The 72,089-nt window shown below is 38.8% G+C and overlaps 1 protein-coding gene and 1 long non-coding RNA gene across 9 annotated transcripts; one reads left to right on the top strand and one right to left on the bottom strand.

Annotated features, from left to right (window-relative positions):
- Positions 1–26,544: 26,544 nt before the first annotated feature.
- SLITRK6 (SLIT and NTRK like family member 6) lies at positions 26,545–40,941 on the bottom strand. 7 transcript variants are annotated; one of them, XM_087967389.1, is made up of 4 exons: positions 40,697–40,743; positions 39,185–40,193; positions 36,136–36,262; positions 26,545–30,589 (listed from the first exon to the last, which is right to left on the bottom strand). In XM_087967389.1, the coding sequence occupies exon 4, from the start codon at positions 30,571–30,573 to the stop codon at positions 28,048–28,050; it is 2,526 nt and encodes an 841-aa protein (XP_087823515.1). In that variant the 5' UTR covers positions 30,574–30,589; positions 36,136–36,262; positions 39,185–40,193; positions 40,697–40,743; the 3' UTR covers positions 26,545–28,047. The 7 variants fall into 7 exon arrangements, with proteins under 7 accessions (XP_087823515.1, XP_087823512.1, XP_087823514.1 ...); XM_087967386.1 differs by lacking the exons at positions 39,185–40,193; positions 40,697–40,743 and adding an exon at positions 40,802–40,907; XM_087967388.1 differs by lacking the exon at positions 39,185–40,193 and having other exon boundaries at positions 40,697–40,791.
- Positions 40,942–41,028: 87 nt separating this feature from the next.
- Positions 41,029–50,979, top strand: LOC148130591 (uncharacterized). Of its 2 annotated transcripts, XR_015749927.1 has the most exons (4): positions 41,029–41,169; positions 42,973–43,071; positions 49,486–49,579; positions 50,342–50,928. It is a non-coding gene; the product is annotated as an uncharacterized LOC148130591 (long non-coding RNA). The 2 variants fall into 2 exon arrangements; XR_015749928.1 differs by lacking the exon at positions 42,973–43,071 and having other exon boundaries at positions 41,095–41,169; positions 50,342–50,979.
- The last annotated feature ends 21,110 nt before the right edge of the window (positions 50,980–72,089 follow it).

Here is a 72,089-nt window from a genome sequence, read left to right as displayed (position 1 = left end):
GGTTGGACAAGCCTGATTTAGACTGTAGTGGATTTATTTTCCAAACGAGCTCATTTTATTCCATGTAAAGGTCTACCATCAGCCAGAAAATTATCCAGAATATTCGTGAATCATATATATAAACTACGTGGAGTGCCTCGCAGAATCATTTCAGATAGAGGGGTTCAATTCACTGCAAAATTCTGGAGAGAATTCATACAAACAATTGGATCATCTCAAGGTCTGAATTTGGCTTTCCACACCCAGACCAATGGATTGGTTGAGAAGACTAACCAAATTATTGGACAATATTTGAGATGTTATATAAATTATCAATAAACCAACTGGGCTGATTTGCTGCCATTTGCAGAAGTTGCTTATAATAATGCTGTACATAGTAGTACTGGGTTAACACCTTTCCAAATCAATAATGGGATGGAGTTCGTTCCCATGCCTGAATTGCCGAAGGACCCCCCCCCCCATCCATGTCAGTAACTGAATGGATGGACGAAATTAAAGATTCTTGGGAAAAGACAAAAAAGGCTTTGAATAAGGCAGCTCAGATCCAAAAAATACAAGCTGACAAACACCATTCCCAGCAGCCACAATTTAAAGTGGGGATAAAGTTTATTTGTCAACTAAATATTTAAAGTTACATATACCTTCTAGAAAATTAACTCCAAAATTTATAGGGCCTTTTCAGGTAATTAAAGTAATAAACCCAGTAACTGTGAAACTTAATCTCCCCAGGTTGTTGGGGAAGGTACATCCGGTGTTTCACAGTAGTTTATTAAAGCCAGTTGTTCGTTCTTCCTTGAGGCCAGCAGGACAAGCACCCCTGAAGCCTTTGTTCATTGCAGGCCATGAACATTATGAAGTTAAGAAAATTCTGGATTCTAGGATTTTCAGAGGGAAGTTACAATATTTACAAGCAACTTGGGTTAATAGCTGGAAAGTAAATGCTGATAGATTGGTGGGGAGATTCCATGAAAAATATCCACACAAACCGAAACCGAATTCTGTGGGTGGCACAGGAGGTTAAAAATGTGCATTGTACGATTGTGTTTAACCTAATTTCAATCTTTGTGTATTTTATGTTACTGCAGGGGTTTCTTTTCCAATGAGGGAGGGCAGCCTGTCAAGCCCAAAATTGATATAAATGTAGCCATTTTAGTTTGTCTTAGTATATATTCTTTTTTCTTATTTTCTCTGTGGCAGTAATGGGGGGGAGGGTTACAGGCTTGACATATTCGTAAGCAGGGAGAAGTGGAGATAAAGAGAGTGTTATGACTAGGTGATCTTCTTTCCCATGGGCTTGGGCCTTTGGAGGTGGAGACATCAAGCAATGTTGAATTATTTCTATTGGAGAATGTGACTTTTGGGGGTTGTTTCTAATTTCTAATATTGTGGGGTAATTCCGGGTTGGATCAGATCCGGAATTACCATGGACTTTGCCAATTTGATGCTTTCCTAAAAAAAAGAATTTTTTGAAGATGGACTTTGTTATTTTTCTTTTAACATGGAAACCTGACAGTTGTCTTATTTTGTGTTAGTGTCTGGGAAAGTAGGTCTGTTTGCCTTTTTAACGTGAACAATTTTGCATGTGCTCCCTAACATCACTGGAATTATTTCCTTCTTGTGATGACTAATGGCACAGTGTTAATTATGTCAACATGTAATATCAGTCAGCTAGTCATGAAGTATTTTGTAATAGCAATAGCGCTTAGACTTATATACCGCTTTACAGTGTTTTCCAGCCCTCTCTAAGCAGTTTATAGAGTCAGCATATTGCCCCCAGCAATCTGGGTCCTCATTTTACCCACCTCGGAAGGATGGAAGGCTGAGTCAACCTTGAGCCTGGTGAGATTCGGACTGCCAAATTGCAGGCAGCAAAAAAAGTAGCCTGCAGTACTGCATTCGAACCACTATGCTTCAATAATAATAATACCTGATCATCACCTGATCAGAAAGAAAGGTGTCTTCTTGGAATGAGCAGGTAACTGCATGGTGCTGATTACATTACACTGTGCTGATTACACATAACGCTGATATTGGTCAGGCAATCCTACAATATTGTCTTCCCCCCATGCAATGATTATTCTTACAAGAAAGCTGTAATAAATAAGGCTATTGCTTGGATCCTATAAGATTGAGGTTTCCCCTATCCAGTGTTGTCTAACACTAGGGGGCAGTGTTCATCTCTGTTTCTTAGCCCAGGGAGCCAGCCCCAGAGGCTCCTCTGAGGCCCAGAAGGCCCCCAAAATGGGTGGGGGCTGCAAAAAAGCACAAAAAGCCACGCCCACCCAGTCACATAGCCACGCCCACCAAGCCACGCCCACAGAAATGGTAGTAAAAAAAATTGAATCCTACCACTGAGGAGACCCTATAGATAGTTGGTCATCCAGTTTTTTTTCTTAAAAACCTCCAGTGATGAAGCCCCTACAACTTCTGAAGGGAAGCTATTCCAATGGTTAATTATTCTCACTGTTAGGAGTTATTTTACTTGCTATGAAAGAAACAGCCAGGAACATTATTTTCCCAAGGAATAAAGAATGTTCTGACTAAACTTAAGCGAGCAAACCACAAGGCATCTGCTAATTGCTTCAGATCAATACACGAAAAGCAAAACTTTCCCCACAAAGCTATTCCATACAGTTGCTCCAGGAGAGCAAAGTGAGGTCAACAAATCTGATGAGGGAAGCAAGCATTTTGTTATACATTAAATACTTGTAAAGCTAAACTAATTAACTTTTTATCACATTGTTATTAGTGAAACTAGGATCTATGGGCTGGCATCACATTACCCAGCCGAGGAGGGCTAGGATAATTTGTGGCTCAACAAGCTATGGAAACTTGACCACTGGTTTAGCATGTGTAAAACAGCCCCCTAAGTTAAGCTATAAGCTTTTTTATTAGTTTGAGTTTAATACGAACATTTTTTTAAAAAAAAATATGTGCTTTGTTAGCTCAAGTTTAGACTTTCACACATTATAGGAAAAAACACAGGACACATACATCACAACCATGTTGTGATAACAGGGACATCTGTCTACAATTGCCTTTAATTCGGAGGCAAGTATTTGCATTCAAAAGCTCATATTTATATTTAGAATCACCAAGCCTAAATCCTGCCAGGAACACCATTTTGTGATAAACTTGCTCCTGGAATATTAACTATGTAATGAAAAAAAAAAATCACCCAACCTACTTTGCCTGCACGGAGTTTCCATATGAACCACTCCAAATTTACTGGATTACACCGTTTTTATTTGCCTTTGTGCTGAGTCCCAAGTCTTTCTTGTTCCACGATCATCTGATACCAGGGACGGCTTCAAAATTTTTAGCAAAGGGTTCTCTGCCTGGTTGCTGGGTGGGTGTGGCCATGGTGGGCATGGCCTAGTTGGCCTCCTGCACCATGATTGGGGGCATTTTTGCCCTCCCTGGGCTCCGGAGGCTTTCCTCAAGCCTCCAGGAGGGCGAAAATGGCCTCCCTGGGCTCCGAAGGCTCTCTGGAAGTTGAAAACAGGCCCATTTGCAGACTTCCCAAACTTCCAGGAGGGCTGTTTTTTGCCGTCCTCGAGCCTCCGTGTGCGCCTTGCACTTACCTGCATCCAAAACTGGCCACGTGGGGTCTCCTGGGAAGGGAGGAGTGGGGTGGGCGGGGCCAGCCAGGAGTGGGATTTGAGGTTCTCCAAACTGCACAGAATCTTAGCTAGGGGCTCTCCCAAATCCCTGCAAATCGCCAGCAGCCCACCCCTGCCTGATACCATACATGAGGTTTTGTCTCAGTCCAGTGTTTTCCTCCTTGGCAACTTTTCTCTGTCCACATAGATGAAGAATGAATTGTTAGAGGCAGAATAAAGTAACTTCTTCTGGCAGCAGAGGTTAAAAAGTGAGAGGATCAGTCATTTCCTTCAATCATTCATCTCGAACTCTTGGGCAATTTCATCTCTTGTCTTTCCCATCACCCTGTGAGAATTTCTGAACCTCACATGCCACAGTATAACCCCAGTCAATCAGTGTCAGGGGCTTCATTGCAATATGCAATACCACAGACTTTATAAACAGCAAATGTTTAAGGAAGGATTTAAACATTTGGGCAGATGTTGTAGAATAGATGGTGAGCATTATTATTATTTTTATTTCACTCATAGATCCTGTGTAATTTTATTCTCAAAAATGGCCCAATGCATTCTCAGTTTTAAGCTCTATTTTTTCACTCTCTACTCCCATTCTAAGATTTCCTTAGAAGGTGGTTTGTAAAATGAAGGAAAGAGACAGCAATACAATGGGAGCAAAAAAGAGGACACGACCCCTCTGGGAATGATTTTATCCAGACATTTGCAGTTAAGTATTAGATTTTTTCCCCTATCTCTCTATTTATCCATGGATAACTCATGCTTCCCTCTGGCTATCCAGAAAAATTGTGAAGAATGGTTCTTAAAACAACAATGGAACATTCAGTAAACCATTAGCCTTCCATGATGTATTTTTCTGAGAACGGTGCCCCCATAATGTTCCTGACTACCTACTCTTAACAGATTCTTGCACTGATCATAGGCTGCCATTGTAATGGTTCTTTGATTAAAACAACGATAGTTGATACACAACAATAATTGATATTATATATAATTTTATAATTGGGATGTGTGTGTGTGTTTGTGTGTGTGTGTGCATACACAAAATTAGTTGTACTTGATCTTAACCAAAGACTGTCTGAGAGATCAGTCCAGGGTAACCAAAACAAAAGTTGTGGATTTCTGCATTTCTTTCATCACAATTAGAAGACAAATTTGGCATGATGGCAACCTGACATATCCATATCTATCCATCCATCCATCTATATTTCTATCTGACTATCTATTTATCATGCATCATGTATCATGCACACACATACATAAATGCCAAGAAAAATGTGAAACAATAATTAATTTTTAATATATATATATGTGTGTTTTCTTAAGTTTTCGCAGGTATTTATATGTATGGTATTCAGCTTTGTTCGGGTATTTTCCCACGTCATTATAGTTGTGCTTTTAAAGTTGTAGCAACGTTTCATCAGAATCTCATCTGCCATCATCAGGCTTCTGTATAGTTCTATACAGAAAACAAATATATATGCACAAACACACACACACACACACACACACACACACACACATACATACACACACACACAGAGAGATACAGGTTAGAATGTGTGTGTGTGTCTATCTATGTCTCTCTCTGTGTGTGTATAAACACACACACATACACAAAGCATTTATTAACTGGTGTACAGCAGCCATTATTCATCTATCCAAGCTATATATATATTTCTATGTCCTATACTAGATACTTCTGAAAGTATGTTAGCTATCTCTCATTTGAAAGCAACTTCAACTTAAATTCTTCTTTTCTATGCTACATTTTATGCTGTATATCAAAGAAAAGTCAAGCTTAATAATGACTGTTTTACTAATTATATGTTGAGATGCATCAATCCACATCTCCCCAAGTTATTCTATTGCCTACTTTCACAGATAAATTTTCATGTGTGACACACTTTCATAGGAGAAACATTTTGAAAAAAATGTTTAATATCTGACCAAATCAGGATGACACAATAGAGTATGCACCCTTCTGAAATCTTCCATGTTTTGCAGTGTTTCCTGGAATGACTATGCAATTTAAACACATTGTATATTTACTGAATCCTCCACCATAAGTATTCACAGATATCCCAGAATGGGCTGTGACTTACATCAGATGTTGTGATGCAAGAACATAATTTGTATGATGCAGAGGTGGTATTCAACAGGTTCTGACCAGTTCTGAAGAATTGGTAGCGGACATTTTTGAGTAGTTCAGAGAACCGGCAAATACCACCTCTGACTGGCTCCGCCCCCATCTATTCTCTGCCTCCCTGTGGGTCACAGCACATCATGGTCCTGCAATCACACATCAAATCATTTTAATTAATAATAATTATAGTACAGTCTTGGAGGAGGGCACCTGAGCAATACCAACTTAGGATAGTGAGAGACATTTCTAATTTTAATATAAAAAACATCAGCCTCTCCAGAGACCTATTTCATGATTTAATATAACTGCAGGGTCTGTGCAATAAGTATATATTTGCAACCTTAAGCAATCTCAGATTTGTTCCTAATTTATTTCCTCTCAATAGAAATAACTATTGAATCGATTTTTCCCCAGTCTTTATATATGGTAAATTAAATAGATAAGTCTCTTCCTCACCGCTATATTTGGATATGAGAACATTCTTATTGTCATAGAAAAGATTATATTTAGTTCAACACAGTTATTTCAGCAGCGAGCACAATAAAGAGAATTATATTAGCAGCAATGCAATAGTCCAATTTCTAAAATTATAGATATAAGGGAGTAGTTTTAACAATTAATGCTGCAAGACCACAATTTTCTGCCTTGGCCCTTGTATATTAAATCTAAAAAATTACAGGCAGTGCTGAATTGCCACTCAAAAATGACTCTATTATATTCCAGTTCCCAAATTTAATATAATATCTTCTAGAGTTTGCAGAGAAAATACCAAGGCTGTGACTAAGGTTTAAAGATGAGCACATTCCATGCACAGATGTTTGCCCTTCCTCTAACAAACCCTTAACAAACTTTGGTCCATACTTTTATTCAGCCAGGAAGAAGGGGGAAAAGTGTTCTCTGTAAGATAATGCTTAGGTCTTTTCTGACACCACATTTTAACTGGAGTTTATTTTAACTGGAAATTAAGGTCTTAGGGTTTACTCACTTGTAATCCTATTAGAACTGAGAGGATGTAGAGATGCTTAACTTTGCTAGGTTATTCTGTTTCTATGACAATTTGTATCTTGGGATGAATAAAAGGTATGATCCATTCCTTTACATTAATATTAAAATACAACAAATTCCATGCCAGTTAAGGAGTAAGCGTACCCAATGGCTTTCCCTTTTATTTCCCTCCATGAGCCTATGATTTTCGAACATTCACCCCAATTTAATTAAAGTTTTATTTGTAAATGAAGAAAAGCCCTGGTGGTACAGTGGTTAAAATGCAGCATTGCAGGCTAATTCTGCCCACAGCCTGGAGTTCGATCCTGGGGGTGGGGGTTCAAAATTGACTCAACCTTCAATCATTCCAAGGTCAGTAAATGAGGACCCAGAATGTTGGGGGCATTATGCAAATAATGCATCGTTGTTATTGCTAAACGGAATCCATGAGAACTGCAATTTTCAGATTTATGATTAGAGGAGGTTGAAAAAGCAAAATCCATTCTATATCCAAAAAAGACCATGATAAATTGTGCTTCATGGTGTGGAAAATGGCTGGTTTGTTCTATATCACTTTTTTGTGACAAATGTTCCACAACCTGTTTTTTTCAGTGTAGATTCTGCAACTATTTGTCTAGAAGTAAACCCTGTTGATGGACCTTAAAAAAACAAGACAGGAAGAAAATTGATTTGTTTGAGCTGAGGTGCTGGAGAAGACTCCTGCATATTCCTTGAACAGCTAAGGTGATAAACAAGCAAGTATTGGAGCACATAACAACAGATATGTCACTGAAAGAAAAATCATGAAACCGTGTCTCACTTACTTTGGCCATGTCATGTGGGGGAATTCAGTGGAGAAATAAGTTATATTTAGAAGAGTTAGTGGTAAAAGGAAACCAGGCCAACAAAGAACATGTGGCTGGACACCATCAAAGCTGACACCAGCCAGACCATTGAGTAAACTCAAAGAAGTAATGCAAAATCAGAAGGTGTTGCAAGATCTGGTCCATAGAATCAGCAAGGGTCAGAAACAACTGAATGGATATCATCATTATCATCATCATCATCATCATCATCATCATCATCACCACCACCACCACCACCACCACATCCTATTGAACTGAGTGAAATTTTGATCCTGTGGAAATAAAATAGGGTTATATTTGTATATGAATTTCTTATGGAGTTTCTTATGGAGTCATCCCAAAAACTGTTAAGAGTATTGGTTGGAGAATTTTAACATCATTAAAGTCTTGAAGGCTATAGATTGCCAAGGTAGAAAACCTACTTCTGTATATCTTACAAAACAAAGTTTATAGACCAAGTGAAGAGTCTCAAACCTTTGGAGGAAGTGGTGATAGGAAAAGGACTGTTGGATTAGGGGAGACATGATAGCAGTGTTCCAATATCTCAGAGGCTGCCACAAAGAAGAGGAAGTCAAGCTATTCTCCAAAGCCCCTGAGGGTAGGACAAGTAACTAATCAAGGAGAGAAGCAACTTAGAACTAAGGAGAAATTTCCTGGCAGAACAATTAAACCAGTGGAACAACTTGCCTCCAGAAGTTGTAAATGCTCCAACACTGAAAGTTTTTAAAAAGATGTTGGATAACCATTTGTCTGAAGTGGTGCAGGGCTTCCTGCCTAAGCAGGGGGTTGGACTAGAAGACCTCAAAGGTCCCTTCCAACTCTGTTATTCTATTCTATTAAGATCCTATTTCCATTTTCATCCAGCCATGGGTCTTCTTTTCCAGGGATTATCCATATAGAAATTGGACTTTCTAGCTCTAGCTGTAGAGCTGCAAAGTGGTAGAAAGTAGTACCATTAGGCCAGTTACTCTCTCTCTCTCTCTCTCAGCCCTCAGAAGCAATGGCAAACCTTCTGAAAACCTTTAAATGGCTCCAGAAAGAAAATAAAATCTGAGGCTGCAAAGGACTGCATGATAAATAAGAAAGCATACTTTATCTTGCCTACACAAAACAAAATAAACAAAGGCTACATTTCTAGAAATGATTGCGACCTTTTTTTTTTTCCTATGCAGCTTGCAAGATGTAGTAAATCCTTTTTGATATGTTATTATTTCTCACACTCTTATGATCGTCTTAATCTAGAGAAAGGAGAAATTTATTCCCATCTCTTTTTAAGGACATGGATTCACCTTTCCTAGCAATTATGTTTGATAGCAATTGATGATCCGAAAAAGATCATTAGAAATGTAAACTAAGTCCTCATTTTCCTTTACCAATAAGATAAGAATTAAACAGTTTTCTTTTAAAAGCTGTTTGTTGTTTTAATGTAAATTAGAGTAATATATTCCTAAAAGAAAATTTGCTTAGGAAAATACGAGGTTACAAATAAGTTTGATATGTCTAGTTTTAATATATTTTAATCTCTGTCTCTTTCTCTGTCTCTGTCTCTCTCTCTCTCTCTGTCTCTCTCTCTCTCTCTCTCTCTCTCACACACACACACACACACACACACACACACCTCTGTGTCTGTGTCTGTGTGTGTGTGTGCCTAGAGCACTATAGTTTTGTCACACTTCTTTGACTATCTCTCTAATTAATAGCATGCAAAGAAATGAATTAACAGAAGCAATAGTTAAAGTAAGGAAGCTAACCCTATCATTACTTTGCACAGCTTTCTTAATTTATTGAGGAATAGGTGAAATGTTACCAGATTTGGGATTCAAAAACCTGGATAACCAGATGCCAGCAAAGATACCCAAGAATAGGGTTTTTTTTTTTCAGCTTGTGTGTGCTGAGTTTGCTTCATTTAATCTAGAACCTCAGAGTCTAATGACTGTGTGCAAACTGATTTCATTCCGTTTACATTAAAGCAAGAAACAAGATAAGCTTCACAGTATGCTTCTGTGTTGGATATTTGTCCACAATACTGTATGACTGAACGACAGTAATTTGGTATTCAGCTGAATCATCTGAACTTGTGTTGCAGACTGGTTTAATGAATACAGAACATAAGCCCAGAAAATCAGAAGCAAGACGGAATAACATTTCAGTGTTTTGTTTTGTTTTTGTCTCTCCTTCTCCTCTGTAGCAAATTTATTACACACACCATATTCCATGAAATCATTGGGAAATAATTTAACTTAGGCCAGTGCTAGCCTAGAGCTGGAGCGACGATGTATGCCAATTCTAAACATAGCCCCATTTCCCGCTTTCTAATATTGGGATTTAGTGATGGAAAAGAATTACTATGGAAATTTCTATGATGGTTCAGAAGTCTTATCGAAGATTTTAATCTCCACCTCTGTAGGAAAACATTTTTTTCTGTTGTCAGACAAAATACAAATACTTGCATGGCTTTGTGGACTTCTTTCTAAAGTGTGCAACGTTACAAAGGGGATGAACTTATCCAAAGATGTTGAACCCAACTTGTTTGATTTCCCATAAAGGGTATCCCTTCTAAGTGTAATACTGTTGCACACACTGCGGAGCGTAATCAGTAGAAAAATAGATGAACATGTAAATGAATGTGACACAATTTAATGTGGATGAACATTTTTTTAAATTGAAAGTCACATTCCATTTATTGAGGAGAGCACCATGTGTCCATGGAACATCACAATTCATAAAGAAGAGTATAGGGGCTTGTTTCATGATAATAAGATGTTGCTTTTATCGGTATGATTCTCCTTGGTTACCTACAAACATTGCTGATTGAGGGCTTCATTATAAACCAAGCTAAACTCAAAGAAATGGTTGGTCTGTCAATGCTAAGAAACATGATTACTGTCTTTTGGCCTTATCATATTCTCTGTCTGTATGCCATCTCTCTCTCTCCCACTCTCTCCCCCTCCCTCCCCCATCTCTCTCTCTCTCTCTCTCTCTCTCACACACACACACACACACACAATTTCAATGGAAAATAAAAGGTGTTATAAATGCTACTTTATAAACAATATCTATAACTGTTTGTTTGTATTCAAAATAGATGTCTCCTATTATGCACCCTATTATATTCACAATGTTATCTAACATTCATAATGCATATTATGAATTGTGCAGTTCTTTTTTGTTGTTCCCAAAAATAGATCAGTGATAATTGCAGTTATAGGAAAACTTAACATCTTCAGTTCACTATCTAGATTTACCTTTACAAATAAAATAAAGCTTTAATTGCCTTTTATTAATTCAGTACTAATGAATTCATATCCATAATCCCTTCCCCCCGCAAAAGTAAAGAAAATGATTGCTTTCTTTTTTTACCAATGATTGTAAGGATTCATCTTCCTTTAGTCTCTATTTTTATTGATTGGTTGATTGTAAAATGCACAGGCTTCTTTCAAGTTGCAGAAAATTTCAGTGAGCAGGTATTTGTTGCAGGTCTGAGCATGAAAATATTATCAAGGCCATTGGCTTTACTGTGTTATAAATTTTAAAATTTGAAACGTTGACATTTGAAGCTGGAAAGAAGGTTATAGATAGATCATCAAGGAGAAAATCTATATGGTTGCTAGGAGTGAAAAACGACTACATGGCAAAATTAATCAATTTAAATTACAATTTGCTTGCAATTTTGAAAGGCGTAAATAAAAAATGTAGAACATAGAACATCTGGAAAGAAAGTTACAGTTTATATTGCTTTATGAATATGTGTTTTGCAAAACTGCTTGGTGTTTTTGCTCCTCTGAAAGAAACTTCCAGTCAAAGCTGAAGAAGTAAACTTCTAAAACTAAGAAACTACTCTTGCCTGTTTGTTTGTGTTAAAATCACTTAGAAAGTATCCTTCCCTAGTGCCTGATCCTTCCAGACAATATGTCAAAAAGATTTTGAAATATTCAGTGTATACAAACTTGTTCCTGGCTAGCCTCCTTCTTCCCCTATATTTAATGTGAACTATGTCAAAGCGTTCAAATTTTGTCCAGATGTATGTTGTGCTACTTATGAGAATGATGCTGCACACAACAACTGGCACTGGAAAATGGTTAATTTCAGCAGCATCTCAAATCTAAAACTGTAACTTGAATCTCGCATTATCTCTTCATTTTTCTGATTAGCAACCTGCCTACCATAATAAGCATATTCACCAACAGCCTCTCTCTCATATCTTTATAGTAGAGCATTGGGCTATCTCTCTCCATGACTTTCGGTGTCTAGAATTAATAACCAGAAACAGAAAAGAGTTTTGCTGTCCCCAAATATATGTATTCGCCATTCACCAGGTTAAATATTAGCATTCAATCAAAAGCAGAGGCCGGGCATCTTCCACCAAGGCCCCTGTAAATGTTATTACCCAACTGTCAATGCTTAATGAGACAGAAAGGAAAGATTGTCAAATATATGGGTGCAATTATGTTGACTGTTAAATAGCCACATAAACAATCAATCAAAATTAGCATATGTCATAACCCCTCCCATTTCTTTCTTTTACTTACCATTTGGAGTGCAACTCCAAGCCTGTCATTCAAAGACAGCAAGGTGCAGCCCCAGTGATTAGAAGGCAGTGTGGTGGTGGGGAAAATGATGCAATGGATAGCCCTGCAAATGTCTCTTTCTATTCTACTTCTTTCTTCTTTTGGTTAAAGACAGAGCTGGCTGATTCAGCTGCAGTTCTGTCACCTTGAACCGACAAGAGTGAAAGGAAGTTTCAAGTTAAGGTGAAAAGAGATGCAGCCCCCAAGGGACAGTGGCAGGGAAGCAACTAGACATGCGACAAGGCAGGAATAGGAGGGAGGGAGGCAGGGAGGCAGGGAGGGGGAGAGAGAGAGGGGGGTGGGATATGAGACAACTTTCTGACAAGACCAATTGGTGAACCCTGAGAAAGGTGCATACTGGGGAAAACTGTGAAGCAGGCAGTGATAAAAAGATGACATTGGAGAAACAGGATTAGCATTTGGGGCTTTCTTTCTCCCTCCCCACTTTCAGGTGATTTCTGTTTTCAGCTAGTACGTGTTGTTAATTCCTTGGTTTTCTTTAGAAGTGAGTCCCCAAAATATTACTTTCTAAAATAAACAGAAAATTGTGGCAGCACTGCTCAGAAAGTTCCTACTATATGTCCAACAGACAAGCAGAGAAAGATCCCAAAAGATATGAGTTGAACTGCCCCTGTTTTAAATGACTGGTTTGATCAGGTCATACATTTGTTTCTTCATTTGACAATTCCCCGAATCCAGGAATGTCAAACTCACATCATCACAGTGGCATCATGTGATGTATTGAGACTTTCCCCCCCTTCACTTAAATGGGTTTGGGTGTGGCCAGCACATGATGCACCCTAGCCCATGGGACAGGAGTTTGACAGCCCTGGTCTAACCTTTAAAATTTGTGATAAGGAAGCCATGGAAGTGAGATCTCTTCAGACAAATTAGAATTTCCTTTTGGTCAAGAAGAGTGGAAATGAGAACCTCCCCTTATTTATACCTAGACAACCACTCCATGGTACTTGGGAGAACAGTGTGTTCAATAATTTATTAGTCTGTGGTATCTAATGAGACTGCCACGACAATGTTGTAAAATGTGCTCTTGTTGGGTGCTCTTGTGCCTTTAATTTTTGCACACAGAAATAGCTTAAGGGTAAGAACATGTATACTATGTCAGATATTGTTTTACTAACAACTTCAGAGAGTTATTTTTATGGCTTATGTTCAACTGCTAAAAAGAATTGCAAATGGTAGGCAATTTAATTCTTCATCAATTAACCACTAGTAGAGCCAGTTATCAAAACATGAATGAAAGGAACTTTTTAAATAAAGCTAACTGAACGGTGACACACACACAAATAAAACAATCTTGAATGAATTGATAGGGATGCTTTTCTAATCAGCTTTCCTGTGCAGTGGTGACTGCCCAAATTTTTTTTATGGTGCAGTGAATGAACAGCTTAGAGTGCACCATGCTTGTCTCCATAGGAAAGCATCAATATGCACCTCTCTGAGTATCCTTAACTGCTTTCCTCTATCCAGTTGCACTATCTGAAAGAAGACCAACTCTCCCCAGTCGGGCAGAGACGAAAATGATTCTTGATGAATGTATCTTTTCTTTTATGTACACTGAGAGCATTTGCACCAAGACAAATTCCTTGTGTGTCCAATCACACTTGGCCAATAAAAGAATTCTATTCTATTCTATTCTATTCTATTCTATTCTATTCTATTCTGTTCTGTTCTGTTCTGTTCTATTCTATTCTATTCTATTCTATTCTATTCTATTCTATTCTATTCTATTCTACTCTACTCTACTCTACTCTACTCTACTCTACTCTACTCTACTCTATTTTATTCTTATTGTACACTATGATTATCATTAAGTGTTGTACCTTATGATTCTTGACGAATGTTTCTTTTCTTTCATGTACACTGAGAGTATTTGCACGAAGACAAATTCCCTGTGTGTCCAATCACACTTGGCCAATAAAAGAATTCTATTTTATTCTAAATGGTGGAAGATTAATAGCAAGGAACAGAAAATACAGAGATCTGACAATGAGGCACTTAGCAAGCTATCTGCTGAAAAACAGGTTTGTTGGTAGGCATAGAAGCAGAATTTAACCCAATGTGCATACAGTGATTCAGTGATTCTGAAAATGTTGAAGCAGTTCCTGCTTGTTTGAATGATGATGTTTTGCAGTAAAAGATAACAGAAATGTAGAAACAATGCAACCAGGCTATTTAGGAAAGGTGTTGGTAAACAAATTGCTTTTTTAAGGACAGGAATACTCCATGAGAAGTCCACCTAAACTTCATAGGGAGTCCATTCCATTTTGGGGGATGGAGTAACATAAAAGTAGGGGTGGGTTTCTACCAGTTTGGACCGGTTCAGATGAACCAGATGTTAAAGTTACATCTGGTTTGCTGAACTGGTATGTCCCCTCCCACCCTGCTCCGCCCCTCCCAGGAGTCTCCATGCAAGGCAGGTAAGTGCAGGGTCCGCGTGGAGGCTCTGGGAGGGGGAAAATGGGCCTTCCTGGAGTCCAGAAACAGCCCTGGCTTCTGGAGGGCCCCCAGAGCCTGGGGGATGCTGTTTTCACCCTCCCAGAGGCCCGGGAGAAGCCTCTGGACCCTTGGGAGAGTGAAAATGGCCTCCTCCAGGCTCTGGAGGCCCACCAGAAGCTGGAAACAGGAAGTTCTGGTAGGCCACGCCCACCCAGCAACCGGGCAGCGAACCAGTTGCTGGGATTTTTGAATCCCACCCCTGCATAAAAGAGCATTTTTAGACTTCTGTGGACCTGGACAACTTCTTCTCCAAAGTTCCCAGGATAATAAGTGAAATCTGATAAATCAATACTACCTACTTATCACACCGTTGATCATTGCTACAATCAATAAACTGACCTGGCTTCAAACTCCAGGCAAGAAAACCTTCACTTGGATAAGAAGGTTCATACAGACACAGACAAACATACAAACATTTATCTCTCTCTCTCTTTTCATGTTCACACTGGGGGAATTTCAACATTATATCTTTTAAATTCAGTTGCGCTCTGACCCAACTTTTGTTTCATTTTAAGCAATCAGTACTCCACATCCATACCTTAGTAGACCCATTCAGTTAGTGCAAGACATTCAGTCCATATTCACACAACACTTTAAACCCTTTTGATCAGGCAAGGTTCATTGTCAGCCCTTCATGGTCAGAAAACAAACATCATAAGATTTAGACTGGAACTATACTTCATTAATATTAGTCTATAGTAACTGAGTTTCACTCTTCTTCCTTATATGATAATGAGTTAGGAAGGTTTAAATAGAAGTGTCTTTTCAAGAATTTATTACATGCCAAGATTAAAGTATGCTTTTTGTTTATGTAACCATCATTGACTCTACCTAGCTTTCTCCAAGGTCATTTCTATATCCATAGTTACCCAACTTAGATTTATTTTTTATGACAGATTTTATTCAATTTCAGTGCTGTCTGACTCCAGACTGTCTCTGACCAGCTCACAATATTAAAACAAAGCCAAATAAAATAAGATAAATAGAAATAAAATAAAGGAAATAAATAAAATAGTAATTTGCAAATGTCCAGTATAAAACAAGAGGTTCCATCTTTCCAATTCCAAGAATCAGGAGAACAGTCATATCTTCAAAGCCTTCCAGAATATTTTCAAGCCATCCAGACTTCAGAGGGAACATCATTCCACAGAGAAGGAATGAAGAATAGAGAAGGTGTGCTTTCTAGATCCCACATAATGACACTCTAGGTTGAAGGGGCCTGCAGCATTGACCAAATCTATAACCAAATCTACACAGACATCTGCATACAAACTGACTTGGTCTCCATCTAGTCTTTACAAATACAGCTGAGATTTCATTCCAGATTGAGAGCCAGTTTGAGGTAATAGTTAAGGCATCAGGTTAGAAACCAGATGACTGTGAGGTCTAATCCTGACTTTGACAGCTGGCCTTGGGCCAGTCACTTTTTCTCAACCTGGGAAGGAGGCAATGTTAAAACTACTTGTGAAATCTTGCCAAAGAAAATTCAGGATCTTGTCCAGACAGTTGCCAGGAGTCAAGATTAATGCAAAAGGCACATAAATCACCATCCGAATTATTATCCTAGATCAGTAGTGGGATTCAAAATTTTTACTACTGGTTCTATGGACATGGTGTGGCTTGGTGGGTGTGGCAGGGGAAGGATCCTGTGAAATCTCCATTCCCACCCCACTCCAGGGGAAGGTTACTGCAAAAGCCCATTCCCTCCCCACCCCATTAACCTGCTTTCCAGCTGTGTTCCCCTATTCAGGGCAACAAAAGAAGACCCAGCCAATCAGCTGGGACTTGGGAGGCAGAGAATAGATGGAGGCGGGGCCAGTCAGAGGTGGTATTTGCCGGTTCTCTGAACTACTCAAAATTTCTGCTACTGGTTCTCCAAATTACTCAAAATTTCCGCTACCGGTTCTCCAGAACTGGTCAGAACTTGCTGAATACCACCTCTGTCTAGATTACTGCTAATCCTCCCCATTGTCATCTTCAATTTAGGTAATAATCCTGCTGCTCCAATGATATCTTATATTCTTGAACTTATACACATGCATAACACAAGCATGCATAAGTACAGACACATGGAGACACATAGACATACAGACACACAGACACTAAACAATAACAACTGTAGTGTGTCCTCTTTTCTTTGTATTGTCATCTTTGGAACTACAGTATTCCTCATCTTTGGAACTACAGTATTATAATCTAACCTCCTATTGGCAGCCTAGTATGCCTGGATGGTGTTTTTTTAATGGCACAGGAAGACAGCCCACTCACATAACCTCACTCTTTCTACCTTCTTTTCTGTTGAAATTTGATTTGGGTGTATTATTCAGAAGGGAGAAAATTACAGTTTCCTTTGAATGTACAACTTCGATCATAAAAGATAGCTGTGTGGAAAAAAAACAACATTCATGCATGTATGAAGGTCAGGATTATCTTGCTAATTAAATCATTTTCACTCATAGATAGTACACTTGCTTCTCAGGGGCTGATGATATCTCTAAAGGAAGACTTGCCATAAAATAGAAGCACATGCAGGGTGTCTTTTGAATGGATGACTTTGAGCTTGCGTTTATGTTGGAAACATCGAAGGCACTTCTGGGTTGAAAGAATTAGCTGATGACATTAGCATTGCCTGGGGTATGCCCAGTTGTAGGGCTCCTTTCATGTCCTCATTAATGTACCCATCAAAGGGGTACCTATATATCTACTTGTGATTACATGCTTTTGAATTGCTAGCTCAGTAGGAGCAAGAGCAAATGATGGGAACTCATCCCACCACACAGCAGCACTCAGGTCTTGAACGCAGACTTGCTGATTGTCAACCCAGCATCCTAACAACAGTAGCCACCATGCTCTTCAATGGATGGCTTATCCTTTCTTGTATTCAACATACTCCTTATATCCAAGACAGTCACTTTGGCTGTGTTTAGACACTTTTGAGCTTCAGACCAATAGAAGGAAGATATGGCAGTGAATAGGAAAAGGAGGGGAGGAGGAGGAGGAGGAGGAGGAGGAGGAGGAGGAGGAGGAGGAGGAGGAGGAGGAGGAGGAGGAGGAAAGACCTTTTTTTGTATCCCATTCCATTTATAAACTGTATATTGATATACCAGCTGTTTTCTATACCCAACAGCATCTGGCCTCAGTATGATTAATGTACTGTATATGCAGGCAAAGTCTGCTAGGGTTTAATAGTTTTCTGGCCCACATACCATAAACATCAGCAAGATTAATGCTTGAATGAATAGAGCCACATAGAGAGACATGGGGTCAGAAGTGATTCTTTGCCTCAGACCCTCCTTTCCAGCTGTTCTGACTATGGGGAAGTTTGGTTGCTCAATAGCAGTAAATATCCTGCTGAATTATAGCTTGACACATTGTCAGTCAGATACTAAAATGGGGTTGGGGGGTGGGGTTGAAGTCATCGAGTTATGCTAAAACACATCACTGTACTTCCACAAAACATACCGTCATTCAGAAATACTTCATTCACATATTTGCACAGTTATGCGAAATTTTCATTCAGAGATTTCATGCTAAAGGAACTCAATGAAATCTTCAATCTGAATCAATCTGTTTCATTGGAGCAATTGAAACTTTTAAACAAGTTGGAATGGTTTGATATTCAGTTGCTTTCACGCATCAAGGAAATCGTATTTTGTTTTCTCCTGAACCAAATGGATACTTCTTATTGAATTCACAGTGCTGGTCAAACTGATGATCTGCTGTAATTCAGCATTTTGTGATGACTTGTTGGACAATTTCTGACACATTATCTGTTTTCCATTCTTCAAATCTATTCTCTAAAAAAGATAACTCCAGACATGGGCATCATAGTTTATAGACTCTTCTCATTATCAGATGAGTGCAATGTAGAAGAACAATATATAAACCCAAATCTTTCCCCTTATCTTCTCTCTTAATACCATCTTGCTCTGTTTCTTAATGGTTTGGACTGTATCAACCTCCTCTTTGCTTTCTTGTCCATGAGTTCTATGCTAATGTTGTCAGCAGTTATCTATTTGTCTCATCACATCAGCAGATGCAAGCTGCTGATGTGCTGCTGACAAAGGCTTTTGCCACACTATATGCACAAAGAGAACTTGAGAGGTTGCAGAGACTTTGCAGCCAGTTCTTATTAGCTAGATTCCATTATTAATAGAAATCTAAATTTTCAGTGTTGTGTCCTTAATGTCATAAGCCTCTAATAGCAATAGTTCTTAGACTTATATATTACTTCACTGTGCTTTACAGTCCTCTCTAAGTGGTTTACAGAGTCAGTACATTGCCCCCAACAATTTGGGTCCTCATTTTACTGACCTCAGAAGGATAGAAGGCTGAGTCAACCTTGAGCCATTGAAATTCGAACTGTGGAACTGCAGTAAGCAGAAGTAGCCTGCAGTACTGCATTCTAATCACTGCGCCACCACAGCTCTTATAAAAGAGTGTAATGTTATTACTATTGCAATGCCATTCATCACTGTAATAACTATGCAATAATAACTGTATAACAATAACTAAAAAAGGTAGCATGACATTTTTTATATTACATTTCTCTCTCTCTCTGAATACATACACTACACAAAGACACTTCACATATATGTGTATGTGTGTTTAAATTACATAATGCATAAATTCAGCATGGTTTTAATGCTTTTCAACAACAATAAAGCAATAAATAATATTGTACAGCACAAAGGTAAAGGTTTAGGGGCTGATGCTCTTCTCCATTTCTTACCGAGGGAGCCAACATTGTCTAAAGACACTTCCGTGGTCATGTGGCCAACATGGCTATATGCCAAAGTCACATGGAACACTGTAACCTTCCCACTGAAGTGGTACTATTTTTCTACTTGCATTGCATGCTTTCGTACTGCAAGGTGGGCAGGCCCTGGGACAAGTAATGGGAGCTTACCCCATCACGTAGCACTTGGGTCTTGAATCTGGGCTGCTAGCTGACAAGCTCAGTGTCTTTAACCACTGAGCCATCACACCAGTGCTGGGATTCAAAAAAAATTACTACTGGTTTTATGGGCATGGCTTGGTGGGCGTAGCTTGGTGGGCATGGCAGGGAAAGGATACTGCAAAATCCTGATTCTGTCCCCACTCCTGGGGGAAGGTTACTGTAAAATCCCATTTCTTTCCCACCCCACTAACCTGCTTTTCAGCTCCATTCTCCTGTGCAGGGCAACAAAAGAAGACCCAGCCGATCAGCTGGGATTCGGGAGGCAGAGAATAGATGGGGCCAGGACCAACCAGAGATGGTATTTGACAGTTCTCCAAACTACTCAAAATTTCCACTACTGGTTCTCCAGAACTGGTCAGAACCTACTGAATACCACCTCTGCATTATAACCCTAATTTACTTTATTTTACTTTCAATAAAAAAAACTGGTAATACTTAAAATTTGATTTTTAAAAGAAGCCCAGAATAATATATGGCTACACTGTAATGAATGCTGAATTGTGATTGACATGCTTTTCTTGATGTTCACGTTGTCATCTGGTGGATCACGTGGCTTAAGGGAGAGAATAAAACATAATAGGTTTCTCAGTAAACCTTTGATGTGTAAACATTCTTAATTTAAGTTCCACCTGAAAAGAAGATCTCCTGTCTTACTTTGCTTGTCACAAACAATGTGAAAAATATTGTCTCCATGCTTCCCTGAAAATTAGTTTTGAGTTATATATCCCACATTGTATAATCAGTGAAAAAGATGGCTTAGCACAAATAACATTGGTTGTAGCAAAATCTGCTTGGTCCAATTATAAATTGGGGAAAAAAAGTTTCAAGTCAAATATGCAAACATTGGGTATATAAATCCTGGGGATATAACTGCAGTGAAATCGATTACGTCAAATACTGAAGCAAGAATGGATGATATCCACTTCTATCAATGTAATGGAAGACAATTTGTTGTGGGAAGGAGCTATGGATAAGTTGAAAAAAAAATTAGTTGGATACAGCAAATATTTTTATATAATGTTAATTTTCCTAGGCTGTTGATTTCTGTCCTTTAAAATATGTATTTATTTATTAGCTGAATGGCCATGAAGATATCAAAATCTGCAGAAACTGTGGCACAACAACAACAAAAAGACATGCAGACAGCTGAGGTTTAGAACTTGGTTGGAGACCAATTATGGTATGATGAGTAAGAAACACTAAAACATTAGTAAATAGAAAACAGAGTCCTAGACTTAGCTCATTATAAAGCAAACTCACTGGCTTCTCATACCCATTTCTATTGTTCAAAAAATTATGTTTCAATAGATTGATGTTGTAGTAACTGACCTGCAATCGATTTTAGAAAGAGCCGGCATGGTCATACTCAGTATCAAGGATGCAGCTGTAGAAGTGGACAACAGTATTAAGTATCTGGGGTTGCATATTACCAACAATCTGAACTGGTCTCTCCACATGTCATCCTTAGTGAAGCGTGCAAACCAACATCTGCATTTCTTGTACTGGATGAGGAGAACACATCTTTCTCCTTCTATCCTGGTGACTTTTTACAGAGGCATGATTGGGAGCATTTTAACAAACTGCATCACTGTTTGGTTTGGTGGCTGCAGTGCCTTGGATAGAAAGTCCATGCAGAGAGTGGTAAGGACTACCAAGAAAATTATAGGCAGCTCACTTCCAGTCATTCAGCATACTGCTTATAAACGCTTTGCACCTAGAGCTCAAAGCATTGCTAGAGACCCCACACGGTCTGTTTCTGATGCTCACTTCTGGCAGGAAGTTTCGAAGTATATGTAGCAGGACTACCAGATTCTGTAACAGCTTTGTTCCCTAAGCCATCTGCCTGGTAAACTTTCAAGATTTGTTTCCATGTACATATACACATCCAAACTAAACTGTGTTGTTCTCCATGTCATATATGTGGGTGTATGCATAATTTTGTATTTATTTATTTTGTCATATTTATATAGTTGTATATTAGAGGTGAAGGCTTTTTGAGAGCTGTATGCAACAAAATTTCATTTTAATGTATGCCGATTAGTGTAAATTAAAATTGACAATAAAGTTATTCTAAGTTCTTAGTCTAATTGTGATAGGGGATTAAGTTTGCTAACAGGTTCAAGAAGCGAGGTGTAATATAATGGGGCATTTTAGTAGCCTGTATGCCCAGATTCAGCTTTGGCTCTGAACACATGAAAAAGTAAAATCCTTGTAGGAAAGTAGAAAGTCTTTATATCTACCTGGTCTCAGTTTGCATCAGTGAACACTGTTACATTACATGAGCTATTATTTTAAAATATTAAAAAGTAAAACTTGTGAAAGAGGATAATTGACACAAAGAAGGGCTTATGTTATTTGTAAAAATCTTGAGAGTATAACCATAGAACATTTTCAATCTGATTTCAAAACGATATTTAGAAAATAAATGTGCAAATAAAGTACCTGTTTGCTAATCTTTAAAGCTCTTCTGGGACCATGCAGGAACTGCTTAGGGCAGGAACATGGTTTTTGAGAAAGTTATGGTACAGTACTTACAAAACACTGTTTTACTTACATTTCCATGTTCCCTGGAGCACCTCTTTGGAACCTCAAGTATTCCAGAATTCTAAAGCTGAAGTTGGTTATTTTCTGCTAAATGTTCTTCAACTTCTCTTCAGACATTTTCATGCATTTTATCCAAGCAGGAACTCCAATATATGTTTCTCTCTTTTATTGTTCCATGTGTTATTTTGTGTGGAATAGAAAATTGTTGCAAATTGTAAGCCATCTTTGCCATTTGGTTAATTTGACTGTTTAGTACATAAGCACTTCTAAATTGCAGTCATACTGCTGCTTATGTAGAAAATGAAAGACTCAGCTCTCAGCAAAAGCATGGCAAAGAAGATTAAAGTCTGCATCATAACATTTTCCATTCTTATGGGATGAATTTAACATTTGAAATGAGATGGACGAGAATTTTTTTTTCTTTTCTTTCCTTAAAAACATACCATATTTTTTTGCACGATAAGATGCTCCAGACCATAAGACACACCTAGCTTTTGGGCAGGAAAACAAGAAAAATCTGCCTCTGTCTCCCAGCAATTTGCTTTCTTGCAGCAAACAGCAAACAGCCTGGTCAGCTTCAGCACAGCCTGATTTAGTATGAGCAGCTGATTGGCCGTTGGATCAGCCTCCTGGAATACCACCAATCAGCTGTTCCAGGCTATGGGGATTGCTGCCGCTCATGGCTGCCATCGCCACCCATGGCCGCTGCCACCTATTGCTGTGTCTGTGCACCCCATTTTTGGCCTCTGTGGGATGCATTTTCTGCCTCCACATGTCCTGTTTTTGACCTCTGCAGGCCCCATTTTCAGCTTCTGCGTGTCCCATTTTTGGCCCATTCCAGGTGGCTGGGATCACCACCGCTGCCACCTATCACCATTGATCCCTGCCTGGAATGGGCCAAAAATGGGACACATGGAGGCTGTAAATGGGGCATAGGGAGGCCAAAAATGGGTGAAGGGTGGGGTCTAGGATGTAGCTTCAGCAACATTTGCTCTATAAGACGCACAGATATTTCCACCCACTTTTGGGGGGAGAGGGGAAGTGTGTCTTATAGTGCAAAAAATACAGTACACAGAAATCTTTGCCAATTATTGAGGCTAAAATAGTGATTGTTTGACTGACAGAAGGCTTAAACTCACCATTCAACTATCATGTTCTCTGAGTGACTTTATCCAATAAATTTAATATATATTGCAGGGTATTTCTCAACCTGTTCACACATTTAAAAAAAAAAAATGCAGTACATTGTGCATTCTGATCAAGCCTCCTTTCCCTTCCAGTGCAGCTTTAAAGATGTAAATTATTGCAGGCATTTATACATAGACCACGAACACCTAAAATAACAAGTCCTACACAAGTGAAGCTCATGTAGAAGCTTTGGTGCCTTAAACATTTGCGCTATAGGTTTCTGGAAGGAATTGAGGCTTCTTCTAGTAGGGTTCAAATTTAATTGGATGCACTAGCCAGAATCACATATGTGAAGTGGCCATACATATAAATTTGATGATAGATGGATAGATGGATAGATAGATAGATGATGCATGCATGCATACATACATACATACATAGAAGCAGTAATGGGATTCAAAAATTTTTACTACCGGTTCTGTGGGCGTGGCTTGGTGGGCGTGGCAGGGGAAGAATACTGTTAAATCTCCAGTCAGAGGTGGTATTTACCGGTTCTCTGAACTACTCAAAATTCCCACTGGTCAGAACCTGCTGAATACCACCTCTAGATAGATAGATAGATAGATAGATAGATAGATAGATAGATAGATAGATAGATAGATAGATAGATAGACAGACAGACAGACAGACAGACAGACAGACAGACAGACAGACAGATAGATAGATATAAATCAGTACAATGCAGGAAAAAACCCTCCCAATTTCGATGTTTTTCATTCCACAGAAGAAATGATTTTTAAAAATATTTTCAGTAGGAAGAAAAAAATTAAAATAAACTCCTCAAAGAAGGGTAAGAGTCCCTTCTTATCACCCATATCAAATGACTAAAGAATGAGAGCGCATAGCCTGTCTAATTCTTCTATCTTTTTACCAGCAGCCCCTTAGGATATAATAGAAAAATGAGAATCTCTGATACCACATTTTTCTATTATTCCTCAAGAGAACAACTGGAATGAAATGCTTCTATATGGCCTTTTCATATCCAGAAGCAGAAGCAATCAGGGAGAAGAGGCACATAACAAAAAAGGAACAACTTAATCCCCAAATTCTGCCATCTGTGAACAACAAATAAAACTTTAATAAGTACAAATCCATGATTTTGAAGTCCTCCAAGAATGAGGTAAAAAGGATACTTCTCTTCTGCACGAAAGCAGAATTTCAAGGAACAGGAGAAGTATGTTGTGTTAGACCAGGAACAGGCAGATCCTGCTCTAAGCCTAACCTCAGTCCTGTGGGTGACTTTGGACTAGTAACTATCTCAGTAGAATCTACTTCAAAGAGTGGGGAAAGTTGGATATATATATATATATGCCACCTTGAATTCCTGAAAAAGATAAGACTATAAATCTAACAGATATATTAATTAAAATTATATGCAAGAACTTTTTTTGCACAAACATCTTCAGCAGCATTTGCAAACTGAGACTTGATCACTTGACCCAATATCTTAAATTAGAAATATGTCAAATTCTCCCACCTGTAATTACAGTACATAAAAAAAAAAGGAAGAGAAAGTCATGTAAAACAAAAGGTGAATAAATATCTAAGCTTTAGGCTTGCAAAATATGCTTGGGCTCATAGCATGTGAAAATATATTTTTCCCAACGATATGTGGGATTTTTTTTGTGCCCATTGTTTTAAATGGGGACCTGCATTAAAAAAAATTGAAAAAATGAAAACTAGCTTCCATTTTAGTTTGTGTCATGTGTATTTGGTGTGTTTGCACTAGAGTACATATTAAATTTCTCTTTATAGTTATGGTACACATCTATCTGCTGAATGTTCTTGTTGTAAGTATGAGGCCATCAACTTCTCTATATACAATACAATCCCGGGTACAATTCCCGATTCAGAAAATTTGGAGGTGTTTCAGAGGTGCTACAGAGTGAAAAATGCAAAGACCTACTCTTTTCAATCCTATTTCAAATCATCCAATATCTTTAGCTTTTTTAAATGATTGAAATAACATAACAAGAGCAGCCTTTTTGTTGCCAATGGCAGAGTGACATTACAAAAAGGTACAACAAAATATATTTATGACTTGTTGATGCACCAATCTTTAGCTTTACAAATTTCAGCCAAACAATAAGGTTGTGATCAAGGAAATCCCCCCCCCCCAAAAAAAAGAAGTTAAATTAATGCTATTCCTTATCATTGTTTGGAGTCTAATATTTGACCAACTTTTGCTCACATATAATTCTGAGAGTTGTTGTCCAATATTCTTGGAGGCATCAGTAGGAAAATATTGATTTGGAATAGATTAACAAAAATCCAGTGCAAACATAAATAAGTAGTCAAGCAGATATGAAGATATAGTTTGCTTTCTGTAGTATTGCATCAGATAAATAAATGAAATATGTGGTGTTAATGTCTTTCTTCTTTACTTTCCAGGGATGAACTTTCTCTACAAAAATCAATACTTTATGTCTAAGCCAAAGTTACTATGTAAGCAATCAGTAGGGACACTATTAAAATTATTTATTTATGGTAGATGCCATTCATAAGTCTGACTGTCATAACTTACATAGACATTTCCCAACTAGTAATTATTGGGATCTCTAAGAGAAGATGCTATCAGGCTCCTTCTGATTTTTCAGCACAAAAGTGTACAATGAGATATTTATCAAAGGGTGGCTGGTTTACAAAAGAGTAACTTAATCAGGAGGGGAAATGCAGGTCAGATTACCATTTTGGCACTTTTTCAATCATGCACTGGTATTTAACTGCTGTCTTGCCCCCAGAACAAGACACCTCTGTATGCATAGCAACAGACAGAAGCCTCCAATTTGATTTCAGAATGGATCTGAACTCATGCATGCAGAGCTAACTTTAAAAGAGAGAGAGAGAGAGAGAAAATTAAAAAGGGAGTATTAATAGAAAACATTTTTTTTTTAAAAAGGATCCCTTTATTGTCAATTTTATTTATTATGATTAAGTTCTTTGATTTTCTTGAAAGGCACCCAAGAATAATAATTGTAATTTCAAACTTAAAAGATACAAATTGTACAGAATAAATAATACAAATAATTCTAACTAAACTGTATAGTAAAATAAATTTGTCCTGCTTCTTGTCTCCTTAATTCTAAACATTTTAGTGCTACATTCCATTGATCTCTACAGATTTGCTGTGCTGCTTACTTTATTGCTCTCTCTCTCCCTCTCTCTCTCTCTCTCTCTCACACACACACACACACAATCTAAATTGTGAGTGCAGCAAATCTGTGTTTAAAAACACAGAGACAGACTTGTGAAATAGAATTGGATTGGACAATTTTCTTCTTCTTGGAAGCAAAGTTTGGATTGTAGATTAGGCCTTATTAAATGTGAGCTGTGTTTACACATGAGATCAAGTATGACAAAGAACATCATTGTATTTAAACTTGACCACAATTCTATACACACCAAGCTGTGGAGTTCTGCAGAGGTTGCTAACCTTTTACATGGTTAGCCACTGACATCTACGTATGCAACATTAGCATACCCACACAAATGTTGCAAAGACATGTATCTAAGCATGTACCCATAAGATTACAATAATTAATCTCAATGCAACTTCCTAGGTTTGTGACTTTTCTTTATTTTACTCACCTACTGTGTTTAAGCCAGACATTTTTGGGGGGTGGGGGAGGGCTGAGAAATGCTCTTTTGCCATGTCATTATGGCAAAGACAGAGTGTTCACAGCCAGAAACAAGTTCTGATGACTTATTTCTTGTCTGGCTTGCAGTCTGAAATTTACTGGCCACAGCAAAGTGATGTTATCAAAAATTACTATGGGAGCCAATCATATAAATACAGTTAAAAAATAAAATAAAAATTGGGTGCATCAATATACTAATATATTTACATTAAATTCTCAGTAGCGTTTCAAACTTCCCAAGTACAAGTGTCAATCCAATGTCGCACAGGAGTCTATGTAGCAGCATTATATTGAAGATTGTCCCAAAATGTGATTAAAAATGCCATCGAGGGAAAGTCACAAAAGGTTTCCATTATATCTTTTAAATTCCTGCATAATATACCACTTTCCCATTCCAACCCCCCCCCCCTTTTTTTTATAAACAACATTCCAAATTAAAGGTACCTAAATACTGCAGTCCTTGGAAGTTCAAAAATGTTTTCTTTCTTTTGAAACAAAAACATAGAGTTCCCTTTATAATTATTACGTACTACTTCCATGTAGAATTTGTTCATATATATGGACTCATCCATAGCTAATGTTTCTTACTTTCTAGCAGCTGGCTAAGTAGATCCTTGTAGGTTTTTAATTAAATATTGCCTTCATGGGAAAAATAAGAAGGGAACCGAAAAATACAAATGCTTTAAAAGTCTGTTTAGCAAAATCAACAATTTAAAAAAAGAAACATTAGGGACTGCAATACACACCTAGAGGAATATGGCCAAGCCAACTGAATTTCTTCCCAAAATCCAGTTATACAAAGTTCCCATTTAAAATGGGGGTTAGATATACATAGCCTGAAAACTTTCCCATGGCTTCACACAGTTATCCCTGAGAGTTTCTTTTCACTCAGATTACTGCTGTGCTTAAAGTTCTGATTGGTGACACATTATTATAAGGCACTTTTATTTACAAAGTTCTCAAATATAAGACAGGCCTAAGAGTTTCTTATTCAAAGCCTTCAAAGGTAGCATTTCCTTTCATGTGTGCTGTTCCAAAACCTCCAAGTAGTCAGGTTCAGCATGCAGGTTGGCCTTTAGCTCAAAATATTCATTTTTAGTCTGTTCTAGTAAAACTTTTCTTGGCCGGGACAGCATAAGTGTCTCCATCAGTTTTAATTCTTCATGAGCTCTTGGATAATGTACTTCCATCTCAGGATGTAGCTGAGCGATGCTTTTTCGAAGATACTCCGTTATCCCCAATTGTTGGAGTTCTCGCTCCTTCTCAAGAATATTCCTATACAATGAGCTTGTGTCCTGGAAGGACAAAAAATCAGCTGATTGGTCTGTAGCTTTGTACTTGACATTTGGACCCCCAGTAAGAGGAGAGGAGTGCTCCTTCTCTAAGAGACTTCGCCGAAGGTGTTTGCAATCGTTCCCCTCCTTATCATTCCTTTCATCTTGATGCTCTGCAAATTTGGAGTTGAAAGATGGGCTACGATAAACTTGAACCATGGGGCTGATCATACGTTGTTCATACAAAGTTGAGGCTGGACGTTCGGTAGTATGGTGTGTTGTTTTATGACCATACATGCTGTATTGAAGCTGAACTGGATTGTTGTCCCGCATTTGTTCTTCTGTTTGTTTCTTTTTGTGCCGCCTCTGTCGATGTAGAACAAGAACAACAATGCCAGCCGCACAGAAAATCATTGTTATAAACACAATCAAGAGCCCCAGAATTAAAACAGAGAGAGGGATAACATCAGTGAGTGATCTCAGAATAGTGTCCGCCGTACTGGTGGTGGTTGATGATGTTGTGATGATTAGGAAGCTAGGATGAGTTGGGAGAGCTGGACTGTTCATTAAAATGGGACATAACATATCACTGTTCAGAGATTTCAGCTCCTTTTTAGCTAGATGTCTTGGAGAGGTACAGAGAATTTCTCCCATCATTGTATTCCTATTTAGTTTTTGTATCCATTGTTGTAGCCCGACCGAATCACAAGTGCAATCCCAGGGGTTGTCTTCTAATTCAATTTGTACTAGTAGATCTAGATCATCTAAGAGATTTTTTATGGGCAAATGGGAAAACTGGTTGGTTTTCAAATTCAGCCTGGCTAATGGAACTCCAGAAAAGATATGAGATGGTAAAGTTTGGAGGAGATTATTATTTAGGTACAGGACTTTAAGTTTTGGCATTGGACTAAAAGTACCTGGTAAAATCTCCTTGATGGCATTATATTCGAGGTACAAATACTCAAGGCACTGCAGACCTAAAAACAAATTACGGTTTAGTTTAGTGAGATGGTTGCCATTGAGATATAATTTTTGCAATTCAGTGAGATTTATAAAGGATCCTGCTTCTAACATCTCAATACGATTGTTTCCCAAATGAAGCATCTCTAAACTGTCATAACCCACAAGATCTGCTTTCAGTAATGTCTGGATTATATTTCCAGCAAGAATCAACTTTTTAGGATTGGGGGGAGGAGAACCTAAATCTGACAAGCTTTCAATGTTTTGTTCCTGACATTGCATCAAAATCCCTGAAAGGATATTGCTGGTGCATTGACAAGGTATAGGGCAATATACTCCGGGAAGAAGAGTAGCTGGTTTTGTAACATGGGGTGTTAAACTGGATTCCTTGGTGGGGGTTTTAAAAATAGGTATCACCTTGGTTGAGAAATGACTATCACTTATTGATGTTGTAATCACCAAAGGCAACGAGCCTGATGGAGAATCAAGGTCATTTGGGGGTGGAGTTGGACAAAGTGCCTCTGTCTTTAATCTGCTTAAAATATTACCTTTCAAAATGGGAGGGTTGTGGCACACAACATCCCCTATTATGGACTGAGGAGGCATGTTTTCTAACCAACTCTTTAACTCTAGTAGGTCACAATTACAGATCCATTTGTTATCTTCTAGCTGAAGGTCTAGGATTCGGCCAATGTGTTCTAAAAAACCGACATAAGGTAGTGTTTGTAGTTGGTTCCCTCGAAGATCCAGGTGAGTTAATGGAACAAAGCGAAATACGTTGGGAGGAAGAAATTCAATGGCATTGTCATTTAAAATAAGCACCTTAAGCCTGTTGAGCTTGCTGAAGGCACTTGATTCAATTATTGTGATGAAATTATTGTCTGCTTGAAGGAACTCCAGGTTTTCCAGTCCATGGAAAGTGTCTTCCTTAAGTATTTCTAAATAATTGTGGTTGATATGGAGTTGTTTAAGGAGACTTAGCCCATTAAATGCCCCTGGTTCAATGTCCACAATGTAATTAAATCCAAGGTGCAATGTGATAGCATTGATAAAGCTGGCAAAATCGTTGACCTGTAACACAGTCAAACTATTGTTTAAAAGACTCAGTTGGAAAGGCCGAGATGGTGGAACATGTACTTGGGATATCTCCTTGATGCCTCTTTCTTCACAGCTTATAATTAAGATGCTGTCTTTTTCTTCACAAAAACACAAGCTTTCACAAGAGCCAACAGTTGAAGATGATGCTAGTTCAGAATATAGCACATCACAAGCAACCCCCATTAAACTTAATGCGATTATCCAGAGCTTCATGGTAATCCAACAGCGTCTGAAAAGTACAATAAATTAAACATATTTTAGTTTTTCCTTCAACTTTGGTGGAAAAACAAACTATTAGCATGTTTTAGTATACATAAATCAGCTACTGAAAAAAAAAGCATTCTAATCCACCAAAATATTACAATCACTGTCTAGTCGAAAAACTGAGAACTAGTGGGTCATGCATTGCTTCTAATTTTCAAGAGAATGTAGTTTATTCTTGAAAGGCAGAACGTTTATGGTAGAACAATGGCTTACTCCACATTGAAGAAGTCACTTTCTTCTGCTGAAGTGGGGTAATTGCTTTTCACACAATCATTCTTAGTGGATTTGAGGTTAAATACTTTTCAGCACCAAAGGCTGGATTCCCCTCCCCACCCCCAAATAAAGTCCCCAGTCCAACTTTCTCCAAAATAACAATCCAGAGGATGCACTGAACCTAACATCAATATCTAAGGTGGCATAGGTCTGTTGCATGTGAAAGCAACATATTTGTTTGATGTCTTTGACAAAAATATATAATGTATAGGAAAGAAATGGCCGGCCAATTCACACATTCACATTTATGTATGCACATTATTTTAAGGCAGAAGAAGAAAAACAAATTCAATTTGTTGTATTCCCATAATCATGACAGTGTGATGATTTCTTTTGGGAATGCAATCATGTGGCTGTACTTCAGGTTTTTTATTTTAATCTTTTGAAAGTAGAGTGGGCAAAAAAGTGGCCAGAGGCCAGATCCATATTTTATTCATGTTCCACCACTGGTATGGCCTACCCTTATTTTTCCAGTGCAGCAATGGGTAGTATAATCCACTACCCACTCCCAGCTCACGATAAAGTTTTCTCTTTTATCTACTTTGAAGTGCTCCTTCAAAGGGCCTGCTTTCTATCCCTGGCTATGATAAATTCTTCCAAGTGATTGGTTTACTATGCTTCATTCCAGATTAATGTCCTCGCCAGCTCTAATTAGACCCAACAAGTGACATATCCACGCCCATGATGGTTGGTCACTACCATGTATGGCATTCATTGTGGCTACCAGGATGCTATGTTCTTAGCTGGTCATGTTGATGAAGACTCTCATATGGTCAGATTTCCTAGTTGATCTAAATAATAGTTTATAAGGGTCATAGAATCCAGTCAGGTCTCCTGGCCACCATGTTTTCCCTCCCTCTTCTGCTAGTACACATTAGTTCCCTCAGGGCTCACTCTTTTAGTTTCTACCTGCTTGTATGAATCTTACTAATCTTCAGTGTCAGCATACAGACATAAGAATGAAGTTACAAAGTTCACATTTTATGAAGTTAACCGTCACTTTCTTGCTTCCACAATTTTACAGACCGTAATAGAACAAATGAGTGTGGGACCATGTTCCCTTTATTTTAAATATTACAACATCAATGTCGCTGTGTACAATAAAGCATAATGATGGGGAGCCAGGATCTGCATTAATTCAAGTGAGAGAATGTGAGAAGGGAGCATGAAGGTATCCAACTGTGCAAACATCTGGGAAAAGAAAAAAACTACCTCTGAAAGGAATTGGCAGGAGATGGTAAATGTGATTGGGCTGGAGGTGCAGCCAGTGAAGTTTACCTTCCCTTCAACATTCAGGGAAGTGAGTAACTAGTCAAAGGCACTAAAGGTTAAAGTCTGGATTGAACACCAAGCACACCTCACTGTAAAATCACTGCAATCCGGACTAGGGACAGATACAAGAACAGCTGGAGCCGCATGGAAGACAAGTAGCTTAGATTGCTGTGCAAAATTACCCAATGACTTCAGCAACAGATCTGAAATGCTTGGTTTTTCACAGAGAATGAGGAATTGCTTGGATTTTACTGAATTAATTATCCAATCTTCATTATTTTTTTATAAATAACTCAAGATGGTGAACATACCTAATAGTCCTCCCTTCTCTTATTTTCCCCTTGACAACAACTCTGTGAGGTGAGTTGGGCTAAAAGTCAGTGACTAGCAGCAAGTTACCCAGTTGGCTTTCATGTCTAAGAAGGGACTAGAACAGTCCCCTGGTTTCTAGGTCAGCATCTTAGCCATTATACCAAACTGGTTGTGATGCGATTTGGAGGTGCTTCGGGGATTCACAAAAATGAAATTAGAGAACCTAATGTGACACTTGGAATGCAGATTCTTCATCTGTGATTTAAATAAATTTAAATTTGAAGTTACACCTACACTATATTCTAGAATACAAAATAACTATGGGGAAGGGAGAACTCAAAGATTAATGACATGCTTCATGTAAACCAGTGGTCGCCAATCGCTGGGCCGCGGCCCACTGGTGGCCTGCAAGAAAATTTTGGTGGGCCGCAGAGAAATGTCACCCCCAGAGCAACCCACAAAGCAATTAATCTAGGCTGTGCGGGAACACAAGGCTGTGCTGCCCACATGGCCTGTGAGAACCCTCCACGCCCACTTACTCCTTACCTGGCAAACTTAACTGCTAAGTTGCTATTTTTCCTTTTTTTTTCCGACCACCAGCTGTTCTGCTGTGCCAGGAGATTTAGATTAGCTAGAAAGCAGGAAACCATTGGATTTCTTGCTTTCTAGCTAATCTTTATATCTTCGGCTCTGCTTTTAAGCAGAGCCAAACCTTCCTTAGGACTGAAGTTTCTATTATTCAGTGCAGACTCAGGTAGCCGATGGCAGAAAGATAGATCTCTGAATGAATCTGTGATTCTGTGAGCAACTCAATCTGCCTGCCTGCTTTGCCTGATTTTGAGTAAAAGTTGCTCTTTTTTATAAAAAAGTCAATATTTACATAAATATTTATAATATTTACATACAAGCCATTCCCAGCCAGTCACATGACCATCAAGCAACACCCACAAATTGGGCCATGCACACCCACAAATTGGGCCATGCCCACAGAACAGGTTGTTAAGAAATTTGTGTGTGTGTGTGAGTGAGAGAGAGAGAGAGAGAGAGGTAGGGAGGTAGGGAGAGAGGTTAGATCAGATCATTCTCTCTCTCTCTCTCTCTCCCTCTCCCTCTCTCTCCCACCAACGTCAGCAAGCCACCATCAGTCAAAATTCATATTAGTGGTCCTCAGGTTTTAAAATTATGAGTTTGGTGGACCCTGAGTTCCAAAAGGTTTGGGACCCCTGATTCTAAACAGATCATTGAGCAAACCATTGCATTTTGGCTCTGTAGTTTTCTAGCTACCCTTCTAAATGCATTTTTCTAAAAAAAAATAAAAAAAAATTCTTAAGAGTATATTCTAAGCCACTAGATCAATCTAAGAAAGACTTCACCTTTGCAGAATAAAGGAACATTATTCTTATTATTAAGAAACAATAACAGGGGCTGGATTACATATTCAGGGTTATTGGCATAAACAGAACACTGTCCTAAAGAATATCATCCTTGAGAATTCGTATATAAAATTTAGCAATGGTATATAATCAAAGATGTAGTAGAAGAATTGACTCAAAGAAGAAACAACAACCAAATAAAAACTGGAGAGAAAAATACTAATAAAGGAGACTATTTGTAGCTCAAGATTGAAATGAGGGCGGGGGGAGGGGGTTCATGGTGTTCTCTGAGCTTGGTTGTTTTGTTACAGATGTTTCATTACCCAACCCATGTTACCTTGTCTGGGTAATGAAATGCCAGCAAGAAAACAATCAAGTTCAGAGAGCACCAAGGACACTCAGAAAAATACTTCTAAATAAAATGTTGATTTTGTCCTCCTCAAAGGAACATTTGATTCTTTACTAGCATAGCCTCCTATTTCTATGATCACTAGGATTGACATTGGAAGAAAAACTATTGTATTGTTTTTCTGGTAAAAATTGTGTTGTCCATCATACATTGAGTAGAAATATGGTCTATCTAGATTTCCTGCTACAGATGGTTGAAGAAAACATAGACAGTAGTTAAATAAACTAACTTTTTAAAGAAAACTAGTTATATGCACATGGTGGCATTTAGTCATTGTGCTTCATTCTGCAACTATAGTAACTGTTTACTTTATAGCAAGTAATGCTAATTAGACTTCCTTGTTAGTATTATCCTGATTCTCTAAAACTAGGACCCCCAAAAGGCAAAAAGCTGCAAACTTCAATATATCCCGTAGCACTATTTTATAGGCCTATATAGAGAGCCTCGGTGGCACAGTGGTTAGAGTGCAGTTACTGCAGACTACTTCTGCTGACAGCCAGCTGCCTGCAATTTGGCAAATCAAATCCCACCAGGCTCAAGGTTGACTCAACCTTCCATACTTCTGAGGTAAAATGAGGACTCAGATTGTTGGGGGCAATATGCTGACTCTGTAAACCAGGGGTCCCCAACCGCCGGTCCATGGACCGGTACCGGGCCCCGGAACAAGCCTTACCGGGCCGCTGGTTGCTGGGCGCCGCCATCTTTTTGGTAAAAAGCGCTTCCGGTGAGCTTTTCCGGGTAGAAAGCTCACCGAAGCGTCCTAAAAAGATGGCGGCGCAAGCCTCGGTGAGCTTTTCTGGGTAGAAAGCCATTTCTACCCGAAAAAGCTCACCGGAAGCGCTACGCCGCCATCTTTTTGATGAAAAGCGCTTCGTGACATCACCGGAAGCGCTTTTCATCATAAAGATGGCGGCGCCAGTTGACGCCGGTACCGGGCCGCGGCGCCCAGCTGATGTCGGAACCGGGCCGCGGCGTCGAAAAGGTTGGGGATCCCTGCTGTAAACCACTTAGAGAGGGCTGTAAAGTACTATAAAGTAGTATATAAGTCTAAGTGCTATTTCTATACACCTCAAATTCAGTGGAATATATTCCTTGGTAAGCCTAAATTGAATTACAATTTCTTTTTTTTTTTTTCATCCAAGGTAAATCATTTGCAGAGTTCAGGACTGAGAATAAATTATTATGAAGCAATGAAGTTGCTACCAAAGGACTTGAGAAAATTCACTGTTTATAGAAGCATAAGAAAGCCTCTGTGTGAAAGGGTTACCTATATGTGGGGTAACTATAAGGGCACATATATATGGGGATAATAGCTCAAGAAGGACTGGTCAATATTAATTGCTGAGTATATTGGCAACCAAGCTGAGGAAGGGAACGGAAAGATGAGCTTGTCAAATTGACAGTGAAAGGTTTCTTGATGAGAAAGGTATGATCAACGCAGTCCTACCTCCAAATACCACTGAATAAAGGTTGCAAATTGTAGCTGAATGATAGGGAAGGAAAGTAGAGGGAATAGATATACTAAAATTAAAGAGAAACATCTGGATAAAGCACTTGCTGTGTGATTAAAAATAAACAACCATCAGGTCACCAATAATTAGAAATGGTGTGGGATAGCAAGGAGAATTGTCCATGGAAATCAATGGAGAAACCAAGGATTATAATGTAGATGGTGTTGGGCACCCCAGCATATCAGGCAGGGGTGGGATTCAGCTGGTACGGACCAGTTCAGATGAACTGGTAGTTCCGGCGATCGTTTGGCCCTGCCTGCCCACCCACCCCTGCGCTATCCTGTCCTATATTTCCTTTGTCTGAAGCCCAGCAGATTGGTGTGGCAGCGCAGATTGCTGTGCCTCAGCTCTTTTTACTCACCCGGGGCTGCAGGAAAAGGTACGTTTTCTTCCTATGTTCAAATGCGAAGCATGTGTTCACCGAACCAGTTGTTACACCAGTTGAATCCCACCACTGATATCAGGTCTGTCTGTGATGGAATCTCCAGCTAGATTGGAGGGAGGTGTTGAGAGGAGATCAATGTTAGAGATTTTGCACTGCAGGAAGCAGCACTAGTCTGACCTCCTCCAGAATCCTTGAACCCTTATCTGATCATTCCCCAGGGAATGGGGGGGGGTGGTTATTGTAACATTGATCACTAGCCCTAAAGCTTCTGTTGAGACTATTGACAGGTGGTTCTGGTTACTTTCACCTGAGACAATCCATCATATTCTCCCTGAGCACCAAAAACTACCTTGTCTACCTTTGGATTCTTATTTAATGGGAAATGTATTTTAAACAGCTCAACAGAAGTAAATTAAAAAAGAAATGAATTTCATTTTCTTAACAGTTCCTTTTAGAAGAAAATGATTATGGCAGCCCTGCAGGGTAGTTCAAAGTGCATGCAACATATCAGTCTCTCAACTGGTTATATTCAACTCTAGATGTCTATGCAGATTCTCAGTCATCCAGTCATGGTTGTCCCAAAGGTGCTTTTTCAAGAGGCAACTGGATTTTCTTTGCTCTTCCTTGAAGATGTTTCACTCCTCATCCAAGAGGCTTCATCAGAATGGCAGAAGCTTCTTGGATAAGAAGCTAAAAGTCTTCTGGGAAAAGCAAAGAAAGTCCAGTTGCCTCTTGAAAAAGAACCTTTGGGACATTAAATTCTATGACTTTCTAAAGATACTGTATATAAGAGTCAGTTTGGTATAGTAGTTAAGGCATCAGATTACAAACCTGAGACTCTGAGTTCTAGTCTCTCCTTAGACACAAAGAGAACTGGGTGAACCTTAGGCCATCCCCCATTCTCAGCCCTAGTAATCAAGTAATGGCAAATCAATCTTCCCAAGAAAATTGCAGAGTCTTTTCCAGGTAGCCACCAGGAGTCCACACTTAACCAGAGGCACAAATAAATAAATACATTTTCTAGACATATTTCATATCCCTTTCTCAGGTTGGAGGCCAGATTGATTTTTTTTTAATACTATCCACTTGTTTCTATTTTGATGCTGGAGGTTAGTCTTCAAAAATGAATTTCAAGATGGCAATATAGGGGGTTATTTTTTGGTTTTTGGTTTGTTTTATCCCAAATACAAAGGTACAGTGGAAAAAAAGAGAGAGAGAAACAGATGCAGAGAAAATAATAGTTGTACAACACAGCCCAGAGTTAATTTTGCAATCCAGCAGCAGAACTGCAGAACTGAGGCTTTGAGTCAAAAATCCATCATGCACTTCAGGTTGCATCAATCTATTTAACTGATCCCCATCATAGGAAAATGAACTATGCATACTGTTGCAGGGTCTCCTTGTAAATGTTGAAAGGAACATTAAAAATGAAGAAATAATTCTATGTCAATTATGACCAAAAGCTAGAGGAAGTAATAAAGAGTGGGAAAAAAAATAGACAGAAAGGAGACGTGCAAAGGGACACGTGTGGGATTGTCAACAGTGTCATTAACTTCAGTCTACTGGGTAGATGGGATAAAACTGCTGCAGTACTTTGGTTAACATGATTTATAAAACTGTAGTTTCAGACATGAAAAGTAGTGAAGGATGCATCTTCTTAAATTTACACTTTTAAATGTGAAGAATAATTTACGATTGCAAACATTGGCTTTCTTTTTATCCAATGTGTTTGTTGAGCATCTCCTATTGTTTTATAGCAGCAATTTATGAAGAGACAACTTTTCAAAGGGAAAATTGCTAAGCAGAAAAACAAAAAAATATTTCAGACAAGTCAGGCAAGTTTATTTTGTTTTTTGCTTTTTTGAGGCAAAGGGGAGACCAATTCTTTACTACAAAGCAAGCAAATCAAAGCTACTCTACCAGTGAACAGCAAGTGTGCTTAAGACTTTCTTTCTTGGAATAATTCCCAATGAATTCAGTTTGGATTATTCCCAGGTGGTGGCCATCCTCTGTTTGGAAACTTGCTATTGAAGTTGAGGAATCAACTTACTGTTTTAACTAAATATAGTCCATCTCTCACTTAAGAAAACAATTTGACACTGAAAGGAATGTTATGTGTAAATGCAATTGTTCCTCTTTCACTTCACCACAAGCATGTGCCTGATCTCATAAGGCTCACAAGTTTAGAAAATGCCTCTTCTATGTAAAGACCACTTAATCTGTTGCTTGTGCATTGGTTGAGTTTATTCAATCAAGATGATTTGCCACAAACGTTTCACCCAACTGCAATGAAGGTTACTGAAAGTCACACAACTAGTTTGGGGTGGTGGTGGTGGTTCTAAGGGCATTTGGTTTGTTAGCCATGACAGGAAACAACATGGTAGACTGCATGCATCCTGTTTCCACAAAGATGCTCTTATGGTTATATATTGGCTGCAGTCTTCACACATTTACTTAAGAGTACATTCCATGAAATCTGGTAGGTCTTCTGAATAAGCATGCATATTATTAAGCTGCTCATCTGAATTTACTTTGAAAGTTCTTTTTAAAATTGATGTGGTTTTTCTTTTATTCCTTGCAGAAAATTTTCTTCGTGAGATTATATGGATATTTAGCAAAACTAATTAAATTGGTTCTACAGTTATCAACTTCCCTAAGACATTGTAAACATCTGGAGTCCTTGGTGCTCTCAGAGCTCAATTTGCTTGCAGACATTCCCCCCCTACATAACATCAACAGTGTTAATAATAAATAATGTTACCTAGTTGGGTGATGGAACATCTGCAGGCAAACAACCAAGCTCAGAGAGAACCAAAGACTCCCCTGTTCCACATATATTCCTTTATATTGGAATATTTTAGAGGCATATTAATGGTTTAAGTAGTACAAGTCTCATGTTTAACAGAGTTTACCCCTAGGTAAATATCTACAGTATTATAATTTCAATGTTTCTAAATATATTTAACTTACTGATCTTTTGGTTTATTTTTGTTTACACAAGAATCCATACACAAATATAGGATACCTTTTGAAACAAAGGAATTCATATCTTGGTTTAATCTTGGTTTAATTTAAATAATCCTGGTTGAGTTCCTTCCACCAACTCCACCATCTCAGACAGGTGATCAAGAGACTGCATGCAGACCCAGGCATTCAAAGTGTCTTGCTTCCTACCACTCCTTGATCACAAAGTATTCACTTGCAATATCCAATATTTGTACCTGGCAAATCTAATTTCACCAACACTGCTTCTTGGATACTCTTATCTACATCAAAATCTTTGGTTTATTTCTTCATGTATTATTTATCTACCCTTTTCATAGGGAAAGAGAACATTCTATGCATGGGATTATAATCTTGGGCAGAATTAAGATAAGTAAATCAGTTTGGGGTGTTTTCAAATTATATATATATATAATTTGGAGGGCGAAAGTTTCCCATCCTTGTTTTCCTCAAATGGAGAGCATTCCCATGTTAACTATTGCCATACTTCCTTGAGCATACTGCAATCTGTCAGTCTTTTATTCACATAGTTTCTCTCTCTGCAGAAAAAGACTTAGCGCTTATGAAAAGCATAGCTCAGGGTTTTTGTTTTAATTTAATCTTTCTACTCTTTGAATACACTCCAGTCTTCCAGAGACACTGATAATACAACTGTACATTAAAGAAAATGCCTGATTTTGTGTGTGTGTGTGTGGCATGCAATTGTTTCTTGTTAATACTTTCCCCTCACCAACCATCCATCTCTGTAACCCTCACAGTAGCTAACCTCATATTATAAATGTACCGAGCAGAAGGCATGCCAAGTGACATCAATTAATTTAATTAACATTGCAGGTTACAGAAACGTGACTCACAACTGGCTGATTTGTATTTTAATTGAAGCAATACGTCTCTTCCCCCGCCCCGCAAATTGCCTGAAATAAGCGGTTCCATTTCAAGCATGAAAGGAGAGCAAACGAGTTCGAGGGAAATCTAACCATCTTCAGGAGGAGTTCCCCTAACTTGAGTCGATTTTGCACAAAACGTTGCACCTACAGCAAAAAAAAAAAAAAAAAAAAATCCTCTTCGTGGCCAGGCTCACAAACCCATCTGTTCCAAACAACGACAAAACAAACAAACAAACAAACAAACCTCCACAAGATCATCAAGCGAGTCCCAAATCCAGATTCTCCTCTTGGTTTTCCTTTAAGCGAGAGGGCATTATGTACAACCTAGGCAAGATCCCACGAAGCCCAAAGTTTCGGCTAACAAACGAATCTACCTTGGTTAGGTCCCCGCGTTGCTCTGCCCAGCTCTACAATTAATCGTAGCCGACTGTTAGCCTTTCTTTGCAAACTCTCCCTTTCCACGCGTGTCATTTCCTCCCTCCCCCAATGCTTCTCTTTGAAGCTAAGCTTCTCCTTTCTACTTTAAATGCTCCGGCACTTCATCCACGCAAGACACCCCTCCTCTCCTCCCCCCTCCCAAAAAAAAACAAAACCGAGGGAATCCGAAGACATCGCCCCGTAAATGACTTTGTTCTGCTCTTAGTTACCGGCAAAGAAGGGAAAGAGGAAGAGAGATCCCGTCCCTAAAGGTGCTCGTACCCCAAGAAACGCGGTTTCCTTACTTAATCGCCGGAGAGAAAACGCGTCCTTACCTGCACAGCAGCTACACCCACTGACAAAGTCGGTTATGGCACAGGATCGGCCGTTCCGAGAGAAATCCCTTCCCTTCTCCCGAAACGCAGACTTTCTTTCCTTCCTTCCTTCCCTCCTGTTTTTTTCCGCCCCGTTTCCCCCACCGGGAAAGGCAACTCCCGCGTAGCTCTCTAGTCCCGGGAAGTGAAAATCCTCGGTCCAAAGGAGGTAGCAGCGCCAACCATCCCAGCGAGCCGCGAGAAAAGGAGGAGGAGGAGGAGGAGGGAGGAAGGGCAGCCACTACTAGATCATCCTGTAAACAGTTATCCCTTCGCCTCAATTAACATGCACAGCAGACTTCCCAGCTGGGCTGACTTTCTGCATGGCAGTGAGTTAACCGTTTGCGGGCTTCGGGGTGGGGGGTGGGTGGGTGCAGGAAATAAAAGAGGCGCTCAGCAGGATCTAGAAGCCGAGCGCGGGGCTGGCGGGGTGGGTGTCTTCTTCCCTGCCTTTTCTTTTTAAATGATCCAAGCGGCGGCGATGCCCCTTTCCTCTTTCCCTCTGGCCTTTCTCGTTAGCTCGGTTTGTTCTTAGTCAAGAGGTGGCCGGAGGCTGGGGGATAGGCGCAAATAAGAGAGACTTCTAGCCTTTGGACTCAGCCTTGAAGCCCTTCTCCATCGCAGGGTTTTAATCTGTAATAATTTCATACAAGATGCAGCTCCACCTTAGGGAAACTCAACCCCTCCTCCTGTTCCTCCTGCCAATTGCTCCTCCTCCTCCTCTTTCTTACCCCTGCCCTCTTTCCCAACCAAAACATAACCCAACCACCTGAAGCTCCTGAAAGTAAAATCTAAAGTCTGTTTCACAAAGCAAAGGGATATTCATTTCTGGATGAAAGGAAAGGAAAGGAAAATGCTTCTCAGTATTTGTGGAATCTGGTTGCTGCTTCATGTTGAATCTTGCTTTCCTGAATTGGTCGCCCATAATCCAAGCACCCCCAGAGATGCTTATCCAGACATTAATTAACCTAGCTGAAAGGACAGATTTGTCCCAAAGTGTTATGGAGGTGGAGGGGATGTGATTCCCCATTTCCTCCTTCAGATTGTTTTAATAAGAACAGAGGGCGTGCATGTTGTGGCATCGAAATTTTGGATGGAAATAATGCTGGGTTTTGGTGAAGGGCTAGACCATCTTGGGTCAGTGTTGGGTCATCATTCCCGAATCCAAAGAAAGAAATAAGAAGGGCCAAAAGACACGAAGTGGAGGGTAGGAGTCACTTCTCCACTGAATTTCCATGTGGAAATCTGACAGGGAGCATTGGAAACCTTCCCTTCCCCTCCCTTCCCTCCCCTTCTTGTTTCTTGCCAGTAGGCAGGTAAGTAGCACCAAATGAACAGCGCAAGTGGAGATCATATGACCCTGTCAGCAGCAATGCAGCAGCAGCAGCCACTGAATCAGCCATGATATCAAATTTCATTCCCTCAAGACTTACAGATCTTGGATTTTAGATGCATTCTTTCAGTCAAGCCATTCAAGGTACCTGGGTTCCAAAAAAAAAAAAGAAAAAAAATTACCTTTTGATACACAGTTTCACCTACTTGGAAGTCACGGCATTCAGAGTTTTTAGTAGTAAATAGATACGTGCACTTTTTACTTTTGAAAACTCCAGTCCCGCGTACTGGAGAGATCATCAACTTGATTTCTAACTGACTGCTTTTCAAATGTTTGCAAAATATGTTTGTTCTAAAGTCCGTGTCAGAAGCGGGAATATCAAGGAACTCTCCCTCTCCCTCCTTTTTAAGAAAAACCTAAAGAAGAACTGCTTCTCTAATATTCCTTTCATCTCTGATATGCGTGCTTAGGATAGGTTTTTAAGTAATATCAAGGATGTGCTTTTCTTATAGAAAAAAAATACAACCTTTAATCGTTTTCCAAGTCACACATGCATCCTCAGCGCTCCACCCTTTATAACTCTGGATGGACACTAGACTTATATATTAAGTTACTGTATTCTGTTCTCACAGGTCTAGAGTGCATATTACAAATGGTCAGCCCACACACTCACACATGCTCACACATCCTGAATAAAGTGGGTTCCAATTAGGCTAAAATTTATACAGCGCAAATAGATTGGCCAAGAATTTCCCTGCACTGATGGCAACAATACTAATTGAGATTCTCTCTGTCTTAGGAGAATGCTCAAGCAAACCAACTGAATCCCGTTGTGTTGTGAATTGACAAACTACTTGTCTTAGAAGAAAAATTAGACTCAGGAAATTCAAAGCAACAGGTAACCGGGAGGTCGAAAAGCAGATTGAGACATAATTGAGAGCAGTACACAGATACTTGGAAATTCTCTTTGTTATAGCAGCAAATCCCCTTAAGGTTTATTTATTATTATTATTCTTTAGCTTTATTTAGGAGCCAAGGAGCATACATGTTGAACAAGGTATGTTCCTTGGGTGATTCTTGCTTTTATTAAGACTGCATGGAGGACTATGTCTTGGTTTGCTTCTTTGTTGATGTCTCTGGTCATTACTTACTGTACTATCATTTAACTAGAACAGGATTTTCTATTTGTTGTTGTGGTCTGCTGGCAGCCTGCAGAGATGGCAGCAGAATTGGACAGTGGGGAAGAACATGGGCCAGTTTGGGAGTCTGGGGAGGACGGACAATGGTCCTGCATCTGATGCAGAGATGGGGCCAGGTCCATCTGGGAGTTATATGCTGACTCTGGAGCCTCCACAATCTGACAGCAGCGAGGCAGAGGAACAAGGGGAGCTTGTTCCCAGTGCACGCATGCGCAGAGCTGCCAGAAGGCAAGAACAGTTAAGACAAAAAGGGTGACTCAGGAGTAAGGCTTGGAGATGATTGCCCTTCCCATAAGATATAAAGGAAGTGCAAAGGGACAGGAACCTTTGCAGGAAGCAACATATTTTGCTCTGTTCGAATTAAACCTTGAAGCTCTGTATGGACTTTGTACTTCACTTGGCTTTTTACAGTTAATTTGGCACTTTAGTTGTTGCCAGCAATTCAAATGAGATAAAGGTGGGTGCTTATCTCAAGAGACTGTTTGGGACTCATTATGGGCTGGGAATAAACATAATTTGCAGCATTGAAATAAAAAGAGTTGTTTGGACTAAGTGTATGCTTAATTACGGTCTCAGGAAGCCTTGGTCAGAACATTTGTAGACAAAAGGAGTAATACTGATAAAGAAGGAAGCATTCTGTAATGGGGTGTCAAACGCAATTTCAGTGAGGGTTGCATCAGGGTTGTGTTTCACCTCGGGGTGTGTGTGGCCATGGGTGTGTGTGGCTAGCTCGACATCACTCGTGCCGGTCCTGTGGTGGCCTGAGCACTTTGCCAGCAAAAATGGAGCTCTCCTGTGCTCCGTTTTCTCTGGCAGAGAGCTGCAGGAGGCCATCGCAGCCAAAAATAGAGGTCGGGAGGGCTGTGCACAGTCCTCCTGAGCTCCATTTTCATTGGCAGAGTCACCACAGGCCAGTCCTTTGCTCTTTCCAGGACAGCCCTGCAGGCCAGGTCTAAGCACCCTGTGGACCAGATCTGGCCTGCTGGCCTTGGGTTTGACACTCCCTGTTCTATAACATTCTTATGTCATGGGAACTTGCACTGGATAGTTGTCCAAAGCTACAGGATCATTATTAGTGGTGAGGTTTCATTCATGCATTAACATCAAAGCAGTATCAAAGTAGCTTTGTCATTCAGCTTTATGCAAAGTTCTTTATAAATAGGCGCCACGGTAAGAATCGTTCCAGATATTCAAAATGCAGGCATATTGACAGATTCATGCATCAGAGTTATTAATCATTATAGTAATCTCAATCTCAAGCATTACTCCCTTTGATTAAAAACTGGGAATGTGTTCTGCTATGGATTTAGATCTTTGGCTGACCTTTGCAAAGAAAAGAAAATCCCTCCCCAACAAAATCACCCTGGTTCCCCACCCCCAAGACAGAAAAATTATTGATGTGTAATTGTTTATCTAGGAGGGATACAAATTATTCAGCAGCTACAGTTAATGCATTTTCTTTTCCTTTCCAAAGGTAATATCAGAAATTATTGTCACTCTAACTTCAAGATATGAATTTGGTACCCTAAACATTTATGACTTTTCTGATGTCTTGTATGCCAAAAGAGAAATTGATACATTCAACCCTGCTCTAAACTGTGCATTTGATGACTTTTGCTGATGAATGCATGTCATAGATGTTTAAATCAATCTCTTAATATGATTTCTCCTTCTGTTTAGCTATCCTTGCTTCACAGAAACAGTATGCAAGTATACAAGCTGAAACCAAAGCTTTAAATTTTAGTGAGAAGGAAAGAAGGGAGGGAGGGAGGGAAGAAAGAGAGAAGGAGGGAAGGACAGAGGGAGGGAAGAAGGAGGGAGAGGGGAGGGAGGGAGGGAGGGAGGGAGGGAGGGAGGAAGGAAGGAAGGAAGGAAGGAAGGAAGGAAGGAAGGAAGGAAGGAAGGAAGGAAGGAAGGAAGGAAGGAAGGGGCTATTATGACATTTAGGCTGCAGAAATTCATAGTACTGATAGATGGCCCCTAAGAGATATCTAAAGCTCAGGATCTTTTCCACCAACTAGTGGTTATCTGAGATTTTGCAACCCAGATACATTAGCATTATCTTGCCTAGACTGTTTTTCCAGGGAATGATCCTGATTATTGATTTATGATTTTTGTCTGTCTATCTATCTATCTATCTATCTATCTATCTATCTATCTATCTATCTATCTATCTATCTATCTATCTCTATACACACACACACACACTTCTCCACTCTTGCATTTCTTTCTCCCATCCTCAGATTTACTGCTGCTGAGAGCAACACATGGCCAGGAAGGAAAGAGCCCCATGAGACCAGCAGCGGCACATGCAGCAGGCCCAGCAGCCAGGCAGAGCCATGGGGGGAAGATGACCCTGATGTGTTGCATGGCCTTCTGCCTAATCGTAGCAGCAGTCCGAGCAAGACCCGAGCTCCAGTGTCCCAGCAGTAGCAAGGCTAGCAGGCAGGGAGGGTGGAGGCCAGGGCACGCTGAGAGCTTGCTCTGTTATGGCCTCAGGCAAGTAGATGTTGGGACAGAGGACTCCTGTCAGCCCCCATGCTGGCCACTTCCTGTAGGTGAAAAAAAAATAAGACATCCCTGAAAATAAGTCCTAGTCCGATGATGGTGAACCTATGGCACGTATGCCAGAAGTGGCACACAAAGCCACTTCTGCCGGCACACGAGAGGTCACCCGGAAGATCCCCACTGTGTATGTGTGTGTGCCCCCTGCCAGCCAGCTGTTTGTCAGGTGTCTGCCACACATGCGCGGGGGGAGATGCATGTATGGGAGACACATGTGCATGCACAGAGGCATGTGGCATGTGGAGGTTGCGTACGCATGGGCAGAGTTGTGCAGTGCAAGGGAGTCATGTGTGAATGCACAGGGGGTGGGGGGAGTAGCACGCACATTGCATCATGGGTGCAGGCATGCGAGCATGCGCACGCGACTGCACTTTTGGCATGCAACATGGAAAAGGTTAACTATCACTTTCCTAGTCCTTATTTTCAAGCCCAAAAGAAAATGACCGGGTCTTATTTTCTGGAAAACACAGTGTCAGGATTCCGGCAGTTACCCCAATTAAATCATGAGTCTCGAGCCAAACTTCCAAAACTTCAAAGGGATTTATTGGGAGTTAATATGTCCGGCACTGCCTGGGTGTATCTGATTCTGAGACACATAATTCATTGTCACCCTTGACCCTGGTTTTCCCCCACCCCCTGGGTGTAGGAAATATTTCTATGGTCTTTTTAGAGTTGCCACACAGTATATCTCGAATTGAGCAGGAGGTTACTGTTCATTCAGTAGGAGAAACAAGGCTTCTAACCATCTAGTTGAGGTATCAGCCTTACGAAGTGTCTAACAGGTATGATTCTTGAGGCTAAGTCTGGCAATCTCTCTTTAAACTCTTTTAGATGTTCAAGAACTGAAAGTGCCTCGATATGGTGGAACTATAGAAATGAGTTTTCTACAATCATCCTAGATTACAAAATAGTTGCTTTCCATTTAGATGCATTTGCTGAAAGATAAATTATTTTGCATTATCTTGTCTAGCACTTGTCCAATTTAATGAAAGAGACTGTTGGAAAAAAAATTCATAGGTTGATGAGTGTTTTTCTTTTTACCATAATTATGAAGTGGCCAATATGCTGTGTGGCTAACTTGTCTTCTTTGAACAAATTTCTCTCTATTGATCTGCATAATTTTTGTTTCCTACCCTTCAGTTAAATCACAAAGAAAGACTTGACTTGTTCAATAGCTGTGCTATTGTCACTGCTAAGTGGGAATCCTGCTTTTGAGAAATTGTTGGATAATTTCCCAAGAGGTGTTTTCCCCTAGAAATAGTATTAGAATAACAATTACCCTTTAAAAAGATATAAAAGGTAATGATGATAAATATAAAAGAGTGCTTTGCAGTTTGAGATAAAATAAAAGATGGTTGGATTACTGTCAAATTATAGGATTGGAATGAATTTTAGAAGTTACCTCCTGCTCAGGGCAAGTTCTATCAGTACATTTCTGACAGACAATTATTAAGCTTCTGTTTGAAGTCTGAAGTTCTCCAGCAAAAGAAAAACTCACATATTTATATGCAGTGGTGGGATTCAATTTTTTTTTACTACTGGTTCTGTAGGCATGGCTTGGTGGGCATAGCAGGGAAGGATACTGTAAAATCTCCAGTCAGAGGTGGTATTTGCCGGTTCTCTGAACTACTCAAAATTTCCGCTACTGGTTCTCTAGAACTGGTCAGAATCTGCTGAATATCACCTCTGTTTATATGGCATTCTGTTCCACTGGCTGACAGCCATTCGGTACGGAAGAGTTTCCCAACACCTATACTAAACCTACTTCTTATATTTTGAATCCATTCGTTCTTGAAAGGCAGTAAAAAACTCAAAGAATATTGAAAGTGATTCTGCAATTACCATTTCCCCTAGTTCCTTTATATTCTTTGATGTAATGGCTGGCTATGGAGATACAGATTAGCTAAATTCTTCCCTACCCTTTCCTTGTCTCTTCTAAGCTAAGTCTCCCTCCTTCTCTCACTATTGTAAAGATGACCAACTAGAACTTCCTTTAAGGGGAAAAGAGATGCAAGAGAAGTTTACAAATTCTGCTTCTCTCCATCAGCCATTAGTATCACTTACTTCTTACACTTTTTTTTGGCTTTCCTGTTTAAAACATGATTATCTCCAAAGAGAAGACCTTAACAAATCCAGACTTTTGTTTTATATATCTCATAAACTTCAGCTCAGTTCGTATGAGTTAATGATCTTATATTATTTGTTTATATATCTCTTTCCCCATTTTCCACCCATATCCTTTTTTACATGCACCATTTTTAGATAACTCAGATGTTAATTTTCATGTGCTATTTGAGAAAAACATGGGCATGTTTCAGGATCCGATGTCAAGCCAATGGGTTCTCTGCTGTGCATCATCACTCGCTCTGTTAATTCAATTTAAGAGAGTATCCAGTGCCCAGTACTGGCAATAGGAGGACATTATTCATCATACCTGAGAAAAATGGTGGAGCTTTAATAGCAATAGCACTTAGACTTATATACTGCTTCACAGTTCTTTATAGCCCTCTCCAAGCAATCTATAGTGTCAGCATCTTGCCCCCAACAATTTTGGTCCTTGTTTTACTGACCTTGGAAGGATGGAAGGCTGAGTCAACCTTGAGCCAGTGAGACTCAAACTGCTGGCAATCATCTGTCAGCAGAAATAGCCTGCAATACTGCATTTTAACCACTGAGAATAACTAGAGGTTTAGTAGGGCTGCCTCTCAGTATTGGAATATTTGCCTCAGTGTTACAATGATAGAGCCAGTTGTGGATAGTCAGGAAAAAAAGTATTATCTAATGGCAAAGCAAATCAAGACAAATGTTCCCATCCTATTTACAATGGGGATTATATCTGATGGTACAATGTTGGGAAAGCTCTCTCACTCTTTTGCTTTTCTTGTTCTATCTTGAACACAAGTTCTTGTCAGGAATTCTGGTTTCAGTTTAGCCCAACAGTCATTGAATCGTTTCTTCATTTTTATTGCCAGTGGCATTGTTTACAAAACTGTATTGGGAAAAAAATGCACTGACTTGCTGATACTGCTATAAACAGAACTGGACTATGAGTCTTGAGAGATTATTCTGAATGAATGTCAACACTTATCCAAAGCAAATGCTCTCATGGGCTCTGAAATTGACAATAGCTAACTTGCCAACAGAGTTAAAAGAGGAAAAGAGGGAGGAGAGTTTTCTGACCTGAATCATTTTTACAAGGTCTTTATAAACATCTCAAGTCAATTTGGAGCAGACTTTCCTTATTATGTGGTAGATATGTTTTGCTTGAGCTTCATTAGTTTCCTCAGAAAAGTTCTGCAAATAGGGGGAGGGGAAATTTAAAAAGTGGGGGCTAACCCATCAGTATCATTGATTGAGAAAATCTATGTGGTCGTTAACATTCAGCACCAACATGATGGTACCTAATCATTTTTTTTAAAAAAAGTATCATATAGATTAGGCCTTAACCACTTTTTCAATTCAAGAAGAAAAGAGACAACCATATAGCTAGCTATGAATGTGAGACTAGCATTTTAATTTGCAGTTTGTTTTCCTAAATCTTGTTCCAGACAAAATCCAAGTCAGAATGGATCATCGTTGGACTGACCGGAGACAAGATGGGTTGTTACCAATCCATCAAATCTGGTCCTTGCAGCAGGACAGGTGAATTTTCATAGACCTAACATATGTAACACTTTCTTGTTACTCACAAAAGCCAAGAATAATACTTGGGGAGAAACAAAGACACAGGCTTGTGAAAATGTCACATGTGTATTTTCCAGTAAAAGTTGTCTAACAGGAAAGAGGTGTCACAATCCATTCGGTGGAGCTGCTCAAGCAGTTATTACTATTCTCTGCAAGCTAAGGTTAACAGAGGTCTCTTCCAGTGCCGGAATTTAAGATTCATTATTTTATTCCCTCAAGATGAAAATTCAGTCAAAAGAAAACATTGTAAAATGCCAGAATCAGTTTCAAATTAATTAGGTGTTCCACCCTCACTCTGCAGAGAAGTCTTTTTGCCAACACCCAAAGGGAAGGGATTGAAAGAAGAAAGAAGGTGCTTTGAAAAGAAACCAATGTTTCAAGATATACAAAAAGGACAGATTTAAGTTGCTTCATTTCTCTGAAAAGCATGTTAGTCTTTCTCGGCCACACCCTACATTACCTTCTGAAAACTCTATTGTGGGCATGAGATAATTTTGTTTCTGCTCTTCTTTCACTTTAAAAAAAAAACAATAACAAAAAGGCACCCTTCTTCCAGATTGAGCAGACACACTAAATAATTCCGATTAAATGTCAGTGATTTGGTCTGATTCTAACATAATGAGGTGTTTGTTATTTTACAAGTCTGATGTAGTTTCAAAACTTGGCAATAAGGAGGAGTCTTGAAGACACTTAGCATGGTTGTGACAACTTTCTTTTCAGGAACATCTGAAGACTTCAGGGAAAGGCTTTCACTTCACATATCTTTAATGTCATATATTCCCTTTAATACTATGCCCTTGGGTGAAGAGTCATCCTCAAATTAGAAGGATCAAGATGGAGCCATCAGGGAATTAGACACAGCTCCACCCTACCAACAGTACTGTGATGATATCAGGACCCGATATCACCTGGCTATGGTGATTCAGACCCTACCCTGGAGGCTCATCAACCAACACATGTGACGACAGAGCCAGAGAAATGCGAAGCTGCAGAAACACCTAGCACAAGTTACCCAAGAGCTTCCTGGTTGATCAATGCTAACTATTTTCAGAAGATGAGAGCTTCCTGTCGGAAATGTACTACTGTGGGTTATTCAGGGGGAAAAAAAAGAGTATTTCTGAGATTATTGTTGCTCTAAGACAAAGTCTTGGCCTTTCTAAATAATAGATAAAATTGCCTGATATGGTCAGTCGGTTTCATATTTAGGAAAGACATTGATTTGTCTGTAGAGAGCTCCAGAGAAATGTTCTTAAAATACCTAGATTTCTATTGTAATTATTTAGGCAGTTATGATAAAACGTTCTTCCTTCTTCAGCACTACTCTACTGTGGCCTTTTCACAATTCCAAATATATTTTTAAAAGATATAGGTCTGGTGGTTATTTACTTTTGTTATTTTGTCATATTTCACTTGGCAACCCAAAGAAAGAGAATTGGCTGTTATCTAGCCTTTTTAGATCAGTGATTAAAGCCAGAATTGAATATAAATAAAGGAAAACACTTTCATATAATGAAGAAATCACTCCATATTCCTGTATAGTTCCTAGGTCCATGTGTGATGGATCCAGATATCCCTTATCACTTTCTAGAGAAACTGTAAGACATGCCCTGGCCAAACCCTAATCAAATTGTCATCTCAGGATGATTTCCCTAAGATGCAGTCTTATTCTGAATTGATACTACAGGAATCTCCTGAAATATTGTTGATCAAGTCACTCAGTGCATTGATAGGTGAGTTTAAATTTTTCCCTTCCACATTAAAACAAACAGACAAACAACTCTTTGGATAAATTTAACACTTATTCTATTGGCATTGGAACTTCTGCATATAACTGCATATAAATAGTAACTATATATGAACTTTTGTAAAAAGATGCTCAAGTATGTGTACCATGTATAGGAGGTGTCAGCTTCTGTTTACTTAGTGCTTCATTGAAACATACACTTTAATCATGTGTGCTTACATATTGCATTGTTGGAAGTTATAATCCACCCCCTCCTCGAGAAATGAAATGAAATACTTTAGGATATATTAAAAAATCAGAATATTTCCCCTAAAAGAGAAGTAGAAACTCAGAAGCGGAAGCTCACCCCTACTTTTGTTAATGGGTGGGCCATTAAGGCCTGGGCCAGAGTATTCTACAAAACTCTCTACCCATCTCACCACATGGCCTGGGAAGATTGTATCAGCCAGCACTCAGGTGAAGCCATGTGGCCCAGACAAAGTCTACAAAGTTAGCTAAGACCCCTGCCCCTGGGAATCTGGCAGCCAATGGGATACATTTCTTTCACAGGAACAGGAAACATTAAGGTGTGGCCCAACAGAGGGTATAAAACTAAGGGTCTCTCAGCATCTTGCCCCTTCTTTTCCTTCACCCAAGATCTTGAAGTATGTGATCTGACAGTGTATGCGTATCTGATAGTGAGAACAATCAGCCAATGGAACAGCTTGCCCTCAGAAGTTGTGAGAGGATCATCAGTTGAAACTTTCAAGGAAAGATTGGACTGCCATTTGTCAGAAATAGTGTAGGGTCTCCCGCTTGTGCAGGGGGTTGGACTAGATGACCTACAAGGTTCCTTCTAACTCTGATTATCTGTTATCTATGATTGTCCTTTTCACTTTGGAGCTCCAAGCTCATAGTTGGTGGGTCTGCTTCACCATTAAACCATCTTTCCAAGCAGTCATCTTTCCAAGACACTGTTTCCAGTGTCTTTCTTCCCCACTTGGAACTGAACCAAGAAGGATATTTCTTCAAACAGCATACAACTATTTTTTTTTCTTAAATGATTTCAGGAAACATAAGTTGCTTGTAGATGTGCCAAGTTTCAATTGAACTCGAAGAGAAGAGGGTTTTTTTCCAACATAAAAGACTAACCTAGATTATTCTTGGGTTGAACTCATTATTACTTTCCCACAATTCATTTAAACAATCATTCTGATTTCAACAGTGTTTCACCAATAACATCTGGAGGTGTCAATCTTACTTATTACTCAAGAATCCCAGATGTTTTATCTCATTGCTCTTCACAGCCATCACAAAGACATTGTATTTTAGCTCAAACAAATTCTACCTTAGCTACCATTGTGGTTTTCTTTTTTTTTCCTACCATGAACTATTCACACCACAGTGGCCAAAGAAGTGGTTTACCCTTTTATTTGTACATACCGATAAGTAGAGATAGGGATGCAAGGACAGATTATCTTAAATTAGGATAATGCTTTAATAATGTCTGATTTTAATCATATGAAGTGGGAAGGCAATCCCAACCTTGGTTTGCCTTGCTCTGAATGAGGCAGTTGTTTCTAGCTGCATAAATTAGCATATTGTACATGACACATTGATTACTGTTTCGTGTAGGCAGTTAAAACAGCTAGAAGAACCACAAACATAATAACTTTTTATTTTCTAGAAGATTTGATTTTCTACTAGGCAAAAATTTAATAGCTTTAGTTGTAAGCTGATAAATTAGAATTAGAACGAAAGTTTAAGGTATCTGGCTAGAAACCAAGAGATTGGGACTTCTAGTTCCACCTTAGGCACAAAGCCAACTGGATGACTTTGAACCATAACAGATAACAGATAATCAGAATTGGAAGGGACCATCTAGTCCAACCCCCCACCACCCAAGTGGGAGGCTCTACATCATTTCTGACTAATGGCAGTCCAACCTTTTCTTGAAAGCCCCCAGTGAGGAAGCTCCCACAACTTCTGAAGGCAACTTCTGTTCCATTAGTTGATTGTTCTCACTATCAGAAAGTTTCTCCTTATTTCCAGGTTGAATCTCTTCTTGTTCAGTTTCCATCTATTAATCCTTGTCCAGCCTACAGGTGCTTTGGAAAGTAGCTTGACCCCTTCCGCTCTGTGGCAGCCCCTCAAATATTGGAAAATTGCTATCATGTCTCCCCTGGTCCTTCTCTTCACTAGACTAGCCAGTTCCTATAACCAGTCATTCTTTCTCAGTCCCAGGAGGAAACCAAGGGCAAACAACTTCAAAATCTTGCCAAGAAAACTGCAGGGACTTGTCCAAGCAGTTACCAGTAGTCAACACTGACTCAAAAGCACAAAAACAAGAACCACTCCTACAATTAATTTTGACCCTACAGCACTAAAGATATATCTGGGTAGAACTGGCTTCAAAGAAAAGATGTTTGAGGTTTAAGATCTGCTTCAAGATTTTCTTTGGGGAGCCACTTGCTGATTCTGACATTAGATGAGAATCTGCCCAGCATCAATTTTTCTCCCCTTTATTGTGTCTCAGATATTTGGACAACTTCACCACTTTTACACTCCCATTTTACTGTTGGAGTTTTGTGTATGGATCATTAACCCAGCATCTTGCCTAATTTGTCAAATGTAAGAATGGAAAAAAAGTTTCTTTTACTTTCATGCAAATATACATAATTTCTACTACCCGAACAGAGACAAAAAACTTGTAAAATACAAATGCAGCCTGACATTCAGACTGCTATTTTTTCTTGTTCCTTTTTCTTCTTGTTGTTTTTCTGGAATTTGAAATGCAGATTACACACCTACAGACACAAGAAAGGTGTATTAAACTGATGGGGACAATGAATGAGTTTGGAACAAAAGGAGTTTCAAAAGTTTGGTTTGTACAAAAGGAGAAACACACACCCAAAACTCAGGGGTTCTTTGAAACCCTTTTATTTTTAGTAAGAAAATTTTAGATTGAGAAATTGATCACACAGTAATCCCTAGGAAATATCAGTATCATAGATGAGATTGTAAGGTCTACAAGAGGAGATTGAAAAGGAGAAGAAACAACCCATCATTTTAGAAGTTCTACCATGTTTTTTAAAATAAAAAACGTTCAGGGAAGTTTGTATGATTAAGCATAAAGATTGACTTGGAGAAAACTTTCCTTTTTGTTGTTCCAATACATCTATGTCTACATATCTATATTTATACTGTTGGAAGAAATATCCTTCTGGGTTCAGCTCCAAGTGGGGAAAAAGACATTGGAAACATGGAGGCTGTTTGGAAAGATGGTTTAAAGATGGACAGGACCACATGGCTTGTAGCTCCAAAGTGAAAAGGACGATCACATGCTTCAAGATGTTGGGTGAAGGAAAAGAAGAAAGGGTGAGATACTAAGAACATGCTTCATAAGCAAAAGGTATTCTTGCTACCAGTAGAAGGTTTCTGGTTAAATATTCTTGGCTATCCAACGTGATTCTAATTAAAGCTTAATTCCTCTACTCAAATTAACCTAAGCGTTCTTTTTAAATATACAAATAAATGCCTTGTGGGTGGGACTAACAAAATAGTGCCATGGTCTGATAAATCTTGGAGGAAATTGAAATGTGCCAGTGCAAAACACTAACACAACTCAATTCATAGTATGATTCAATCTGAAAACTTCCCAACATCTACTCAAACTGAGAAGTAAATAATATATAAAATATTATATAAATAATCGATAAATTTGCAGATAAGTATGAGTTCTTCTCTTGAAAAAAAGATTATACCTGAATTTTCTCACAGTGGCACCATATTTGTTTTTCTTAACCTAGCTATTTGATTCAACAAAGGAAGAATCAAGGAACTTGGGCAATACTGCTATTCATTTCCTAATCAGGTTATTGACTCTTTTGCTTAGGGTCAAAATTACTATGCTCTCTAATTGAAATTCAAAACTGGTGAAACAAGTCTTCAGTTCTTTTTTTTTCAAAAGGATGGGCTTTCTGCTAAGTGGCACCAAGATCTACCTAGGTTTTAATAGTGTTGGAAGAAATGTCCATCTGGGTTCAGTTCCAAGTGGGAAGAAAGACACTGGGAACATGAAGGCTGCTTTGAAGGATGGTTTAACAGTGAAGCAGAAACATCCAACACGTGTGATTCTGGGTAGATGACCACATGGAAGAGAGAGGGAGATTTATACCCTTTCTTGGGCTTTGAATTTGATCTTCCTGTTCCTGTGTCAAGGGTGCTATGGTTCACTGGCAGCCTGTGCAGATGGCAGCAGAATTGGACAGTGGGGAAGAAGAGGGACCAGTCCAGGAGTCTGGGGAGGACTTGGATGAGGGTCATGTGTCTGATACAGAGATGGGTCCAGGACCATCTGGGAATTATGTGCTGACTCTGAAGCCTCCAGAATCTGGCAGCAGCGAGGCAGAGGAACAAGGGGAGCTTGTCCCCAGTGCGCCTGTGCACAGAGCTGGCAGAAGGCAAGAGAAGCTAAGACAAAAGGGGCAACTCAGGAGTAAGGCTTGGAGGTGATTGCCCCTCCCATAAGATATAAAGGAAGTGCAAAGGTAGGAAAACCTTTGCTGGAAGCAATGTCATTCGTTTTGATTGGTTTGGACTCTGAAAGCTTCTCCATTTTGGTTTTAAAAGACTAATTGGGACTTTAGTCATTGGCAGCGCTTCAAATCAGATAAGGTGTGTTCTTATCAGAATTCTTCTGAAGAACTTCGGCAGATGTTCCTGGGACCTTTTTCATAACTGGTTGAAATTCATTCTGGGCTGTGAATGATGATAATTCACAGCCATTGAACTAAAATAAAAGGGGTTTGGATTTTATGTGTGTTTGTTGGTGTCTTAGAAAGCTTTGGTCAGAACAAAGGGATCCTATTGGAACCAATCCTATTGGTTGCAATCAGACTCCCATGTGGTAATGCAGTCATAGCTGAGGTGGTCTGTGTTCCCAGGCTTGGTTGAATCTTGCTGGGTGATGCAATGAAGAGTAATTTCCTATTGTGTCTGAATGGCTTTGCCCTGAAGGATAATCCCATCATCCTGGAGCTGAGGTCTTTTGTTTTGTAGATAAGCACCAAAATATTTGCTGGAGGCAGGGAGCTGGGATCTTCTGTTTCTATTTTGTTTAAGATTTTTATTTCTCTTTTAGGGGAAGTATTCTGCCTTTGTAATATTTCCTTGACTATTTCATTCTTCTAGGAGTGGGGTGGGTGCTAACTTTCTAGAATAGAATCGTGGGTTGGAAGGGACTCTTATGGCCACAGTCATTTTGTGAATCCATGTTAAAGGAAAAAGAAGTTGTGCGTATGCTTGAAGTCATGCATTGAACAGAATCCCACTGCTTTCACTATGTAACCAGTTCAAGGCTTTTATTTGGATTCTTCCTAATGCTTCATCATCTTACTTCTTACTGTCCTCTTTGTCTCTGAAGCTGAGCCCATATTTACAAAGCTTTGCTTTTGTCCTTCTTGTTTTCACCACCTTGCAGTTTTGAATGCCACTGTAATCTGATAGTATCTGTGAAACATAGCATTTGTTTCACTGAGGTTGTTCACTGATACTAGGAGCTTGATCAGAAAAGGGAGAGAGTGGATCCCCAGTTCATGTTTGTAAGGACCTTAGTGAAGCCACGAACTTTGGTTGCTTCCCCCTCCCAATCAACAGAAAACTATTTCATGGTAGGAATAAAGACGTCAGGATTGAATATATTATATTGCTTTCCTTCCATTGGACAAAATGAGAATCTTAGACATTGCATTGAAGTTTTCCAAGGACTTGACCTAGACACCTAAGAATTATCTAACGTCCCTTCTTTGCTTCCAGTTTCTAGTTTCCTTGTGTTGGAAGAAATAACCTTCCGGGTTCACTTCCAAGTGGAGAAAAAGACACTGGATTCATGGAAGTTGCTTGGAAAGAAGGTTTAATGGTGGACAGGACCACATGCCTTGGAGATCCTGAGCGAAAAGGGAAGAGATGCTGAGAGTCCCTGGGTTTTATACCCTCTGTTGGGCCATACCTTAGTGTTTCCTGTTCCTGTGTAAGAAATGTATTCCATTGGCTGCCAGACTCCCAGGGGGTGGGGTCTTAGCTAGCTTTGTAGACTTTGTCTGGACCACATGGCTTCACCTGAGTGCTGGCTGATGCAATCTTCCCAGGCCATGTGGTGAGATGGGTAGAGGTCTTTGTTATGTAGAATACTCTGGCCCAGGCCTTAATGGCCCACCCATTAACAAAGGTCGGGGTGAGCATCTGCTTCTGAGGTGAGTTTCTGCTTCCGAATTTCTACTTCTCTTTTTAGGGGAAATATTCTGCCTTTTTAGTATTTCCTAAAATATTTCATTCTTCTAGGAGAGGGGTGGGTGCTAACTTTCTACAGTTGCTTCTTCCACTGGTTCAATTTTCTTTCAAATTAAAATTGTGTAATAATTGGATGTCTTGCATGAACCAAGCCAACATAGAAATCCTCGTAACAATTTACATCTTCCAGAGCACTTCCATTCTCACAGTAAATATATTCCCACAGACCCAGTGGTCTGAGCACAAGCGCTTGCCTCTCTACAGCAATTAATTTTGAAAACGTCACAATGAACAGCATATTTTTTCCTTTTGAAGTCTAACCATAAGGTTGGTGGAAAACCTTTGGGGAAATCAGTACATACAGAAAGGTAATATCCCTTGGGGGGTGGGGAATATTAATATAACAGAGGACTGATTGCGTGGTATTAAGTCTTATCTTAAATGAAGAGCGATAAAATTATTTAACTAAAATTTCTAAATACTGCTGGCATTTTCTTATTAAAAAATCAATTAATGAAATGACTCAGACTAATCATTTTTCATTCAAACGTTTTGTCTGAATACATTTCTTCTTCTATGTTTAATCCTATGGAACATTTTTAAAGGAGCAATTGTTTAAAACCTCTAGTTTGTGAGGGAAAAAAATCCGAGAAAAAGAAGGAAAATAATTCACGATTATAGTTGTTGTTGTTTTTTCAATTAAGAGGTATAATTGCTCCTAAAGTGCATTTACAGTCTCCAAGGAAGCATAATAGACTTTCCCATTATCTACAGCTCAGTGACATCTATAAATATATGTTAAAGACCATTTGTAGACAAAAACTGCTCTTAAACTTGTGTGTGAGAGAGAGTTAAAAGGGGTAAAATATAGGCATTGAAAAAAAAAAAAACAAGAATAGAACTCAAGAAAAGGAAGATGGGGACATTTTTTTTCCCCCAATGGTACAAAGTCTTGCATGAAGTAGCACCTTTGTGAAGTGTTAAGAAAACAAATGTGAAGTTAAGTCAGCAATCATTACTCCAGTTATTAAATTCTACATAAAAATATTGGGACTACTTCAAAGAGCTATTGGGCTAGCATGGACTTTAAGGAGAACATGGTTGGTGGATGAGTAGAGGCTATAAATTTGCATTGAATGTGTGACTCATTTTCTGAATATGCTTCTTCTACCCCCCCTCTCTCTCACATACTAATCATCTTTTCCTATGCCTTGTTTTTGCATGATTTTATTGGGTCATTTTTAGGCCATTGTGGGTGACCCTTCTCAGAAGACAATGTCCTTATACTGTTTTTATCAGCTCCTCGGGCAGCCTGGACTCTTATTGCCTGAATTGCAAAGGTCATATTGTGATTTATTTATTTAAAAAAAGACTATATATAACCAATGGCTATTTTTTTTCTTTCATTCCTTTCAAATGTTATGTTCTTAATCTGTATTGAAAGGCCCTATCCTGAAAAACAAACAAACTGGAAAGCTTTATTAAAGAGAGAATGGCAACATTTGGGCTATATTCCTCTTGCAGCTTATAGATTGTGAACACAGGAATACATCATTTGTATTTTTAATTGATGCAATAACCACACTGTATATAGCCAGTGATGAACACCGCTGGTGAAGCACTGATCAAAAGGATGATGGATATGCCAAAGGGTGAACTTTGAATAGAATCAACTATCTTAGATAAAGTAAAAAAAATCCCTAGATTTGAACTGAACTTTATTTATTTGTCAAACATGTACAAGATAACAAGTATAAGTTTGAACATAGACAAGAACAAGGGAGTAAATACAGATAAATGGGAACAGAAGGGACAGTAGGCACGCTAGTACGCTTATGCATGCCCCCTTTAAGGACCTCTTAGGAATGGGGTGAGGTCCACGGTAGACAGTTTGAGGTTGAAGCTGTGAGGGGTTGAGGCTGTAACAACGGAGTCAGGTAGGGCATTCCAGGCATTGACAACTCTGTTTGCTGAAGTTGTATTTTCTGCAATCGAGTTTGGAGTGGTTTACTTGAGTTTGTATCAGTTATTTGACTGTGTCTTATTGTGATTGAAGCTGAAGAAGTCATTGATGGGCAAGATGTTATAGACAATTTTGTGAACTATGCTTAGATCGGACTGCAGGCGGCACAGTTCTAGATTGTCCAGGCCCAAAATTCCAAGCCTGGAGGCATAGGGAATTCTATTGTGAGTGGAGGAGTGGAGAACTTTTCTTGAGAAATACCCCTGAACCCGCTCAGTTGTGTCAATGTCCGATATACAGTGGGGGTTCCAGGAGGACGAGCTATATTGGAGAATTGGTCTGGCAAAGGTTTTGTATGCCCTCATTAACAATTCAATGTGGTGACTTCTGGTGATTTCATGAATACCAAGCAGGAAATGTAAGGGAGTTTTTCATTTTCTATGCCTTAGTAATGCAGAGAACCATGGTAGATGTTGCAGTATTTTGTGAGCCAACTAGATAATTCCCTTGATACAAATAAATACAAACAAAAGAAGAGCTTTGGTGTAAGACCCTTCTGTGCTCAGTGGCAACCAGATGCTTATGTATACAAGAGGGCCATGAATCCTTACTAACTGATACACATTGCTTCTGATGTTGCAGGTGAGATATTATTATCACAGCTACTAGCCATTGATAGCTTTATTATCCATGAATTTGTCTAATGCAGCTATATAACTTGTTTTCTCATAATTAATGATAGGCACAGAGCAGATGGGGAGAATGCAGAACATAAAGAAGGAAGGGTTACCTATTCCCGTCACAGCATGAAAATAATATCTTTGTTCATACATCATAAGGCTAGAAAGTTAAAACACTTTGTTTCAGTTTATGTCATTTTAGACCTGACACTTCAGCCAGACTTCTCAGAGAACTATGTTTGCTCAGTGCCCTCTACTTGTCCTGTTAGATCTGGCATGCACTGGATCCCATCTACATGAGGGTGTCATCTTGCAGGGCCTGGGAAGAGAATCTTTTTTACTATGGGATTTGCCCTCTGGGTCATCATCAGAGACTGGATTTCCTCCAACTCTGCTGGTCTTTGTTAAGGTATGGAAATATGGTTTTGCCATCAAACCTTGTGCCCTGATAGTATGGGCTTTTTCCCCATGTCAGAAGCACTGAAGCACTTCTGTGGTGAAAGGATCAACCAGTGACATCACTGTTGCTTAGGGATGCCCAGTTGGGGGTCCCTTCCATGTCCCCATTAGTTGCCCACCAACTTAAAGTTGTACCCATCTGTCTATTTATGGTCACCTGCTTTCGAACTGCTGGATCAGCAAGAGTGATGAGAACCCACCCTGCCACATGGCATCAACTGGGTCTTGAACACAAGCCTATTGATTGTCAAATAACGTACCCTGACCTTGTTCAAGAGCCACCACCGAGTCCGCAGTTTTAGTAGGCTGAGTGAATTAAGCCCCCCCCAAATTAAAGGTATTTGGAAAACAGCAAATGGGGGTGTAGTTACAAAGCCGGAAGGGCCGGCTGAAGCCCCCACCAAGCAACCCAAGCCTGGCCGCCCAAAGGAGGGGGAGTCACCCCGGAAAGACAGCTAGCCTTTTTCGGGGCTCAAAAAAAAGACCGCCTTTTTATAAACACGTAGTATGGGGGCTTTTTCTTGGTCATGATTATGTTAAAACCTCAGGTCATGAATGCTTCTGACCACGACCAAATCCGGTGCCGACCAAAAAATCAGCTAAATGTTTCATTCTGGTTGCGAATACATCCTCGGGTGGCAATCAAACACAGCTGGGGCTATTTTCCCTCCCTCAGTGATTTCCCCTTCTGCACCATTTTTTTGTCTGTATATGCATGCGCAGTCAGTCTTGCTTCCAGTCATGACCAAATCGGGTTGTGACCAAAGTTCTGGAACGGATTACCGTCGTGACTGGAGGTTCCACTGTATTCTCAACTTTTATGTTATTTTTTGTGATTTCTGTTGTTTTTAATTTTGCTTGTTTCTAACGGTGTTTTAATTGTTTCTCCTCCAGTAGAAGATTGTCACTTGGTGTTTGATTAGGAAGAAAAACTTCTTACCATATGCTTTTAGTAAGATTTGCTCTTTACTATTGAAATAAAAAAAAATGTAGCTGAATTTTATCAGTTATCAAGGAAATGTGTTAACTTGACACAGTGATACTTGTTGTTCCGCCTTTTACTTAGTAACATTGCTGATTCACTTTCTTCATACTGTTAATTATGTTCAGAAGTTACAATATGGAAATTATCCCTCTGTCCTCCCTCCCTCTCTCCCTCCCTCCTCCCGTCCCTCATGGTCCTACTTCCAGTCCTTTTTTTTTGAACATTTAATCATTTTAAAAGCCCTGACATTATATGTTCTTCTGGTTAGAATTATGTTTAATTCATTTATTATTTCCTTTTACCTTGAAGCAAATTCAACCTCAGACCAGTTGTGTATACCCCAATATAATAAACAATCACAACACCATAGTAATAATAATAATAATTCATCACATGCTACATCAAAAACCAGTGTAGATCATTTGTATCTACATAGAAAAAAATAGTGGTTGTGGTTTATGGCAAATGAATGGAGTGGAAAATTTAATCAAAGTCTAAATGGTTACATAAAGCAAGCAAAGTGAAGATGTTTATAAATGTCTACAAGGAAAACATTTTTGGATGTGACAAAAGCAAAAGCAACATGCAACATTGAACACTTACATTGACAAACCAAAGTGTGGCTTTGGTTTCCATATTAAATAGGTTCAGTGTAGAGTGGTTTTCTTGAATGTGTGGGTGTAATGATGACAAGAATTAACATAATAGAGGAGCTGTAGTTCTCTATAACACATAATGATGAATATTAAAGATTAACATTCAATATTTAATAATATTTAAGATAATTTAGTAGCTCTGCATTCATCTTGCCAGGCAATCAGATGGACCTAGGGAACTCTAAGTTGGGCTTCTCATGTAATGTGATATATGTAGAATCATAGGGGGAGGGGGAAGGAAGCTTAGAGGTCTTCTAGTCCAACCCCCTTACCTAAGGCAGGAGTTCTTATACCATTCTGGACAAATAGTTGTCCAATCTTTTCTTAAACACCTCCATTTTTCATAACTTGCCTCCACTGCTCCCGAAAGCAAGCTATTTGATTGGTTAATTGTTCTCACTCTCAGGAAATTTCTCCTTAGTTCTAAGTTGGATGTCTCCTTAACAAGCTTCAACCCATTACTTCTTGTTGTATGTTCAGGTACTTTGGAAAATAAATCAATCCATTCTTCTCTGTCACAGCTCCTTAAATATTAGAAGACAGCTATTATGTCAGCCCTGATCCTTATCTTCGTTACGCTATACACACCTTAGTCTCTTAACTATTCATCAAACATTTTAACCTCCAGACCCTTTATCATCTCTGTTGCTTTTCTCTGCATTCTTACTAAGGTTTTATCATCTTGTTTGTATCCTGGCAACTAGAACTGGGTGCAGTGTAGACTCACTAGTGCAACATAGAGTAGTATTATCACTTCTCGTGATCTTGATGCTATTCCTCTGTTGATGCAGCCTAGAATTTCATTGGCATTTTTTTTTTTGACATTGGTAACACACTGTTAGCTCGTACTTCAGTGGTGGACCACTAGGACACTTAGGTTCCTCTCTTCTCACCACTAAACTGCCTCTTGTTGGAGGGCATAGTTTATTGGGCTCCATTTGTTGCATTCTATTAGGTTCTGCAGCTGGATCTCCTGTTGCTTTATATTTAGCAAGGTGACTAATGATTTGTGCTATCAAGAAGATAGATGGATGGATGGATGGATAGATAGATTAATTCTTTCTATCTATCTATCTATCTATCTATCTATCTATCTATCTATCTATCTATCTATCTAATAGATAGATAGATAGATAGATAGATAGATAGATGGATAGATAGATAGATAGATAGATAGAATTAATTCTTTATTGGCCAAGTGTGATTGGACACACAAGGAATTTGTCTTGATGCATGTGCTCTCAGTATACATAAAAGACAGGATACATTCATCAAGAGTCAAGAATCATATGGTACAACACTCATAGGGTACAATAAGTAATCAAATCATACTAGGAAACAGTCAATAAAAATTGTTAGGAAACAAGCAACAAGGTTACAGTCATATAGTCATAAGTGGGAAGAGATGGATGAAAGGAAGGATGGAAGGATTAATGGTAATAGTAATGCAGACTTAGCAAATAGTTTGACAATGTCGAGGGAATTATTTGTTTAGCAGAGTGATGGCTTTCAGGAAAAAACTGTCCTTGTGTCTAGTTGTTCTGGTGTGCAGTGCTCTATAGCATCATTTTGAGGGTAGGAGTTGAAACAGTTTATGTCCAGGATGTGAGGGGTCTGTAAATATTTTCACAGCCCTCTTTTTGACTCGTGCAGTATACAGGTCCTCGATTGAAGGCAGGTTAGTAGTAATTGTTTTTTCTGCAGTCCTAATTACTCTATGAAGTCTGTGTGTGTCTTGTTGGGTTGCAGAACCAAACCACACAGTTGTAGAGGTGCAGATGACAGACTCAATAATTCCTCTGTAGAACTGGATCAGCAGTTCCTTGGGCAGTTTGAACTTTCTGAGTTAGCACAGAAAGAACATTCTTTGAATATGTTAAAGCATAAAATTCCAGCCACTTTGGTTGATATGGTTTTGAATGGCATATTTGGTACTGGTTCCCCAGCAGAATGTACTGCTAGGCTGGCACAAAACTTTTCTTGATATATTGCATAATCCAGAACCCCATTTTTTTGTCCTTTGTTATGCATTCTGATAGTAAATATTCCCAGCTGTTCTACACATGACAATCCATGAAAATAACTGAATTAATTCTCTTCTCAACATGGATAATAAAATCTGTAGTTTCAGCTCAAGACCCATCAGCAGAAGCACTTGGTGAAAACATTAGAATTTGAAAAGGCAATGTGATTCACTTTACAGAGAGAAGTGTGGATGGATCTATTCTCAAGAATTATAATAAATTCTTCTAACTGCCATGTCAGTGTTAACCAAAGTAGAATCTGTAATTCAAGAACAAGGCAGAGGACTCTAAATCATGGTTTGATTCAGAAGGCTGATTTGCAAAATAGATTCTGATAAGATCTTTTGCCCTATGCAGGCATAGTCCAGATCAAGTTAATGTCCAAGAATATTATAGCATACTACATTTTGTAGTTTAAAAAGGCGGGAAAGTGATCCTCTCATAATTTGACTCTGCTCTGGAGAATTGTAATTTAATTTGAATTAAGTATCCTTCAAATTCAAATTAGGAAATGATATCAGTATGCTTTTGCACTATACATCCAAGATGGACCGATTCAAAACCTGATTTTAAAAGGATCACAGCAAGTGGAAGTCCCAGTTGGGGATCAGTAACCTATGCAGAACAATACATCTCTGGATAAACTGATTAAAATAGGACAAGCTCCAGGCAATACTATAAATACTATGAAATTTACTTATTTTTTGATTTTCAAAAGTTAGCAGTTTTAGACATTTAGATTCATTTAATAACTTCATAGATTTAATATTTATAATTTTATGTTTTATTCATTTCAAATTTCTATTCTATTTTTATCTTGTGTGTCAGGTACTGACTGAATTAAAATAACTTCCTCTCCTGTTGATATTACTCCTGTAATACTAATTTCTGAAGAGATCCATCAGGTCAGGGTAGACATTTGCAAAAAGGAAGTCCAACATCCGATAGTGTTCTTAATTTAATCAAACACTAATCCAGCAAGTCTGATCATTCTTGCAATAACCAATCACATAACTGAGTCAAAAATATCCATTGGGGAAACACAAAGTCCACACCTACTTCCTTTATTAGGAAGTATTTAGTAATCCATAAATCCTTCAGTGAGGAGAAGACTAACAAGCCATGACTAGCCTTTGCCCAGTGATAACAGATATGACATAATACTAAGCTGACAGGAATAGCTAACACCCAAGAAGATAGGCTCAAGATCCAGATGGATCTTGACAGATTAGAACACTGGGCCGTATCTAACAAGATGAAATTCAATGTAGAGAAAAGTAAAGTCCTACACTTAAGCAAGAAAAACCAAAAGTACACATATAGACTGGGTGAAACCACGCTCAATAGCAGTAACTGTGAGAGAGATCTTGGAGTCTTAGTGGACAACCAGCTAAATATGAGCCAGCAGTGTGCAGCAGCAGCCAAAAAAGCTAATGCAATCCTAAATTGTATTAACAAAGGGATACAATCGAGATCAAGTGAGGTACTAATACTATTCTATAAAGCTTTAGTAAGATCACACCTAGAGAACTGCATCCAGTTTTGTTCTCCACATTACAAAAAAAGATGTTGAATCTCTAGAAAAAGTACAGAGAAGAGCAACCAGGATGTTTAGGGGACTGGAAAGTAAAACATATGAAAAATGGTTACAGGAACTGGGCTTGGCTAGTCTAGTAAAGAGAAGGACCAGGGGAGACATGAGAGCAGTCTTCCAATATTTGAGGGGCTGCCACAGAGAGGAAGGGGTCAAGCTATTTTCTAGGCCAGACAAGGAATAATGGATGGAAACTGAACAAGGAGAGATTTAATCTGGAAATAAGGAGAAAATTTCTGACAGTGAGAACAATCAACCAATGGATTGCCCTTGGAAGTTGTGGGAGTGCCATTACTTGAGACTTTCAAGAAGAGATTGGACTCTCATCTGTCAGAAATGGTGTAGGGTCTCCCACTTGGGCAGGGGGTTGGACTAGATGACCTACAAGGTCCCTTCCAACTCTGATTATCTGTTATCTGACTTGATCCCTGGAGTAAATCAGTAATTGGAAGCATATTTAGTGCTGGTAGACTATGGAGTGAGTTACACCAAGGCTGGAGCTGGCCTTGATGTCTTATCATGTTTGGGGACCATTGAAATTTGGATGGCATAAAATAGATTAACATCTAACCCAAGCAAAACAGAACTAATGCTGTTTGTATATTAAATCATAGTCCTCTTGAGAAAGATTTGCTTTTTAAGCTGGTGTTTCTCCCCAGTCCTTTTTGTCAGATCATTAGGTATGAAAAATAGGCCAACTAACTAGATTAGGTATTTCCATAACATAACTGACTGTGTTAGTTATTTTAACCCCTGTACATCTTTGAATCCTTTTAAGATGAATTCAGTTACCTGAATGCTTGCTAACTGACTGGATCAACTGACTGTTTTGGTTTTCCTGTACCATATTATCTCTTCACTGACCCAAATACATCTACTATGGAAACCATACAGCTGAACAGAAATATTTTTCTTCTTAAAGAAAGTCATGATTTATTAATGGCTGAACAGGACTACTGTTATCTGATAAACTATAGTATCAACACTTGGTTCAGAAATCTTAATTGAAATATAGGAGTGTCCTCATTCTCTCTTTCTTGGTTTGGTCCTTTCTTTCCTTCAGCCAAGTATCAAAATTATCCATTCACACCTAAGCACCTTAATTTTACCAATCTTTTCAATCTAAGCGCCTTAATTTTACCAATATTTCAGTGAAAGATCCCTTTTCAGGGTTAAATTTATGTTTTACCAACAAAGAAAGCAACTGCCTGGAAAGGCTTCTGGATTGGGGCTGAAAGGCGAAAATGGAGGAAGAATGCTCTGTCCCATAATTGGGTAGACCAGATGCCCTGATAGACCAGTCCCACCGGAAAAAAACCTTCATCCCTTTTCAGTATTTATAAAGTAGCGTTATTTATTCATTTATTTACAAAAGCAGGGTTTTTAAAAGAAAATACTCTGGTGGAATATTTATGCATTTGCTTCTTAATCGAATTTACACAGCTGCCCATTTCACCAAAAGCAGTTCTGGGTGGTCTGCAACAATCTAATAAAAACAGGAAATGTAAAAACAACAGTTATAAAAAACAAAAATGCAAATGAATAGAGAGCATAAAAGCTAAATATTCAAATCACAGGTGAAGGGAGGCTAAAAAATTTTGTCCCAACAATGGAGCCATCTAAGAAAGTCCCTGGTTGCCTGGGAATCCCAAGCCTGATAACATAACCAAGTCTTGAGGACTTTTTGGAGTTTCAAAAACAGGTTAGAGCTGATCTAATTTTGAGTGGAAGAAGGTTCCATGAGGTATGTACCATGGCAGAGAAGGCACATCTTCTGAGGCCCATCAGATGTAGGCCCATAGCTGATGGTACCTGCAGCCTGCTTTTTCTGCCAAATTTTTAACAGTGGGATTAATCAAACAGTTGAATGACTTGCCATCAGAAGTTGTGGGTGTTCCATCACTGGATGCTTTCAAAAAGAGACTGGACAACCATTTGTCTGAAATTGCATAGGATCTACTGCTTGAGCAGGAGGTTGGAAGACTTCCAAGTTCCCTTCCAACTCTATTATTCTATTCTACTTATTCTACTCCACTCTACTCTACTCTACTCTACTCTACTCTACTCTACTCTACTCTACTCTACTCTACTCTACTCTATTTGGCTGATATAACCATATATTCAATTACTAATCTACTAATATTTACATGTACCATATCATTTTCAAATCATTTCTGCCTAAGTTCCTCATTTGGAGCTGTTCAAATTATTTTCCTATTTTAGCATATATGAGATCAAACATGCTTGCGATAAACACATGTCCATCATTGGACAAGAATTAAAAAATAAAAATAAATAAAATACAAAAATAATAATTTAAAACATTAATAAATTATAAAGAAAAATAAATAAACTCAGAAACTCGATGAACTACTAGGTCTTTTTCTGCCATTATTTTTCTATATTTCTGTATGATGATTATCCATCTATTAGATGAGAAGCAGAAAACAACAGAGGGCAAATTGCTCTAACTGATGTATATCTACAAAACTAATGTGATAGTTCTCTGAAACCTTGTTTTATTTTTAATCACATTGAAAAGATTGCAGAGAAGAGATGTTCTACCCTGCCAGTCGCCTAATTTTTGGGAAAAATGCAGAGCCATCAAGGATGGGAAATATTCATTAATAAAACTTTATGAAAAACATATTTTTTATTCAAAGTTAGCTTCTTTTGGGGTCTTGCTGGCAGTGAAATTAATGGAGAACTGTCACTGGCAGCATTGAATACAGAATCCAAACAAGGATCGTGTACACTCTAAGTGACAAGCTTTACTGAACAATTTCCATATATCTGCTAAGAAATGCTGGGTGAAAAAAAAATCGAGTAGCATGGCATACATTATTTAAATTGCAGTGTAAAACAGTTCTTTTTTTGCTGTTATTTCTTTTAATTATTATTTTTGCTCTGTAAATTGTATGTCATTTTTTCCATTATTCCATGAATAATGCATGATTTGAATGGGATTATTTTCTTTCTACTGACTACAAATAGGCAGTTAATTCAGAATGAGGATGGGATGAGGATGATGAGTGAAATGTTATTGTTGCTGTACTGGATTCATGTTACATTTCATCATACAATGCAAATAACTTCAACAGCCTAAGGTAGAAAACTAATATCGCCATTGTTATAATTGTTATAATGTTTTTGTTTCTCTGAGGCTTGTTATAATGCTCAAAACCATGCTATCGAATCTGAATTAAAAAAAAAAAAATCATATATATATATATATATATATATATTTATCACCAGCCACGGTGGCACAGTGGTTAGAGTGTAGTACTGCAGGCTACTTCTGCTGTCTGCCTGCAATTTGACAGTTCAAATCTTACCAGGCTCAAGGTTGACTCAGCCTTCCATCCTTCTGAGGTGGGTAAAATGAGGACCCAGATTGTTGGGGGCAATATGCTGACTCTGCTTAGAGAGGGCTGTAAAGCACTATAAAGTGGTATATAAGTCTAAGTATTATTGTTGTTGTTATCCCATCTTTTTTTGTATGTACAACTCAAGGCAATGAACATACCTACTGTAACACTCCTTCATCTTCCTTCTTTCCCCACAACAACCATCCTCTGAGATAAGTTGGACTGAGTGAGAGTGACTTGCCCAGTAGCCCATGGTCAACAGACCAGTTTTTCTAAGGCTAAGGAGACTACAACTCATCGTCTCCTGGTTTCTAGGTCAGCCCTTAACCACTGCAGTGAATCTTACAAAAAAGAAAAAGAAACCTCCTGAATTAATGAAATATTTTGGTAAAAAAAACTATCACATTTTCACACTACTAAAAAGAATGAGACCATTTTGAAAAAAAAATACATAGATGGTGCTTAGCGTCCATTTAAATTTTATTGTAAATTACCCAGAGTTACTTAAGTGAGGTGGGGGGATGTAGAAATGAGATAGATGATAGATGATAGATAGATAGATAGATAGATAGATAGATAGATAGATAGATAGATAGATAATGGATGGATGGATGGATGGACAAACAAATAAGCTATGAGTTCAACTATTTAAACAAGAAACTTGAGTATCTTTTCTTTTAATTAAAGGTCATCCTAAAACTATGGCTCACAGAACAATTTCTTTTGAATTTATTTGTTGTTGTTGTTTTATTAACGTTTCTTTCTTTTTCTTTTGTAATGTTTCACTTTTCCATGGGGACGGCTTTGAAAGTGTTTGTGTTCTCACCCTTATGTTATTAAAATGTTCAATGCAAAAGAAAAAGGGGGTGGAGCCGAAACAGGAAAATCCAGGTTCGAGTTTAATTGTTTGTACAGATGTTTCACCCTGGCAACCTTTAATAGAATTGAGGTCTGCATGTCATGCTACTAAAAATACCTGATTCTCAAGTTTGACCTCAAATAGGAAGAACAATTCTATGTTTACTTGCATTCATAAGCATAATGTATTCAGTAGATTTTCTTCTAGGTGAGTAATGCTTTAAAAGGAAAAAAAATCTGCTATATATAATTCTCTTCCTCTACCTTGTTCAATCCCTTTTCTTAAGTCACCATAATTCTATATGATGAAATATTTTTGAAACACTGTTTTAAAATAAGGTTGATTTCCAGAATTCAGACTGCTGGAAATTTTGTACATTTTAGGGAAAATATAGCACCCATTTTGTGACATAAATTCATAGATCAGCATAGATATTCAAGAAGGAAAGAGCATGCAAGTTAGAATATAGATAATGCTTAAATATAGGTTGGATCCAAATATAGCCTTATTTATAAAATAGAACTGTAAAAAGCAATGGGAATTGTGTTAGTCATACCTCACATTTTCAATGATTCTAAGCCATACACAAATCCTTGGTTGATCTGAAACCGTGCTCTTTGCTGTCATAACTGAATAATTGCAGCTTCAAAAATGAAAATGTAATGCTTTAAAAATTTCACAAGTTTGTATAAGTTTATATATGCATGTACAGTGTGCTTATGCATTGTAAGTATGTATGAATGGTTAAATCTGTCTGTCTGTCTATCATCTATCTATCTATCTATCTATCTATCTATCTATCTATCTATCTATCTATCTATCTATCTATCTATCTATCATCTGTCTGTCTATTTGTCTGTCTGTCTGTTTGGGTGTCTTCCATTGTCTCCTCAGTAAGAATAATTCTGGGAGATAGCTTGAGCTGATGGCAGGAGAGTTGAATTTGTGTATTTCTTCTAGTCCAACCCTTTAGCTCCTCTGCCATACTTTCTCTCTCTTTTATAGTTCAATTAAATTATCTGATGACACAATTACTGCTACACTGCATCTCTTTCCACTGTTCATAGTGTATGTTTTGCAAAAGGATTTTTTTTAATGTTCCAGTGGTGCAACATCAGTTTAACATTTCAGCTACATTTTGTTGTTGTTACTGCACTTTAATACAGAGGAAACCCATATTGAAAGATGCATGGGTCCTGTTGTATTTAATTCCAGTTTATTAAGTCTGTAACTACAGGCCATTAAATGAGACTTAAACTGTGGAAAATAAGAGATAATCAGCTTAGTTTTTAGTGGGGGAATCTCCTTCAGGTACTTGGCCCGTAAATTTAAGCTACCGTAGCAAAAAGAGCTACATAATAGGCAGATTGCAGTAGCCTAATCAGATAATTACAGTTAGAAAACAAAAAATACCATTTGATTATCAGAACTTTGCTGTCGGCATTTAGTATCTTAAGGATCTTCTCTTACAAGTACTGAATATAAGTAACTATGAGACTATTATATTTTGAAATCTTTGGGCTATGCAAGTCTGATTTTTATAATTTTTATAGAGAAGGCTCCAATGATGTGAAAAGTGGAGGGAAAGAGGAGAAGACAATGGCCAGCAGCAAGGTAGGTGGACTCAGGCACAGTCCAGAGGAAGACCTGAAGGTTAGGTACAGATCATATGAAGAAAATCTTTGTGGTTGCCAGGAGTTGAAAATTCAATCAATCTATCTTCTGAAGAAGATCTCCGAAACTATGCTGATTTCAGGGTCAAAAAAAGAGGTCAAATCGTCATTCTTGACTGTGTGATACCTCTCAACCCAGAGGTGGTATTCAGCAAGTTCTGACCAATTCTGGAGAACCAGTAGCAGAAATTTT

This window comes from Notechis scutatus, chromosome 5 (assembly GCF_049901735.1).
Source record: "Notechis scutatus isolate UNSWTSFEM ecotype Mainland chromosome 5, rNotScu1.2, whole genome shotgun sequence".
NCBI classification, from domain to species: domain Eukaryota; kingdom Metazoa; phylum Chordata; class Lepidosauria; order Squamata; family Elapidae; genus Notechis; species Notechis scutatus.
Note: the sequence above shows the minus strand (reverse complement) of the source record. Positions and strands in the feature narration are given on the sequence as shown.